Source organism: Heterocephalus glaber, unplaced genomic scaffold (genome assembly GCF_053883595.1).
Source record: "Heterocephalus glaber isolate CG9 unplaced genomic scaffold, H.glaber_assembly_v1.0 deba00001724, whole genome shotgun sequence".
Taxonomy (NCBI): Eukaryota; Metazoa; Chordata; class Mammalia; order Rodentia; family Bathyergidae; genus Heterocephalus; species Heterocephalus glaber.
In genome coordinates, this window is record NW_028258435.1 from 9,342,051 (window position 1) to 9,413,689 (window position 71,639).

General features: G+C 50.5%; 1 long non-coding RNA gene across 1 annotated transcript; it reads right to left on the reverse strand.

Moving 5' to 3' along the window:
• Nucleotides 1–26,106: 26,106 nt before the first annotated feature.
• LOC110346387 (uncharacterized) lies at nucleotides 26,107–47,193 on the reverse strand. Its single transcript, XR_002390405.2, has 3 exons — nucleotides 46,654–47,193; nucleotides 27,323–27,473; nucleotides 26,107–26,996 (listed from the first exon to the last, which is right to left on the reverse strand). It is a non-coding gene; the product is annotated as an uncharacterized LOC110346387 (long non-coding RNA).
• Nucleotides 47,194–71,639: the final 24,446 nt, after the last annotated feature.

A 71,639-nucleotide genomic window follows, 5' to 3' on the forward strand; every position in this document is an offset into this window, starting at 1 on the left:
TACCTCCTGGGTCCAGGTCAGCAGAACCTCATCCAGGGAGCCTCCTCCCTGCACACCCCACTCCCCCAAAGACCAGACAGCTCCATTTAGAGCGAGGACCTCACACCCAGAACCACAGAAGGAAAGAGCAGCAAGACAGAGGTGACTGGATTTTTCAGTGGTCTCTGCAGCCACAACAGACTGCTTGATGAGCATGTGGCGTGCGGATGTACATACTCATGCGTGCACACGCATGTACATGCACACACGCACACCCACGTACACACACACAGGCTAATCCCCGCATCACCAGCTGCAGCTGACTCCCTAAGAAGCTTACCAGGCATATTCTGACTTCAACAACAAACTGCTAAGAGTGCTATGGCCTCCCTTCCTCTAAGCCATCTCTGTTACTCTTATCTCCTAATGAAATCAAAACCCTGAGGCAGCAGCAAGAGAGAGAGCAAAGGCAAGGCCACAGCCAAGGGCAGCTTGAGGTCCTCACTGTCATCCAGGGGAAAGATCAAACTCCACTTCACTGGGAGAAGCAGCATTGCAGGTCTCCTGCCCAAACCAAAGTTCTAAAAGAATGATGCACTCCCTATATTGGCGGTTCTTCTAGCACCCAAGTGCTCTCTTAGTCTGATAATGCTCCCTGAGTGTCTTGCAGCTTGCAGCCTGTGACCTTCGTCCTTTCTGAGCATCTCCCTGGCAACCAGCACTCCAGCTGAGGGTTAGGGTTAGGCGCTGCAGTTTGCCTTGAGCTCAGTGAATGTCTTGTTATTTAACAAGCCCTCCCGTTAATCTTTCCAAGTTGCAGAAGTCACCTATACTAGTTATTTAGGTACCTATGAGGCATGCCCAAAATATACAGTGAAAGGTGTCTGTTTAAATTTTTTAAATGTAGCACAATACAAGGCACATTGTCGTGAAACCCCCTCCAAATATCCCCTTTGCTTCAAAAACATGTATCCGGTCATCTGACACCTTCTACAGCAGCTCTAGAAGTCCTCTTTCCTGAGTGTCTATAAGGGGTGTGATCAAAGATATGCTAAATGCTGCTGCTGAGCACCATCCATGGAAAGGCAGCTCATAAAAACATGACGCTGCATCCTCATCCACCTTAGTCACCGGATCCTGTGACTTCCACTTCTTCCCCAAAGTCACAATGACCATGAAAGGGAAATGCTTTAATCCATTCAGGACATCACAATTAAAGACCCTCAGGCAAGAGGACTCCAGAGCTGCTGCAGAAAGCCCCAAGGATGCTAAGGTGAGTGTGCTTGGACCAAGGAGGAGGATTTTGAGGGGGATTCATGGAAATATGTCTTTTGCTGTAATGAATTTTTTAAATTTAAACATTCACCGTAGTTTTCAGGCACATCTCTTTTATCTGCCTAATCCTCCCTTCTGGACACAGCCAGTCAGTCCCTACCTGTCACCATCTTCTCACTACTTTTATCAGAAAAAACAAAAGGGGTTTAATGTGGCCCCTACCTCCTCCGCTCACCCTGTTTCCTCCCCACCCCAGAGCCCTCGACCCCAGCTCCACATCCAAAACCCCGCATACCTGCTTCAGACCCCTCCCAGGCCCTTCCAGGACCCCCATCTCTGTCAGATGCCCCTGCCCAGGGCCCAGCAAGGCCCCTCCCATCTCGCCAGGGTCTCAGGCTGGACTCAGACCCACGCAAGCCGAGGTGAGCGCTTCCCCAGGTTCACTTCCCGACAAACCCACTTCCCAGGTTCAGGGAAGGATCCAGGCGCCTCTCACTGCCCTGGGTGCCTCTGCTCCCCTTGGCCACACTGGAGCCCATCGTGTGTGCGTCCGGCACCTCCACTCTCCCTCAGGCTCAGCCAAAGCCAGGCATCAGATAGCCCCGAGAAGGCCGGTCCGCCTCAGGCAGAGGGAAAGGGCCCCCCGCCGCGTGAGCTGTGAAGCCCCCAAAATAAGGTGTGAGAAGCCAAGGTGTCATCCTGACAGTGATCCAACTGCTCTCCATGAGCTGCATGAGAACCTTAGCACAGTGCACACAGGCACCCTACCACCTTCTCCCGCTTCCAGTTGACAGCTGTGCTTGTCACCATGGAAACCCATTCCCCTCCCCAGATCAGAGGCCAATTCCCACTATCCCAGCATCCGTGGGCCACATTCAAGTTCCCTCAATTCCCCTTATGAGGGGAACCTGTGAGGTAAACAACAAATTTAGCCACACAAACACAACTCAAATACAAGGTGAGCTGCATCTCTACGGAGAAGCAGAACCTGGAAAAGAACATGAGCAGAAGTAGCAGCATGCATCTCCAAGCACAGCGCTCCACTCAGCCTTTAGATATTTTAGCATCCGAGTTCAAGATGCATGTGGTGGTGCACACCTGTAATCCCAGCACTCTGGGAGGCTGAGGCAGGAGGATCCCAAATTGGAGGCCAGCCTGGCCTAATTTAGCAACTAAATTGAGACCCTGTCTCAAAATAAAAAGACTGAGGATGTAGCTCAGTGTGAAGGCCTTGGATCAATCCTCAGCATTAATAATAATAATAATAATAATAATAATAAGGCATATCCTAAGAAGAGATTACATTGTCCTCCTAAGGGCAGATCACACTGCAGTTCAGGTTTGCACTAAAATGTTGTTGCTGTTGTTGTTGCTGTTGTTGTTGCTGTTGTTCTTGCTCTTGCTCTTGTTGTTGCAGTCATTGCTATTTTTCCTCTGCTCAACACATGGGTTGAATGAGAAATACAGTCCATGGTTGGCAGCTCCAAGGCAGGAACATCCTGGCGGAAGGGCCTGGTGCAGGAGAGCTGCTCACCCCATGGTGGTCAGGAAGCAGCAAGAGGAGGGAGGAGCAGGGACAGGAACGCACCCTTCCAGGCCTCACCCCAGGGACCTCCTCCAGCCAGGGCCGCCTCCTGCAGTACAAACTCACCCATGGATGGATCCACTGATGAGCATAGCACCCCATGCTCCAGTCACCTTCAAATGCCTAAGATTTGGGGGGAACATTTTAGATATAAACCAGAACACAAGAGGTATGGTAGATTGCGGGGTGCCGGTGTCAAAGAAAGGAAGGCATCGTTAGGTGAGGCAGAAGAGTTGCCCAGCACTCACCACAAGGAGGACAAGGGTAATTACTTAACCTTGGTGAGCTTCCACTTCTTCACCTTCTCTCCATCTAATTCTCTAGCCAGCCACTCCTCATACACACAATCTACTGCAGGACTGAAGGACCAACAGTCCAGGACAAAAGACAACTGAAATAAATGATGGATTTTCTCCTATATTCATTAGTAAAAATTTCACAAATCCTCCCAAATGACATACCTCATATTTTGGGGAAAATGAGTCTTAAAGATAAAGCTTCTTTCCAAAACCCTGACAGCGGGAAAACCAGTCATAAAGAATTAATTGAATACAACAGACTCGGGCTTCTCTGGGACAATTTCAAAACATTCCAACTTAGTTTTCAGCTTAATAGTTTTAAAAAGAGTCAACACAAAGCATTGTCATCAGCGATACAAAAGCTGTTATCATTTCTTAGTCTTTAGAGATTGTATTTAATTTTTATGTTTGAACCATGACTTGCCAGCCGTATGCTTTTAGAGAAAGGCTGCCTCCCCTCCTTAATGAACTCTTCTATAACCATGAAAATATGATCAGTTTATTTATGTTTAATCAAAGCATCCTACAAAAACATGATAACTTCCTCTTGAGAGTTTTGTATCATTGATGACAGGTGAGGGAAAAAATGTTCAGCAACTTAATCTGATTTCCCATCATAAATATTCAAATCATACATATTTGTTCCACAAAACAGTTGTTTAAGTGGCTTTAATTTATTTTCAATTTTATTATCTCCACTGTATAATGCAAATAATGGTTGAAAATGTTTGGCAGCATTATCCAATAAATGTTGAAGAGCCTCTCTCTCTCTCTCTTCCTTCTCTCTGTCTCTCTTTCCTTCTGTCTCCCTCTCTCTTTCTCTCTCAATTAAAATGAATATGACATGCCTTCGAAACCCTGTACTCCATCCTGCCAAGTTCAAGTGGATATTTCATCACCCTCATTAAGCCAGTTGCCTGCATATGCAGTGTGAGTAAATGCTGAAATACTACCATTTATCAAAAATACTTTGGTTTCAAAAATTGCCTCAAAGAGTTCCATTTCCGTTTACATGGAAGGCTAGATACTCAGGCGGTGCAATAATAACAATAATTTTGCATGGGCCTTTTTTTTTAATTGTAGACAAATCTCGGGCCAGGGATTTAGCTCAGTGGTTCCTCCGCCTGCCCAGCAAGCTCAAGGACCTGAGTTCAATCCCCGGTACCAAAAAAAAAAAAATTTTAGAAGCATCTTTGTGTTATAATAAGGAATTACCAGACCAAAATCTAAAGGAAAATTGGAAACGAGAGAAGTTAGAATGGCTCCAAATCACTTTTGCCTTTATCGAATCCGGTGAGCTTCAGATTTCGTAGGTTTTATGAACAACCCCAGGTCCATTAAGAACTGGAATTCCCAGTAGGAGCAGAAACCCGGCTCCCCGAGCCCGTCGTCAGGGAACGGGGACAGATTCACCCTCACATCCACAGCACAGCCTCAGTGTGAGGAAGCCAGGGCTCAGGGAAAGGACCCGAGAATTTGTAAAGAAAGATGAGCTTTTTATCCAAAAGGATCCAAATCAACACTGACAAGATCAACATCCACTTGGGCTTCCTGAAGATACTACCAATGAAACCGAAAGAGCTGTATTCCCATGGGATGAAAATAAATTGCAAAGCATAACATCACCTGGGGCAAATAGGGTCCCAAAGTGATAACAGAAGAAATTGGGGAGCATTCTCCCTAAGTGTTACTTCGTTGGATCCCGCGCGGTTTCCGTCTGACAGGGGCTACCGCTGGCTTGCTCCTGACTCTCCCGAACCCTCTGCCCTCCGGGAATCCCCTGCAATTCCTAAAGGCCTGGCCTGGGCTGAGCGCTGAAGTGAGCAGGGCTCTGGCAAGCGCTTCCTGGCGCGCCTTCGGGGAAGGAGGAAGGCGAAGGCGGGAGTGGGTGGAGGAACAAGGCCTCCAGGCTGCATCTGAAACCTCACCACCCACAGGAAGCTCTGCATCTGCGGGGCCTCCAGATGTGCCCCCACTCCTGCAGGCGTCCTACGGAGCTGATCAGAGGGAGGCCGCTCCCAGGGCGGGGCTGGGCCCCATCCGTCAGTCACCGCGGCACCGGCACCGTGGCCCTGGGTGCAGCTTGCTTGTTCTAACGCGGGCGCCTGGTGGGGAGGAGCCGCCAGCGTCTCAGCCTGGTAACCCAAGTCAGGAGAGGAGCTCGGCAGAATCCACTCAGCCCCTTTCCTGCAGGGGCGCTCCAGGCTGGGACTGACAGCCGGAGTTTCCTTCCTCCTCGCACCTGGCATGGTGGTGCACACCTGTAATCCCCGCACTTGGGAGGCTGTGGCAGGAGGAGCGCTGTAAGTCTGAGGCCAGCCTGGGATACAATAGTGAGTTCAAGGCCTGAATTACATAGCAAGACCCTGCCTCTAAAGACCAAAAAACAAACAAAAGGATCCCCTCCCTCAGCTGGGCTGGGTAGGTCACGATTGTCATCCCAGCATTCTGTGAGACTGGGGCAGGAGGATCGCAAGTTCCAGCCTGGCCTGGGTAACTTCACAACTTAGGTGACCCTGTTTCAAAAGAAAAATAAAAATCTTGGGATGTGGCTCCATCCAAAGGCCCTGGGTTCCATCCTCAGTACTCCCAAAGAATAACAAAAAAATATATATTTTTAATTCCTTGGTCCTCAACTAGTTCTTCTGCTGGCCTCGGTGTCTTCCTGTTAGGGTGGCACAGCCTCCCTCCAAAGGCTCGGATCCCTGGTGACCACTCCTTTGTCAGGGTGCAACTCCTGCGCTTGCCTCTGCAGCTGAGGCTGAGCTTCCAGAGACAGCGCCACTGAGTGTCATCCAAACAGCAGACACTTCCTTCTGTGGTGACCATAGCAAGTCCGCCTGCCTCACCCCAGCTCCTTTTTGTGTTCCCTGGTCATTGTCACGGGAAACTCGAAGCAAGCAGGGTGGCTGGTGTCAAAGACCAGCAGGGCTTTCCTGGGTGGGGCCTGGTCCTGGGCCTGCTGCTGCACCCTGTGACAGAGAGTGCCCTTCCCCCGTAGTCACGGCAGGTGGAAGCTCGGGTTGGGGGGTAGGAGTGTTACTGGGGTTCTGGGGTACTCTGCCATCCTTCTACAAACTCTCTCCAGGTTCTTGTCCTGAACAAAGAACTGGACAGGATGAGAGAGAGAGAGGAAGAGAGAGAGAGAGAGAGAGAGCGAGAGAGAGAGAGAGAATACAGTACATGGGAGGCTGGTGGTGGAGTCTTTTGTACCCCCACTCCAGGCTGACATCAGATCTGGGCTGTCCAATCAAATCCCTGCTTGGTCTCCAGCCAGAAGAACTGAAGATAGCACTTCCGATTGGTCCCAGGTTAGCCCTTGGGACTGCTTTTCTGTGCTCCTACCCTGCAGCTCCATGACAGACAGGCGGGCCCACTTCCCCAGCTGGCTGGCCACACCCTCATCTCTGGCCTCAGGAGCACAGGATGTGGAGAGGTGATGCTCCACAGTGGACACGACCTCAGGCTGTGTTGTCCGAAACAAGGAGACCAGGCTTTGGCTGTGAGAAAGCCTCCATGGGCAAGTCCCCTGGCATGTGGCTTGTCTATGAGCCTCAGCATCTGGGGAGCCAGGGGCGTCACCCCTAGAGAGGACCTGGCAGGGCACCCCAGACTCGCTGCAGCTAACACAGAGTGACTTTCCTTCTTCTCTTACCTACCCCACCTAGACAGAGAATGGAGGAGGCCTCTGGGATCAGCAGGGGAAGCAAAGGAATAGAAATCCCAGGTGGGAAGGAGAACGCCCTCATACCGCTTCTCGGTGTGTTGAGACCACCTGTCCATCCTCACTCCTGAGATCCTTTCATCTCCTGCTCCCTACGCGCGTCTCCCGCTCTGCACCAAGCCCACACCCTTAGACCCAACAAATGCTGAATAAATCAAGAAGTCCTCCAACAAGTCGTTTGTGCACACTTTGATCGTTTGCAGACCAGCCCTGACCTTCCCTGTGATCAGCAGCAGACCGAGGCCACTGGGACACCTGACCTCCAGCAGTGACACTGTCTTGGGCAAGCAGCACCCAGACACCGGCACACTGGCAGCTGTGCCTGCACCCAGAGGACCCACCCACGGTCATCCCGTCTGACCCACCCGGCAGCAGCCGGAGCCTGCACCCTGTGGTGAGCGACAGGAAACTGAGAGGACACAGGGCCTTGTCGAGGTTGGCGGGGAGGGTCCTGCTGAGCCCACACCTCTGGTTTCTGTTCCTCCCCAGCACTCGTCCCTCCCATGACTACTCAGGAATTGAGGCAAGAGCAAGACAAGGAGGAGCACGGGCTGCCCTGCAGCAGGCGAGGGCTCCGTCCTGTTCCCTCTCTGTCTTCTCCACGCCCGGTGCACAGACAGCACCTGGGATGCGTCAGTCATAGGACCCTGACCCTTCTCAACCCTCTGTGGGCTCCTCCAGGCAGGATCCCCAGCCGCAACTGTTACCAGGATGCTAAATGGAAATGCATAGACTGTTCCAAAGCACCTCAGCCCCCGGGGCTAAGACCGTCCTGCAGGAGCATCCCAAGAGAGATGCCAGTGATGAGCCGGGAGAAAATGCAGGTAAATGAAAACATGAGTCAGATGGGCCATGCCCATCCACCTCTCCACACCCAGGCAAGCTCCGGCCCCAGGGACTCAGACTTGGTTTACCTGTCTGAAATACAAGCTTCCAGCTGGGGGTCCCCGGAGTTGTCCCCCTGCTAAGCAGCTCAGGAACCCAGGCTGTTAGGAAATACAGCCTCAGGGTGCCACTGAGGCCTTGCTGTTTCTGGAGAGACCCTCTCAGCCCCCCGGGCCACCCCCTGGACATGGGTGCCTCACCCTGTGCTCTCACCCAGCCCATTAGCAAATTCACCACATATTCATTTCACAACAGAGAGCAAGCCTCTGTCAACAGTGTCCTTAGCTAAGGGCAAAAGTCCAGGCCTGAGAAAACTTCCCCTAACAGTCACTTTCCCCAGCACCACTAGCCAGCCAAGCATTACACTAAAATTGAGCCTTTTTCTCTTGCCCCCCTCTCCGGGCATTTGCAGCTTGCTTTGTGAGTGCCACATCTGTGCCCTGAGTCCTGCATGGTTGCAACGGATCCCATTTTGGAGGAGCTTAGTGCTGGGTACTTGTACAGCTGATGGTTTCACCATGTGAACAGGATTTCCTGTTGTACAGGTCTATGGGATTAATTCCTACCAGTCACCACAGTAAACCACCAACAAAAGCAGATGGGAACTTCAGTCCATTCAGAGACATCTAACATCCCAAACTCCACGTCTCCCAGAACTCAGTCTTTGGTTAACTGTGGTATAAAGAAAGATCCTACAGTTAGGAGTTGAAAGAAAAATCAAATTTCTACCACCACCTCGTTGTGCTGACCTGGGGAAGGAATCACATCTCTGGAGCCTTGAGTTCCCCACCTGCAATGTGAGAGTTTCAGTAAAGAGGAATCTCAGGTTTTTTCTAGTTTCAAAAGCATGGGAAATCTGCAACTGCAGGGTTTTCTCTTCTATGGGGCCTGAGGTCTCAATGAAAATGTGGGTCTTGTGTCCAGAAATCCCCACAAAAGCTCAAACACAGAGGAGCTGTGCATGGTGGATTCCAAGAAGCCGGTCTCAGTAGATGGGCTCGAATCGCCTGTCCCTCACAACATCTCTCGTCACTCCCTCTGCCAGAGAAGCAGAAGAGAGCTGCTGGGAGGTTTGGAACTCTGAAACTTCACTTTAGAAATAAATGCAGTCATCTCATGAGCTCTGAAAAACTGAGATTCATTTCCACGATACACCCTCTAAGCTGTCAGGGAAGCCAGTTGGAAAAGTGGGGCCAGGTTCCGATAGATCAGGTGTCCTGGGAATGCCCAAGAACATGGTGAACCAGTTCAGTGCTTTCCCAGAAGCTGTATGCATGTTCCAGAACAGGACGGAAGCTGGCAACCATCCAGTTTCTTGTAAGATAGTGTCGGGCACTCAGGCTTCATCCGTCCTCTGTCAGAGGCAGCAGGAGCCACGGCCTGGCTGGGTAACTGCACACTCAATCCAGTTTGCTGAAGATGGCACAGATTAACTCAGAATCCTGGAGACATGGGAGGAGGTGTAAACTGAGTCACCACTTGTCCTGCATGTGACAAAACTGCAAAGGAGGGCAGAGCACTGCAGAATCCTCTACCCTGAATGCTGCTGCAGCTTCCTGAAAGAAAAACTCCTATGTGTGCGTGTGTGCATACAGGTGTGTGTGTGTACACATGCTCATAGTTTCAAGCAATACTGTCCATTCTAATAAGTGGGAAAAAAGAAAAAAAGCAATGCAAGACTTTTATTTTATTTAGCAATGGCATGCAAAAGTAATTGTCAACATTGCAATTGACATTGCGATTTTATTTCCCCAGAGTATTTGTCAGGAACTATCTACCGCCTCTTTGTCCCTCAGCATTGGTCCTGGTTCAACTACTATTTTGCAAAGGAAACTTTTGGAGTTGGTAGCTACCTGTACTTCTCTATGCAGCAATGATGCTGTCACCTGTTATGGTTTAGACCTAAAACATGTCCCCAAAGCGTCCCATGTTCAGAGCTGGGGCTTTTGAATGCTGCTGTGCTCACCAGTGGATACATCCATGCATGAGCTCCTGGCTGAATGTGCTGTAGGAGCTGGGCTTGGTTGGAGGAGGTCACTGGGGTGAGACCTGGAAGGGTGTGTTCTTGTCCCCAGCTCCTCCCTTCTCTGTGCTTCCTAGTCTCTATGAAGTGAGCAGCTTCCTTCCACTATACCCTTCTGCCGTGTCTTAGTTAATTTTTCTCATGGTGGAGACAAAATACCCAACACCCAAAGTTAAAGGAGGAAAGGTTTATTTGGCTCACAGTTTGTAGAGGTTTTAGTCCATAATCATCTGACTCAAGGCAGGGTGGCATGGCAGAGGGCATCACAAAGCAGAAACAGTTCATGGCAGGCAGAAGACAGCAAAAGCAATCAAGCCGCAATTGACAATAGCAGCTTCTTTCTGCCCCTTTTATATTCTATCTAAGCTACCTGGCTTAGGGAGGGGGCCAAACTAATCAATGGATTATTTTAGTAATCACACACCCTTAATGGAAGAATCACACATTCTAGATGCAGCCACCTCTGAAAAAGCCCCACCTATGACTGCATGAGCCTTTGGGGGGACCTCTAGATACAAGCTGTAACATGCTATTATGTTCCTGCTTTGGAGTCAGTTGACCATGGACTGACTCCTCTGAAACCATGAGCCAAAATAAATCTCTCCTCCTTTAATTTACAGCTGCCTGGTATTATCTCCCAGTGGAGGTTTCAAATAGAGGAGCCCTGCTGCCCTGCCACAGGCAAAATATATTTATGACAAAGGCTCTTTTTTTGCCATGGCCCCACACTGGCATGATGCTTGTCATGTAGATAATAACAACTGCTCAGTAAATTAAATTAATAGTTACTGTTCTGAGGCCACTGAACATCATACAGTGCAGGACTACAGGCCAGCAGGCAACACATTGAGTTCTAATTGTCCCACTCTCCGGTTGTTTTAACTTAGGAACTTCTTTTCTGGTTCCTCAACCCTGATCTACAAAAATCAAAGCACAAGCCAAGGTCCCACGTGGGCCTCTGCTTCTGTCCCTTACCTAAGACGCCAGCTTCAGAAGGGACTCTGCAATCGAACAGGTCCTGAGGAGTTGGATGACTCTTCAAGCTTGTAGTACTGGCTGCCCTCCTCTGAATGGATGCTGATTTGGGAATTTGCATTTTAAATCCTGTGATCGTGCTTAAAATGTCCATGAATTTGCTGTCACCAGACCCTGCAGCCACCAGAAACTACTAGGCAATGACACGGCTTCCCCAGGGACCAGGGCTAGGGAGCATTGCAGCCACCAGAACGTGGATGCAGGGACCCAGATGGAGATGTGCCCACCCTCCTGAGCCTGCTTGGAAGGACAAAAAAAGGCAGAGAGAAGAGAGAGAAAGCAAGGGAAGTAGGCCAACCAGGAAGCCCTGTTCTCCTGCAGGGCTAAGTGATCCCAGAAGCCAGAGCAGGAGGCTTTGATGTAAAATTGGCACCTAGAGGCAGCATAGTGTGGTCAGTCCTGAAGGCTGCTCAAAAAAGTTGAATGAAAGATGAATGAATGAATGAAGGGGGCTCAGGAAATCTTCCATTCAGTAAACACTCACTGAGGGTCAACTCTCTCACTGGAGCAAGGAGACCGGGACTCACGGGGTTGGGGAGAAGCAGAAACATTCTCAGTCTTCACCCCTCTGGCCTCTCAGCCAAGTGCCTATGGTCACTAGTTTTGTGTCCATCTCCTGGGTCTTGTAGAGGAAAGACTCAGCATGAACATGAGCCAGGGCACAGTGGTCAGCTCTGCCCCCAGGAAGAGGGCACTTAGGAAGGTCTTGTCCTATAACCCTCTCAGGAGCAAGCAGGACTGTGATATAAAGAAAGGTCAGGTCTAGGAAAGGCCAGGCCACCCAGGAGAAACTGTGCGTGGGGAACAGGATGGTGGCTGGAGCACCACTGCTGTTGAGATAGGATCTTGCTAAGTCCAGGGTGACCTAAGCTCACTACATAGCCCAGACTGGCCTCAAACTCTTGGCAGTCCTCCTGCCTCAGCCTCCTAAGTGCTGGGATTACAGGTATCACCACCACACCTGGCTGTGTCCTGAGTTTCAAATGGGTTCAAATTATGTAAATCACTTAAAACAGACACCAGCATATAGTCAGTACTATGTGTATTATGACCATCGCTGCTACACTGTCATTATTTATGTATTACTGCAAGACATGTCTCAAGGAGGACAATTATAAATTAACTTATAAGTTTTTAAATTAGACAGTGGCAGGGGACACAACCACCTAGTTAGTGTGGCTGAGCCAAGACAGGGTAGCTTCTACTCCGTCTAAACTCCAGTGCAGTGAGCAAGTGGTAGTGATGGGCGGGTGTCCTATGGATGTGTCTGCATTCTGGGTGGAAATTTCTAGTGAAATGGGTGACAATCATTTCCTCTGATCACTTTACCTGCCACAAGCCCAGTAAGAGTTGACAAGCAAGGTAGATGCTTTTCAAGCAGAAAGTTACAGAGGGCCCCCCACACACACCCAGATGCCCTCAATAACTCTGGGCTGTCAATTTCTTATGCAAAACACAACAGGACTGAGACTTTGGGTGGTACCAAGAATGACAAGAATCAGCCTGCCCTGGGCCGTGGCCCACAGTGAGTGGTCCCTCCCGGTCTCAGGACAGTGCCTCAGGGTGGACTAGCAGGCTGAGTGGCTGAGCTGTGCAGACAGGGGCAAAATTCAGAAAAGACTCCCTTGGGCTCCCGGGGAAGTAAAGAAATTGGCCCATGAGCTCAGGTCGGCCCACCCTGGGGTCTAGAGAAACCTTCGAGCCAGCCTGGGGCACAGAGTTAGGCAAAAGAGCCCCTATAGAGACCACAAATGAACAGGAGGGATGGGACATCTTTCTGACCCCTCCTGTGGACGTCCCAAGTGGCAGCCTCCAAATGGTAATAATGAGGTGACCACAGAAACAGACTTAGTCCTTTGAGGATCTCCAATGCTCAGAGTCCTGTGGCAGGGAGGGCAGAAGTGGCACTTGGGAAAACCAAGCAATGATTTTCCTGGACTAACATGATGCTTTTTTCTTCAAATAAATTCAATGTCCTTGTGCCTTGCTGCTGTCCACATAGATCAGCTACCAAGACCTTCCCCAGGAGTTCAGGGCCATGAGTCCCTTCCAAGTGTCCTTCCAAAGCCTTTGATGTTTGTCCTTCCCTGTCTGGGGTGCATTTTGCGGACTCAGTTAACAGATGACCAACTAGTTTTCAAAGTAGTTTCTTTTGAAAATGGTTTCTTTCAAAAATAGATATTTTATTTTTAGGTAGTGAGCTACATCCCCAGCCCTTTTTTATTTTTTATTTTGAGACAGAGTCCTGTTAAGTCACTATGTCTGGCTGAGCTCCAATTTGCAACCCTCCTGCCTCAGCCTCCCAGAAAACTGGGATAACAGGCATGCTCCACCACAGCTGGCTTCCTGCAATTCATTTTTTAAACAATGATTTTGATCACCAGCCCTTGGAGTCTTCCCATGCTGCCTGTTGAAATGTGAGTCTCGCCCTCCACCCAGGCTCCCTGCCCAATGTCTGCTCGGCTCTGATGCGGACAGCCAGGAGTGACGCTGGCCCCACCACTTGCTCTGTGTGCCAGTCATGCCACACTGCCACACTTCCTTCTTTCTGGGTAAAATATGGACAATCGCAGCCCCATGGGGATGTTGGGAGTCTTGGCTGGTCTCACAGGCAAGGCTTAGGGCAGTATTTGTATGAAGACAGCGTGAGCTCCTGCGACCTTGAGGCTGACCTTGTACCTTTTCCCTGAGCCTCCATGAGCACAGCTGTCTGTGTCTGTCCATCCCCATAGAAAGAGCGCAGCTGATGCTGGGTATTCAGTAGGTGCTCCAAGGTGCTCCTGGAAGCACAGTTCCCGTCTAAGCACATGCATGAGGAGCAGAGAGCACAGCTACTGAGGGCACAGGGCTGGGCAGAGGGCTCAGGGAGCAGTAACAGGGGGCTGCAGGTGCCGGGCAGGGGCAGCCAGAAGGCCAGAAGTAGGGCTGGATGGGCAGCATCTGGCTTCCACACTCTTCTAGGACCACCCAGTTGCATTCCGTCACGCCTGTACGAGTCAGCGCCAGCTGCTGTAACGAAGCACCACGCACAGGGTAGCTTTAACAACCAAGACTCCTTCCTGGAGATCAGAATCCAAGAGCAAGGCCCAGCAGGACCAGTGCCTGGTGAGGGCTTTCTTCCTGCCATGTGGAACCCAGCATCACATCCATGTCTGTGGTGGGTGCATGTGGAAAGAGCGCCCACCCTGCTGTCTCTTCTGAGGACATACATCCTGTCAGACAAGTCAGGCATGGTGGTGCACTCCTGTGATCCCAGCACACGAGAAGCTAAGGCAGGAGGATCACTATGAATTCACACAGTGAGTTCGAGTCCAGCCTGAACTGCAGAGCAAGATCCTGCCTCATGTAAATAAATAAATAAATAAATAAATAAATAAATAAATATATAAATAAGTAATCCTATTGAACAGAGATCTACTCTAAAGCCTCATTACCCTAATTACCTCCTGAGAGGCTCCATCTTCCACACAACCAGCTAGGAAGATGAGCGACGCTAACATCCAGCCCCCATCCCTGAGTCCACATCCAGGCAGGACCATGACCCCGACCCCGCACTCTGCTGTGAAAAGGGGAATCGTCTGTCACATCAACAGCCTGGCTAAGTGAGCTGCCCCAGAAGCGGGCACTACGGCTGGCCCAAGTGTGCCCACTGGTCCCGGGCTGGAGGTGGCTTCTTTAACCCGGAACTCTCTGCTGAGATGAGAAACCGTGAGGGGGCCAGGCCAGCTGGGGACCCCAGTCCCCTCTGGGGTCTGCTGTGCCATGCACACTCGGGATCTTCCCTCCAGCCCCACTTTCTGTCCAGTAATTATTTACAGATAAGATTCCCAGGCAATACATGATGGAGAATGCAAACATCACACACATAAATAGCCAGTGATTTTTGAAAGGGTCCTGCAAACTACCAATGTCATTAGGAAATTCCCAGACCCGCCCCTGTGCCTCTGGGACAGGAGCAGGTGGCAGCCAGGTCTCCAAGGCTGGAGCTGAGAATCCACACCCTCCAGGCACGGTCTGAGCCTTCAGGGGTCCTCGAGGGTCTCAGGAAACAGCCTCATTTCCTCAACTCAAAATGCTCTGCAACTTGGCAAAAAGTGGAAATTATTTATTTGTGGTTTTATGAAAGCTAAATTAACTGCTTGATTTCTTACTTGTTGCAGGAACTCATCTTAGGACAGCATCAGCAAGATGTCCTCAAATATCTACCCCATCTTCTCCAGCACAGAATGTGAAGTCCAGCTGAAAAGTCCACCTCCCGGCCACTCTCCCTGAAGGTGTGACCTACATGGCCTGCTGTCCACGACGTAGGCACGGGGCGTGTGGCAAGTGCCACTTCCGGAAAGGCTGACTGATGGAAGCTAAGGAAGGGGAGTAGAGCCCTCTTTTTCTCTTCCTCTTTTCTGCCCTCTGAAATATGGATGTGATATCTAACATGCCCACACAGAGCTTGACCATGTGGTGACTTCAAGATTTAGGCAAGCAGCTCTCTGGGACTGCGGAAGAGGCTGGGCGTGGTGACCACAGCGCCCCCCCCAGCCAGGGCTGCACCCCAAGAAGTCCCGGGGTGCTGCCCAGGCCTCATTCTAACCAAGGCCAGGCCCTGCCCACGTTCTCTCCAGGGACAGGCACGGACTCTGGGTGCAGGGTCTGCATGCCAACAGCACGTTGGTTCTGCTTTGAGTGCTTCACTCACAAATTACTTCTGAGGTTCTGCTCACTGAGTTCCCAAACATCAGGTCTGTCCTGTATGCTTCCTGCTCTAGTTTAAGATGTAAAAATCAGCTCTTATGTTGCCAAGGCACAGGGGATTATTTCCTGAGCAGAGCAACCTCACCTGCTCAAGTTTCAAGAGTGTGGAAGTGTCAGACTGGGTGTGTTTGGTTTTTCTCTCTCTTTGAAGACCTCGAGGGTGGAAATTTGGGGGCGATGCAGCTGAGAAGGAACAATGTGTGTCTAGGTGTGCACATACACACATTGCACATGCACACTGCATTCCCCGTGTGTGATCACATATCACACATGCTTTGTGTGTGCACACGTTTGTGTACAAGCCTGGATGTGCATGAGCTCTCACACCTGTGAAGATGTTGGGGAGCGGAGAAGACGGAAGCAGGACAAGTGTGAGACCACAGATAAACGCGAGCAGAGAAGCATTTCCTCCTGCAAGCTCCGTGACTCAGCACAATGTCCTAGCGCTAACTTATCTGCACGCAGGAGCTGATCCGACTCCACCCACTGCAGCAAAAACCTAGCACAATAGCAGAGCTCCATGTAACTCTATTATTTTTGATAAAAACAGAATGTGAAATACAAAGCCAAATGTGACTGGGGTTTATGTGTATGCAATTCTCTCCACCCAATCAGCCTGAGACCACTGAGCTCCCCCAGTTCCCACGTGAGAAGGACATTTCAGGACACAGCCATTCAATTCCATGGAACCCCCAAGCAACTGGGAACCTCCCAGAGGAACAAATATGTCTTCTTGTTTTGTTTTGTTTTTTGAGACAAGGTCTCTCTGTGTACTTCAGGCTGGCCTTGAAATCACTGTGTAGCCCAGGATGGCTTTGAACTTGCAGCAGTCCTCCTGACTCAGCCTCCCGAATACTGGGATTATAGGCACATGCTACCACGCCCGGCTAAAAGCCATTTGTACAGCGTTGTAAGATACTAATTACTAAACTGACATATTTCATAGAAATGTGCATAAATAATAGTTATGTTATTTGAAATAAAATCAATACTGTATGTCTAGAATAAGACCCACTAAAACGTGTGTGTGGTGTGTAGCTCAGAGCTGACGATCAGTAGTGCCACGAAAGTCACACTAACACTAACAGCTTTTGAGAGTGAGTTAGTGCCCTCAGCCTGGGAGTGCAGAGCCCAGGTTCTTTTTCTTTTTTTTTCTTTCCAAAAACCAAAATGACAGTCATAAAGCAGGCAGCTGCTGCTCCTAGCTGTGCTCCGACCTCCCCACTCCCTGGGATTCGTGGGCATCACCAGCCTGGGCTCATCCCGTTCAAATGAGAGCTCCCTCCCTCATCCCTGCAGTCTGGGTGAGTTCCCATCCATTAGCTGAATTATTCAGATGTTTCCCCACAATGGCACTAGCTGTGCTTGCATAACTAGTTTCTAAATCAACAGTGAGTTCCATTATTGACAATCTGAGCAGATTAATTAAGAAATCTGTCACAAGGACTCATGAGAGCTGGCTCCCTCTCAAGGCACAGCCTCGGGCCCAAGACATGGCCATACCTGACCAAGAGCACAGGGGAGAGGAGGGGAGGGGAGGCTGCCCCTCCTGTCGCCCCCAGGGTACTGCAAGGGCAGAAAGTCACCCACACACCTGGGCTGCAGCCTGGCTGCTGCCAGGCGGGAGCGGGGCTGCAGACACATCCTGCACATGGTCCCCTGGCATGAAAGCCAGCCTCATTATCCTTCCTGTGCATGAGTTCTGGCACCAGGAAGAGGCCACTCGCCCTTTGTGCCCTCGGATGCCTGTGTTCATTTGTTCGTTCATTTGTTTGTTTGTCTGTGCTACTAGGGATTGAACCCAGGGCCTTCACACTGAGCTACATCTGCACCCCCTTTTCAGTTCTTCATTTCGAGACAGGCTCTTGCTAACCACTCATTTCCCCAGGCTGGACTTGAACTTGCAATCCTCTTGCCTCAGCCTTCCAAAGTGCTGGGATTACGGACGTGTGCTACCACCTGTCTGCCTATGCTATTTGAAGGTCTCAATCCCCCAAAGACTAAAGCAGCCCAGGAAGCCCATTTGGTGCTCAGCAATGAGAAAACAACAAGTATATTCACCTGTTTTCCATACACTAAACTTTGGTTGTTTTTTTCCAAAACCCAGCAACAATGCAAATAAATAAAGCGAGCAAGCACATTATCACAGTGTTGATTTCAATGATTGCCCTTGAGAAAGGTTCTGCACCTACTGGGTTGATCAGCAGCGATTTTGCAGGTTTACAATGGACTCCACCCAGGCTCTGAATTCTGGAGCCCTTGAGCAACCAGGTGGCCGTGGGCCTGTCACCCGGCCCCAAAGCCAGCCCACCCCAACCCACTGTGAAGGCAAAGGGGAAAATGTGTCTGACAGAGGCGGATGCCATGCCCGGCTCACCTGTCACCTGTCACCCAACACGCATCTCTCTCACGCATCTCACCCGCCTTGCCAGTCGCTGCTCTGACCACAGGTCGGGGAAGCTCAGAGAGGCTCAGGACTTTTTCCAAAATCACAGAGCTCCTGATGCCTGTGCTGGCCCCTGGGGCTGGGACTCCTACAGAGATGTTGCATCCCTTGGGTCCTGTCAGGCTCTGGGGAGAGAGGGCCTGGTACGGCAGACAGGAGCCTGGTGCTTGGGAACCATGAGTCGTCTAACCCAGACCAAGCCACGGTGGCAGAGTCAGGGAAAGAGGGACGGAGCCATGATGGTAGCCCTGGTGACAAACAGTGACAGAGCCTGACCCAACCAGAAGAAGGTGTGGCTGGCATCATCTTGCTCTGCACACCTTCATCCACCCAAGGCTCTGTCACCATGCGGCTCTGCCAAGCTTCCAGTCCTCAAGATACCCTGAAGATTGCAAACCAGAGATCATCGCCTGGACTCTCCAGCTCTCTAGCCTCCAAATCCTGATTCTGTCCAGCTGGGAAGGGGCCAGGAGCATGTAAGTATGGAGGGTCCTGAGCTGAGTAGTGACATGAGTGAATTATCACCTGCATCCTGTAGCGACCCCAGTTTGTGGCACATTCTATAAGGGGCACACATTGTGAGACAAACGCACACAAACACAGAAAAGACTCCATAGGTGACATTTACGCACAGCTGAATTCCAGAAGCAGGAGTGATTGTCCTTTGCTGGCAGTCTATCTTTTCAGATTTTCTACAATGGCCCCTGGTCATTTTGATCATCAGAAAGAAAATAATCACTTTCACCCAAGTGCTGTCCACACAAATGGCTAGCAGGAGGTCACAGCTCTGGAGTGTTGAGGAACGAGGCCTCGCCACTCTTAGCCATGTACTTTGGCCAAGCTGGTCCGCTCTGGACTGCAGTCATCGCTGGTGCACTGAATCACATGTTTTCTCTCCACTGGGTTTTATCGATCTTCATTTGTCTATTGACACAGATTCGGGTTCTTTAAAGTTTAAATTAGTTAAACGAAAACCTTAGCAGAGATGTGGACAGTAAGAAAAGTTTTTCTCAGATCTTTCTCCCCAGGTTTGTTTTGCTTTGCTTCTTTCAGTGCTAGGGATTGAACCCAGGGCCTGGGACTGAGCTACATACTTTTTTTTATTATGATCATTTTGAGGCAGAGTCTTGCTAAATTGTCCAGGCTGAGCTTGAACGAAATGTTGATCCTTCTGCCTCAGCCCCCAGACTCTTGGGATCACCCTGGTTTTAATGGGGTATTCTCCTCATATCTCTCTCCCGGTTTAAAGATGAGAAACTCAAGTCTACGCAGGCGGGGAAGTCCTCTGGTGCAGCACAGCAGGCAACTGAAGATTAGTTTTGCCTGGACGGTTGTCCTTGTTCCTAACACTCTTTAACCTGCCCAACAGAAACACATTTACTCTTAGCCAGCTTAGCCATTTCAGAAAAACTGCAACACGGTCATTTCAAATAAACCCGATCTCATTCATATTAAATGTATTACTGCATAAAGCTGACCTCACACTGCAAACCAAAGCAAAACATATTGCACAGCCTCTCTTAATTGATGAACACACGCGTGCACGCGCCCATGCAAATGTACTTGCAGAAGTGGAGTCTTACATTTCAGTTGATTCTGTAAATGAAAAAGGATTAGTCTTGGACAGCATCGACGGCACCACGGGATTCCTGCTGGTCAGTGTCGGGAACCTTTCACAACAGGGGTCCACAGTGTGTCAGTGATGCTGACACGGCCCTGCTTCAGCCAGCACAAGTCTGGGGACATCTGTCAGCTGATAACGTTAGATCGCTTGTCTTTCCAGATGTGAGAAGCATCACACTGTGGGAGATTGTGAGGGACATGTGAACACCAAAGACCTCAATTCACACCTCAAATAATGACCCCCACTCAGCCCTGCATTGATCAGGGTGCAGCCAGTTTCCCCTGGCCTAGGGCTCAGCTCCCCGCCTTCCGTGTGTCATGCAAGAACTGCAGAATTGTAAAGCTGAGGAGAGCTTGACAATTCATTCCATTAAATTCCTTGCACAATTGAATTCTCACTTAGGAAATGAGCACACCCCTCCTCCAGGAGCAGAGCACACTTTGCCACCCCCAGTGACTCTGGGCCTGCCAGTGGTTCATCCTGCCCAATGGTGTGTGCACAACCTGGTGGAAGAAAGGTCACCAATGGGTGTGCAATACTGTGGAGTCTTCTTGTGCTCCTGAGACCAGTGGTGGAACACTAGCTGCTTCCCCTACATGAAAGGCCTAGAATAAGACCTGTGAAGCCAGCGGAGTACTACTCCGCCAGAGAGAAGGATAAACTTGAGTCACTTGTAGGAAAATGGATGCACCTTGAGATCACAATGTTGAGCGAAATAAATCAGACAAGCCAAGCGTAACTATCGCATGGTTTCTCTTCTATGAGAAAGCCAAAGTATAAATAAATCAAAGGCCAAAATAAAAGATCAATAATAGGCTACAGGAAGATAGATCTTTTATAAAAGGGAAGATGAAGAGATGGGGCGAGCGGAGAGGAAGGAGACCTAAAAAGAACTAAGATGGGTTCTTACGTGTGCCAACTCCCTACACTGAACATAATCATTATGTACTCCAAACAGGAACTAATAAAAATAAAAGTTAAGGAAATAAAAGATTTGGGAAACAACTCGTAGCCCTGGCTGAGCCAGGAGCTGAGCCTAGTGGTGCCTACTAAATCAGGGGACCCTCAGCCACACGCAGACCTGTGACTGGAAAGCATCAATGTTACAAACCTCTAAGCGTTTACCGTTGTTTGTTACACAGCATTATCAGCACAATTGCAGACTAATACAGTGGCAGAAGGAGTTAACTGTTTGCTCTAACTGAACATTGTTGTAATATTGAGGTCTGATCTCTGAAGAGAGCTAAACTTTTGTCTTTCTTTTTTTTTTTTTTGAAACAAGTTCTCACTATGTAGCCCAGGCTGGCCTCAAACTTGCAGCAATCCTCCTGCTTCAGCCTCCCAAGGGCTGGAATTATATAGGTGTGCACCACCACACCTGGCTGAGCCCACATTTTAAAAGATCTGAAAAAATAAATAAATAAAAGTAAAAAATAAAAGATCTGTAAGCCTACTGTGACAAGAGTAAGCTCTCCAGCCCTGAAACAAATAGTCTTATCTTCAGCATAAAAGAAAAAAGAAATCTCCATTCCATCAAGCACTGCAGCTTCTGCAGCCAGCAGAAGAATTACTTCATCTCTGTGACTACTAGCGAAAAGATGAATGAATTCTCCCCTTCCAATACTCTCGGATTTATTTATAATTTTCAAAATGATGTGCGAATTGATGCTAACTCCTTTGCTTTGCCAATTGCTTAGTGACAGAGTGGCAGTGGGTGCACTTGAATGACAAGATTTAAGTGGGTGTCATGGTGGGAAACACTGCCCCAGGGACCAGAGAGGGGGGACCCCAGAGCAGGAAGAGGTTCAGAGCATCACCAACCCAAACCCTGCTCCTCACACACAAACTCCAGCCAGGACCCTCCTCGGGCATCCACGGCTCTAGCGCACTGCACCCGACCTTAGGGAGTGGTGAGAAGCTGGGTTCCCGGAGGTCCAGGGAGAGCAGCCACCACCTGGCTGGAACGCTCGCTCACCCAAGCCTCCTGGCTGGGGGAAACACCTGTCATCCCAGCACTCAGGAGGCTCAGGCAGGAGGACTGCTGTGAGTTTGAGGCCAGCCACAGTGAGTTCAAGGCCAACCTGACATACATAGCAAGACCCTGTCTCAAACACAAAACAAGAACAAAACAAAACATATTTTACACACGCACACGCAGGCAAAGAAACATATCTGGGGAGACAGGCAAACTTTCGCAGGCTTTGCCCTACCCCCCTCCCCCACCGCAGCTTCCCCTGCAGTCACAGCACTGATCTCAGCCCCTAAGGGGCACAGCCCCTCCCAGGACAGAGCAGGCCTTACGTGGGGTCCTGCACCCCCAGTCCCAGAGAAGGGGCAGTCAACGGCATCATCCCCCCAGAGGGCCCCAACTCGCCTGCCCAGGACCCCAGAATTCCTGCCCAGCGTCACCCACGGGCCCTTCCAGCTCCAGGACCCCCAAGCCCCGCCCATGGGGACAGCCGGCCTCCCCCATGCCACACACCAGAGAGGTCTCTGGGAGCCTGGGTTCCGGGTCTGAGTGGCCTGGAGACCACGGGAGGAGAAAGGCCATTTAACTCAGCAGCTTGCAGGCTGCGTGTGAACAGTTTCCATATTAAGACCTTGAGACCGTCTGGTTAAGCGAAACGAATCAGGCACACAGCTTAAACAGGGAGTGGCTTCTCTTTATGACAAACCCAAAGTAGAAATAAATGAGAGAGAGACCGCAGGGGAACAGGCGATGGAGGGAGAGTGGAGGGAGGGAGGAAGGGAAAGCAAAAAGAATCAAGATGTGCCCCTCCCCCCGTACACACCCACAAGGAATGTGATCGCTGTGCTTTGCAAACATGGCTCATGAAAATACAAATTTAAAAAATGATGCAGACCCGCCTGGGCCCTGCAGTGGTCAGACCCACATCCTCCTTCCAGAACCTTCCAGACCTTTCAGCCCCTTTGCAGAACTTTCCAAGGGCGACCACAGCAGATGTCCCTGTGACCAGGGGAACAGGGTCGGGAGGAGAGGGAACAGGGGTGGGAGGAGAGGACACAGCGATTCCTGCCTCTCTCGATGAAGGCCACGGGCTCAGGGAGGCCAGAGGCCACTGCGGCCACCGAACTCCTAAGTGGCTAGCCAGGGTCCCACCCAAGACCACAAGTGAGTCCCTCCTGACTGGGACTCCAAGGTACAAGGGCCACTTCCTGGGGGGCAGCATTAGGAGCAGATACCGAGGAAGAGCAAACAGGTCCAGGACCACCTGAAGAGAAAAACTGGCCCCGTGATGACAATGATGGGCTTAAAAAAAAAACCACTGATAAACAGGAAAGGAGTTTTGGTTTCAAAGATCAGCCAGTTTCCTTGCTGTTGCCATATCTAGTTTGTGTATCAAAGACAACAAAAATAATTCCAGGTGCAGACAGGAGATGGGATATTTCTACGCTCAGCGCTGGACACGTTTGGCTCCTTCCCAGACATAAGGAATTCTGGTGTTTCTTCTTTTTAAGTAAAAATAAATAAAATAAAGCTGCTCTTCCCCGAGGTGGGCGCTAGCAAATGTCACAGAGCCGGGGGTGGCGGCAGTGACAGTTCTCCTTGTGAGCCCACAGGTGTGTGGCACACAGCTGGAGCACAGTGCAGGTGTGCAGCCAGCTGGGCGGGGCCCCTGCAACCCACCCCAGCCCGGCACAGCCAAGACCCCAGCCCAGGCCCTGCGCCACGGCACCTGCTCACTCCAGGCCCAGAGCCAACCGGATTAGGTCAACACAGCAACACTCAGCTAGAACGGGGCAGGGCCTCACTGGGGACTTGCAGATGTCCGCACCTAACCCCAGCCTGGGCTCCACGGTCCCTGTGAGTTTCCGGTTCCCCATGAGGCTGTCACAGCCAAAGTCTAAACATCCCCCACAGCCTCACAGTACAAGAGGTGGCTGGGCCCTGGGTGCAGTGGATTCAGGTTTCAAAAGCCAGCAAGTGACCGCGCTGGGTGCTTTGATGTTGCCCATCCCCCACAGCCAGCTGATGCCAGCCCTTGCTCAACCCTGCAGGACAAACTTTCCAGAGCCAGATGGACTGGCCCAGGGGACTTGGAATAGCACCGGCTCCTTCTGGAAGGATGTCCACAGCTGTCATTAGCAATGCAAAATGCTCAAGGCCACCACCTTGCCTCTGGAGGAGAGAGCAATCAGATGCTTATTGGTGGCACATGCCTGTCATTCCAGCTCTTGGGGAGGCTGAGGCAGGAGGATCACACATTTGAACCCAGCCTTGGTAACTTCATTTAAAAAGGGCTGGAAATGTAGCTCAGTGCAAAGTCCCCGGGTTCAACCCCTGCTACTGCCAAAAGAAAATTACTAATAAAATTTTGTAAATTTTAAAAAGCTTGTTCACTGAAGGCCAGCTGGGTACCAGTCAAAAGAAATAAGTGAAGCCAGGCATGGTGGCGCACACCTGCCATCCCAGCATTTTGGAGGCTGAGGCAGGAGGATCACTGCAAGTTCAAAGCCAGCCTGGGCTACATAGCAAGACCCTGTCTTGAGAGGCACAAAGCAAAGTGAGTCCATGCTGAAGCATTGAAAAGTGGGGAGGGAGAGCTGCCATCACAAGCCCCCAGCCACAGTGCAGGGCCAGCTTGCTTGTGGGGACACAGTTGTCGTAAACGCCCCAATAGCTGAGGCTCTGGCTCAGACAAAGGCCGCCACCATGTGCCCTGGGACCCGGGTGGCTCATCGATGATACATGGAGCAGAGCTGGCCATGAACCATGCAGACACCAGCCTCAAGAACATCTGTGCCCCAAAAGCAGCCCAGTCATGCAGCGTCTCCTCCCTCCCACACCTGCACCCTGCACAGGGCGCCCCCAGACCATCCTGCGTGTCCCCGCACGGCCATGGCTCTGTCTGTGGGCAGAGGACGCTGTGAGGGGAAGAAGCCACAGCCACTCCCCCAGCCGGCACATCTGCTCCCACAATCAGGAGCTGTGACCTGGAGGGGGGCGGGGTCTGGGGACCCGGCCGTGCCTGGAGAGCTGTGCGGCCCTGAGCGGGTCATTTAAGCCCTCCTGCCTCAGCCTCCCCTCCTGTGAAATGGGGAGAATCATCTGTACCCCACAGGGCAATGAGGATTAAGTGAATTATTGCTAAAGTGCTTTATGCAAGACTAACACACTCGAGGCACTGCATGGTTTACTGGTGTCTGTTATTATGAAACACTAATTTAATAACAATAAATTTGGTAGTATTTTCAATACTAGTTCCAAGCTAAAAGTTAAAAAAAGAAGAAGAAAGAAAGGCTTCTAAGTAAAAACTGCAGAAATTAGCCAGGCATAGTGGTGCACACCTGTCTTCCTAGTACTCGGGAGGCTGAGGCAAGAGGATCGCCATGAGTTCGAGGACAGCCTGGGCTACATGTGGAGGCCCTGTCTCAGAACCACTCCCCCTAAAGAACTGCAGAAACTATTAATGCAATTATTATTATTAATCATCATGAGGATGAGGAAGAGAGGCGTAAATGATAATGATGATGTAAATAATGTATTTATCTGACAAGAATCCTACCCAAAAAGGATATTGAGAAAGATTAAAAACTACACCTCAAAATATCTACTTCTGTGTTCACTTCTCTCCTACAACTATTTTGGAGAAAGTGATGTCATTTATCAAATAGTCCAACAGATACACAGTCTAGGAGTTATTCGGGAAATTCAGTGCGAACTCACACAAGACAGTTTGCCTTGGGCTGATCCAGTGGGAGGTTTCAGCTGGCCCTGAAATTCTTCACATGATTATTGAAAATGTTCTTTTGTTCCTATCTCCCTTTGTGGCTAAGTAAAGGGAAGAAAAGTAGGTCATGTGCTCAGCAGAATAAGAGGCCGAAACACTGAGAGGGTGGAGAAGTTTTCTGACCACCTCCGTGGCCTCAAACCCCAAGTGATAAAACAGCAGAAAGCAGGCACTGAGGCGACTGTCTCCCCAGGGGCAGAGCAGGCGCCCCCTATCCCCAGAGGAGACTGCAGAGCCCGGAGCCCAGGAGGCAGCCAGCAGGGCGTTGCCGAGGGCACTGCTGCCCAGAGAGCAATGGTTATCGGCTCCTGGGTCTGTGGCCCCCGGGGCAGCCTGCACACCACAGCCTCTGCACTAGGCTGCAAACCCTGGCCGCACCGCAGAGGGCCCCGAGCCCAGCCTGCCCACACCAGGTCAGGCAGAGAGAAGCTGCCCTGGTGGAGACAGTGCACTACAGAGCCCGAGTCCAGGCCGCCAGCTCGGCCTAAAGTCAGTCTCGGATCAGCTGTCCCACACGTCAGGCTCTCAGGGTTGCTCTGCTCCCTGGAATCTGAGAGTCCCCTTGAGCCGGGTGTGGGGGTGCGTGCCTGTGATCCCAGCTCTTAGGAGGCTGAAGCAGGAGGATTGCTGCAAGTTCGAGGCCAGCCTGGGCTACAAAATGAGTTCAAGGCCAGTCTGAACTGCATAGTGAGATGCTATCTCAAAGTAAAAACAAAAAAAAAGTTAATAAATAAATAAGATTTCAGAGGGTAATACAGGCCAGTCAGCCAGTTGCTGGGATTCATGTGCACGCCCTCAGGGCATCCAGCACACATCTGTCCAGCTGACCTTTAAGTACATGTGTCACATACAGAATACCTACAGACATACATGGCCTTTTATTTAAACATATCTTTTTCTAAAATACCATCGGGCTGTGCTAAAGAGAAACTATAATGATTATTATTGATCTACAAGAACAACAGAAAGGTTATAAGGGCCAAGATCAAGTTTTCTTTCTCCTTTAGACATTTTATTCACTTTTATTATATTATTATTTTTATTATCAGACATCATATATTGAGCTCTTCTATTTACTGGGCCCATTTCTTTTGCTGTTTTTTTTTGGTCCCGGGGATCGAACTCTGGTCCTTGCGCTTGCGCAGCAGGCGGCGAAACCACTGAGCTAAATCCCCGGCCCAAGTAGGCTCATTTTTAACATATTTGTGCCCACATGCACTGCTTTCTGGCTGCTTTGGACCTTTATAAATCAGCAGCCAATGTACGAGTTCAGGTATTTATGGGAGAGTAGCACTCACGGTCCTAAAATGTGAGGAAGTATGTGCATATCATGCCCTGCCTGGTGCCCCGACAGCCCTGTGACCACCACACTTCGCCAGAGAGGCGCCAGGTACCGAAGCTGCTGGTCAGATCCGAGGGTGAGCGGAGGTGACCGAGAAGTCAGGGGCCAGCAGCATAGCAGACAGGGCTGGAGACAGGGCACGCCCGAGCCACTCAGCCGCCTCGTCTTCTTGAAAACCAGACACACGTGGAGCTCGGCGTGAATCCCCGTTAGCTATGATGAAGAAAACTGAGAAGGTTGGAGCTCCTGAATAACCGAAGTATTTTCTTGAATATTTCTAAAAGTAGAAAGAAAATTAATTGGCCTTTAAAAATAGAAAGGAGAGAAAGAGGAGAGGAAAGAAAGGAAAGGAAGAAGGAAAAAAGAAACAGAAAAAAAGGAAAGATAGAAGGCAAGAAAAAGAAGAAAGGGGAAGAGGAAAAAGAAAGAAGGAAAGGAAGGAGAAAAAGAAAAAAGAAAGAAGAAAGCAAAGCACCTGCACCTCCATTTCCTCCCCGCGTCTGGCGCTGAGCTCCCAGCCCCGCTCTTTCTCTTTCCCTCCCTCTCTCTCCCCCTCTCTCTCCGCACCGCGTGCTCCGTGTGCTTCCCACATCCTGCCCACACCTTTTATCTGCATCTCCTCAGGCCTGGCAGTGAGATGTCAGCAGCTCCTCTCCAAGGCGTCGCCTCTTTTGCACCGGGCTCCCCGGGATCCTCGTGGTCGCCTGCATCCCCCACAACTGTGTCCAGGCACAAGCGGAAGGGCGGCTGCGTCCTAGTGCAAGGGACAGATGATAAACGAGGAGCTGAACATGAAGAGATTTTCAGGCGGTGGTGTGAGCCCCAGGTAATGTCACACCCAGAGTCATCTTTCATGGGTCATCTAGAGCCACCGTGGTGAGAGCGGCTGGAGAATTCCAGGCAGAGCTGAGGACCAAACACTTCAAGGCAAAAACAAGCCTGGCATGTTCAAAAAACCGATAGCAGTAAAAAATAGCTGAAGAACAACAGCAAAACATCCAAAATGAAGAGGAAGGAGGAAGAAGCAGTAACCCAGATCACATACGGCTTAATGTGTCAGAGTAGGGAGGAAGAAACTTACAGCACGCCGTGGAAAGATTTTAAGCACTGTGGTGATCAAGTGTGACTTGCCTTTTAGGAAGTCTGACCGATGCTCTTAAGAAATGCATAACTCCCAAATTCTACCATGCACGGTGCTGCCACTCGGGACACACAGTTAAGAGGAGAGGCAGTCAGGTCCACTATTAAAAATCCATTTTTAATGGAGTTTTGATTCTAACAACAACAAAAAAAAATAGCTCTAGGCTCATACTCAGCTTGGCATATATTAAAAATCTGTTTGGAAGCAAAATGTTTTTAAAGTACCTTGGTTTTAATTAGTTTAGCATTTTAATTTTAAGGAAGGATGAGAAGCCTTATTAGGAAGCATTTTCCATTTGGGTGTTTAAATCTACACCATAATGTTACATTAAAATAGTTTCTGGTGTGTTAATTAATAATTATCTTAGGAATACTGCAAATGTGAAAGGCCACTGTGATTCACCAGCCACATCTGAGCTCATTCCTTCTTAAAATTCTATTAATCCCTGCTACAAATGACAGGATCATTTAATTTCTTAAATGAGACATTTTTATTGCACATCGGGCCTTTCATCTAAGTGAATTTATGGGACATGACAGGCCTTAAAACTCCTTGTTGTTTTTCATAATGCATTTGGTCAAATATTTTGCTTACTTCTAATTTGACCCGTTTAGTATCCAGATAAACCCAGTTTGCCTTCTCCCAAGTGCCTGAAGAGTACAAACTCCCCAGGGAGCTCGAGGTGGAAAAAGGGGAAGAACTGGGTATGGAGTCCGGGGGGCCTGGGGAGCTCTGAAACTTTGTCGGTTGTAACCAAAGCAACCTTGGGGATGTACTTTCACATAGAAATGGCTCTTCCTGGGAAGGAAGTGGTAGATGTCAGCACTGCAGAGGGCAAATCTGAAATAGTAAAAGGAGAGAAATGATGTCCTTATGGCAATTCGGAGTCTATTAGGGGCTTAGATTAGGGTTAAAGAAAATCAGCATCGTCCAAGGGGGGCTGGCCCCATGCAGTACTTCCTTTCCACCTTCGCCAACACTGCTGCAAAGATGATAAATATTTAAAACATTGTCCCTGCAGTCTGTTCATTTCTCAGACTTCGTCATCACAGGCGGCGTCTTCTTGTGTTGTCTCTTGGGTTTGCTAAAAGCTCGACAGAAGCAGCACCCGCCATGGAGGGAGGCAGACTGCCATCTAGGGCTTTGATCCATGTCCTCCTTCATCCCCGCTCAACCCACTGGGCAGTTCTGGTGATAACACAGATCATCAGGGGAAACTGAGGCTCATGGAGAGGAGGGATCACACTGGATCCAATGGATCTTTCCACCAGGTGCCATGCAGGGTTGAGGTCATTGTGATCCAAAGGGAACAGTGGCCTGGAGCCACCCTGGGCTGCTTGAAGGGCAGAGAATTGCAGGGCTGACTGGAGTCACATGGAACCAGGTCCCCTCCAGACCCTCAGCCGAAGCCAGCAGCAGATCCTGAGAGAACTGGATCCTCTGCCTGCCTGGTCCCTTGGATCCTGGAGCTGCTGCAGAGAAGTCTTGGCAGCACCATGGGAACAACAGCCTCAGATGTCTTTAGATAGCAGAAAACACACAGCTACTTTGGCCACATCAACTTTTAAATTAAAGTGCTTGATTTGTTGTAGCTCAGAACCTTTGCTTTGACTGAGTAACAGTTGGTAATTCTCAAACGTCTTTCAAATGTGTCCTGCAACATAAAAATAATTCTAAGGAATATCTCTCAATCTTCACCTTTATGGGTCTACCCTTTTTATTACATTTACTTTTTAAAAATAATTCAGAAGAGCTCATTTATGAGATAGCAGCTGCTGTTGATTCATTTGCTAACTAATGATTCGGTAAAATCAGCACATGATATCCAGTGCTAACCATTTTGTAATGATAAGAGCCCTCCTTGTCATAGACCTTATAAATTGCAATTCCAGAATTTGACTCATCATTACTTGCCGAATAGACCCTTGGTATAACTGAGTCAGCCTCACCCATTACATCCCAGCACCTGGGACTCTCCTGGCTTCCTCTTCCTCCATGGATCCCACGACCAGTCAGGGGCCAGCACCTGCGGCCCTGTCCTGACTTGCACCCAAATTGCCCCCCTCCTCCTTGGCCCAGTGCAGTTCAGTCTTTCCTCCGGTCGTCTTAGCTCCTCGAGGGCAGTGAGCTTTGTCCATGAATGGGTCTCTGTGATAGGTGGATTGCACATATCCGCCCAAAATCGCGTGCTGAAGGCCTAAATGGCAGCTGATGGGCTTGTGGGACAGGACTGGATCATGAGTGGATTCATTCACTGATGAGGTGATGATTTGATGGCATTGTTGGACATTGTTGGGCAGGGATGGAAACAGGAAGTGAGGCCTGGTTGAAGGAAATGGATCACGGGGACATGACCCTGACTCTCCCTACTTCCTGGCTGCTATTCAGTGAGCAGTCTTATCCCACCACACCCTGTGCCACAATGTTTCTGCTTCCCCTCTGGCTCATAGCAATAGAACCAGCTGACCATGGACTGAAACTTCAGAAACCATGAGCCAAAATCAACTTTTTCTCCTGCCAGTAGTTTTTCTCAGGTATTTGCCTGCACATTGAGAAGCTGACAGGCACAGTCCCTTGAGACATAGGAGGGACTTTGTATCAGGGATTAAACAAAGGATCTGGGACCATGGGCTCAGTCTAGATTGTTACCCAGGGTTTGTGTAAGCAGGAGTAAGCAGAGCTGCAGTCAGAGAGGGAAAGGCTGGTTCGACCGCAGAGGCTGGATTGATGCGTTGTGAAGACAGATTGAAGGACCCAGAGCTGAGGGCCATAAAAGGCCTCTAGACCCTAAAAATGCACGGAGACCTTTTCTCAAGCCTCCAGAAGAGACAGAATTTTGACTTCCATCCTCTGACCTGCAATAGAATGAATATGTGTTGTGGAAGCCACAGAGCTGGGGCACTTGTCACGGCAGCAACAGGAAACTCAGAGTGCTCTTCAACAGCCCCGTGAGACAGGAAGGTGCTCGTGAGGTCCCTGAGTTCAAACTCTTCCTAGAAGATTTTGTTCAATATGGGCATAAAACTCGCACTTGGAAAGCAGCCTCGGGCGGCCGGGCCCTCTGTCTCGGCCTCTGGACCCCTGCAGAGTTCCCTACAGCCACCCTGCCGCCCCCTCAGTCTGTCTCGCCTGCAGCCAAGTGCCCAGGTTGTGGGGGTCCAAGGAGGTGGCAAGGGCGCCCCATCAGCGCAGCCAGCAGCACTGTGAGAGGGGTTGATGGGGCTGGAAAGATAAGTCGGTGCCCATTAGGGAAATGTCGGTAAAGACAACAGTAACCGCAGCAGTGGCAGAGAATTCGCCCTGTCGACAACGCTTTTATCCCAAGTGCAGACCAGCATGGTGCTCACTTAGGCTTCACCAGGGTGGGGCGGGGTAACGGGGCTGCAGGGCTAGGGGGCTCACCAGGACCGCAGAGGCACCGAGTGGGGGGAGTCTGAGACCACATCCTCCGAAGCACCACCGGTCAAAAGCAGTGGCAGCAAAGAGAGCAGAAGACCCCAACGTGGAGAAGACGGCACCCTACGTGACCCAGAAGTGTTTAACCACGGGGAAAACGAAGGTGGTAGGTCGTCATTCTAACCCTTTACTGTCTACATTAAGCTCATGAAATCTCCCAGATAACAGATTTCATTTATTCATTTATTCACTTAGTTATTTAATTATTTGGCAGTTTTTTTCAGACGGTCTCGCTAAGTAGCAGAGGCAGGCTATGATCTGTGTGAGTCAAACCCATGGTGATCCTCCTGCCTCAGCCTCCAGGGTGCACGGCTTACAGGTGTGCACCACCACGTGCAGAAGTTTCCCGTTTTTGTAGAAACCAAGCTTTGGCATGTTTATATTTCAAAGACCAAGTTCGCCATGGAAGTAGCCTCAGACACATGCCCGGCTGCTTCTCCTCAGTCACTCCAGCTTCTCATCCCCTCTGACCTGGGAGAGGCTAACATGCGGGGGGGGGGGATAACCGGGGCAGCCACCAGTGAGAAATGTGAGTGCTCCCCGGGAACCTGGCCACTTAGGGAGATGGCTGCAGAGGGTTCGCTCCTCCCGAGGGCCTGTCCGCTGGGGCTGCAGTCCTGAGCTCGGGGGGTGCTTCCTGACCTGCAAAGCTTCCCCTCCGCCTGTGCCAGGGACTCCCTGACCATTGATTCGGGCCAGGACCACCCGGGTGAGGCCAGAGCAGGTGACCATGACCCCTTGGTGTGGACGTAACACGCCGGTGGGCAGCGATTTGGAGGAACACACTGACCCGTCACCCCAGGCGAGGGATTCGTGACCCAAGGCTGTGAAGTCACAGTGCATGCGCAGGATTACCCGTGGGCTCGGGAGTCACGTGCAGTGACCTCCAGCCTGGAAGCTCCACCCTCCGTGCGCCCTCCGCCGGGCTCCGCCTTCCCGAGTACCTGGACTTTCTGTCTGTGACAAGGACGCCAGGGGAAGCACGTGGTGCCCGCTTCCGGTGGTCATCCAGGATGTGTGGGCGGAAATGCAGCACCGATGTGGCAGCCTGCGGTGCGCCCCTTCCCGCACCTCCTACACTGTGACACTGCAATCGGATGTCAGCCGAGCCCCAGGCCCGCCATTCCCCTTTGAGGTGTCTTCCCGGAGTCAAGACCTCATATCATGGTGATCCATGCACACTCATGCTTATAGCAGCACGACATCACAATAGCTAAATCTTGGAAGCAGCCTACATGTCCATCAGTAGATGAATGGATGAAGAAAGTGTGGTGTTTACACACCATGGAGCACTACTCTGCCATAAGAAGGATAAAGGTGAGTCATTTATAGGAAAATGAATGCACCTGGAGACCGTATGCTAAGTGAAATGAATCAAACATACAAGCTTAAATATTGCACGGTTTCTCTTATATAAAAAACCCAAAATATAAATAACTAAAGAGCAAACCAACAGATAGATCGTAGGAAATCGGGAGCAGATCTTTTGCAAGTGGGAAGGGCACCGAGAGATGGGGGGAGGGATGGGAGAGGAGAATAAGACAAAAAAAAAGAGTGAAGGTGTGTTACGCGTGCGCACCAAGCCCACACGAGGAATGCCGTCATTGTGCACTGTGAACGTAAACTCATACAGATGAAATCTTTAGGAACAGACGCTCTGGCCCTGCCTGACCGCGCAGACAGAGGAAGGGGAGGCCCGTTGACTCTCTCGAACCGCCCAGGTGCAGGGAAGGTGCGGTCCACCCAGACCCCCGCCCCCCGCCTCTCTGGGCTGTGCCCCTGGTGTGCACATCCTCCTCACCTCTCGAAGCCCCCCCCCGCCCCGCCCAGCCCTGCTCAAAGGGCGGCGTGGGAAGGACCGGTGGAAGGCGTCCTGCCGCGATTTCTAGCGCTCACTTGCGAGCACTGGCGCGCTTGACATGGTTTATCTCAACCACAGGCCTGACTGCGCCAGAGCAGCCTGAGCTCATCTTACTACAAATGAAGTAGGGATGCCCACGGATGGGGCACAGCAGTGGCAGCGAAAATATGTCACCATGAGCCAGGCATGATGGACACACCTGTAACCCCAGCACTCAGGAGGCTGAGGCAGGAGGATCACCAGAAGTTGGAGGCCAGCCTGGGCTGCATAGTGACTTCAAAGCCAGCCTACGGCCATCGTGAGAGAAAGGGAGGGGTATCAAAATGGAGACAGATGGGAGGACAGGGAGGGGAAAAGGAAGTCAAAAAGATGAAGATGCAATAAGGTATATGTACCACGCCCCCAAGAGAAGTGCAATTATTATGTATCACAAACTTATACTAATAGAAAATACGTCATCAGGGACACTAGCACAGAGCTGACAGTGCAGACATGAATCAGACCGACATCCTAGACACACATTACACAGTTTGGAAGCTGTTGTATAAAATCAGATAGGGAAGGTTACATATTACACGGTTTCTGTGATATGAGAAACCCAAAATGTTAGTCAAGAGCAAAATAAAAGACAGGAAAGATCTTCTTCAAATGGGAAGGGAATGAAGAAATGGAGCAGGGAGGGAAGGGATGGAGGGAAAAAACGGAAACAGCGTTTGCACATGGGAAAGGGGCCGTCAGAAGGAGTAGGGAGGAGAGAAGACAAGGCAGGAATTAAGGTGAGTAAGTTCTGTGCGTGCACCAACTCCCCTGACAAACGCGCTCATTAGCACTGCAAACATGGGCGAATTTAACAAACTTTCCAATGATCGTGCTGCGCAGGGAAACTGAAGAAACTGAGTCACAGAGTGGGACAGAATACAGGCACAGGGGAAATCACAGAAACAGCGGACTCCATGTGTCTGTGTCCATGTCTCCAGGTTTCTATGAGTGTTCCTTCACCTTTTCCCTCTCTGCTGCCTAATAGGCAACAAATACTGTTACACTTGCAGTAAGATTCAACCCTTCGTCCACACACGGTTCAGTTTCACGCTGTGAGTCTAAACTGCAAGATTTCAGGGAATTCTATACAAGGGCCTAGGCCACCAATGCAAATAAGCCCCCTTGCAATAGCCAAAAATTGCTTTGTGTAGTAAAGTGTGACTCAAATAAGCTTCAAATGTTGCAATTGCATAATTTACAACAGGCATTTTCTACCAGCACCACGTCTATAGCTGACACCCCAGCAAAATTCCTAAAGCCTCGTTTCCATTGGGAAACGATGTTTTTTCTTTTCCCAATACCCTTTAAATGAGAAAAGGCATCTGAATCAATGATTTGACACTGGAGACCTGGTATTGATCTACAAAATGCATTTCAGGAAGGGGACAGATGGAGTGGGAGAGGAAAGACAATGTGAATTGAATCGCAGGCTGCAACTGCCCAAAGGGTATCTTGGTCTTTCCAGAAAGAGAACTCGTGGGTCACTTCCAGATCCTCACTGCTTCCCCTGCCAGTTCTGCTTAGCAACCAGAGCTGTGGGGCCATAGGACCTTGTGTACCTCCTAGGCGAAGCCAGCAATTACGGAAATGGACACAAAGGTGTTGCTTGAGCAAGTGACATCACAGGATCAGCTGTAGAGCACATTTCCAGGACACTCAGCAGAGCCCACAGGTGACACAGCCAGCTCACACAGGAAGCGGAGCCCTTCCTGGCCCTGCTGGCCCCCAGATGGAGTGACCGAGTGACCAAAGAGCTGCAGAAGCAAGCAAAACACCTTCACAGCGGCCCCCGGGGGGGAGGAGAGGTGTGTCCCCGTTGGTGTCACCGTGATGGCTTCCAGTGGTCAGGGGCACAGCCCTTTGAGAGTCGAGGCACTTGCCATAGTGACCTCAGGGCAGCCTTGGCTTTCAGAGCTACTTTCTGTCCTCTGTCGTGTGCATGGCATGTGTCCTGCCTGAAAATCTCCTCTGGCTTTGGGGCCACACACCAGCAAACCAACTCCTGCTGGAGGAGACAGAGATGAATGAGTGCCGTGGAATGGGAGGAGCAGGTGCCTGGAGGGGCTGTGGCCTGGTCCCACCCACCCCAGAGGCTGTGCCCTGCAATTCCTCACCAAGCCCCTTGAGCCTTGTCTCCATATTAAAAAGAGTGATTTTTTTTTTTTTAATCTTCAGTGTCTGTGTCAGGCCTGGCCTTCCTGCTTAGAATTATAAGCAGCGAGTGAGGATAAGACACAGTGTTCTCCCTGAGAGATGGCTCCCAAGGCATCCGTCACGGGAACTTCCCCAAGCTCTGGTCTTTCTAGCTCTGAGGCACCGCCACCAGCCCCTGCTCTTCTGTCTCCCTCAGTCCCGGGCAGGGAGAGGACAAGCATCGGGGATCCCGATTTTCTATCAACAAGGGACACATCAGAATGCAACAAAGCACATGCCGGACAAAGAAACAGACCCGAGGATCAGTGGGATAGATTAGAAGATGCAGAAACAACTCCAGACATACTCAGCCACCTCATCTTTGACAAAGGAGCCAACCACCCTCACTGGAGGAAAGATAGCCTCTTTAATAAATGGTGCTGGAAAAATTAGATTTCAACCTGCCAAAGGTTGAAACTAGACCCATATCTATCACCACGCACTAAACTAAGATCGAAGTGGATTGAAGATCTAAATATTAAAACAGAAACACTAAACTTGGTGGAAGATAAGTTAGACAGAACTCTTGAAGACATTGGCATAGAAAAAGACTTTATGAACAAAACCTCAGGAGCATGGGAATTAGCACAGAGAATCAACAACTGGGATCTCATCTTATTAAAAAGCTTCTGCACTGCAAGAGAAACCACCAACAGAGCTAAGAGACAACCTACAATGTAGGAAAAAATTTTAGTAGCTATACCTCAGGCAAAGGACTACTATCTAGAATATATAAAGAATTGAAAAAATTAGACCCCCCCAAATTTAAAGACCCAGTTCAAAAATGGACATCTGAAATGAACAGACATTTCTCAGACAAAGAAGTAAAAGAACAAATAAATATATGAAAAAATGTTCAACATCACTGGTCACTCGAGAGATGCAGATGAAAACAACACTGAGATTCCACCTCACTCCAGAAAGAATGGCTGTTATAAAGAAATCATCCAATAACAAATGTTGGTGGGGTTGTGGGGAGAAAGGAACCTTTCTCCACTGCTGGTGGGAGTGCAGACTGGTGCAACCACTGTGGAAGTCAGTATGGAGATACCTCAGAGAACTAGGACTAGAGGTCCCATTTGACCCAGCTATTTCCCTGCTGGGTATCTTCCCAAAAGAATTAAAAGAATCATACCACAGTGATATATGTGCACCCATGGTTATAGCGGCACGGTTTGTAATAGCTAAAGCTTGGAAACAGCCCAAGTGCCCATCAACTGGAAACTGGATAAAGAAGATGTGGTTTTTTTATAAAATGGAGTACTACTCAGCCATAAAGAATGAAAAACTAGAGTCATTTATAGCTAAATGGATGCATATTGAGGCCATACTCTTAAGTGAAATAAATAGGACACACATCTGTAAATACTGAATAGTTTCTCTGGTGTGAGAAACTGAAATTGTAAATAAGGATTGAAATGATTAAAATGAATGACAATTTGAAATAGGAAGAAAAGGTCCAAAGGGGTAGGGGAAGTGGGAGGTAAAGGGGAAAGGAAAGAAGGGAAAGGAAAAATTATGAGGAAAGGAAAAAATGGAAACAAAGTCTATGTAAATAGGGAAGGGTGGAGGGGGTGAAGGGAGCACAGGTAATGGGGAAAAAATAAGAACCAAGTTAAATCATGTACAGGTACAAACACCCAATGATAAATGTAAATGTATTGTATACCTAAAATCTACCAATAAAATAATTTAAGAAAAAAAAAAAAAAAAGCACATGCCAGATGCCCCAAAGACCTACAGATAAGGATTTCCAGCTGCAGGTCCACTGCCAGACCCAAGAAATTTCCACTGTGGAGCATGGGGGATCTGCAAACAAACACTTTCCCCATCAAACTTACTTACTTTCTTTCTTTCTTTCTTTCTTTCTTTCTTTCTTTCTTTCTTTCTTTCTATATTCACTTGCCAGGTTCCCACTGTGGGGGCCTGTGCTGAGAGATACTAAACTTCTAAAAACATCCTTCGAGCCTGTCTCACACAGCCCAGGGCTGTTGTGGCAAAACACTTTAAACTGAGTTTAAACAAAACACTTTTTTCAGCAGTGAGGACTGAACCCAGGCCCTTTGCATGAGCCACATCTCTGGGCCTTTTCTAAGTTTTTATTTTGAGTCAGGGTCTTACAAAAATGCTGCATTGCCCAGGCTGGGCTCAAACGTGCAATCCTCCTACTGAAGTCTCTCAGTTAGATGATGGGATGTTAGATGATGGGAATTTGTTTGTCAGGATTCTGGAGGCTGGGAAGCCCAGGATCAAGACACCAGCAGATCCAGTGTCTGCAGAGAGACGCTCTTAACAGTACCCAGCATGTTGCAGAAGGCAACAGCACAGAAAGGACTGCATGGCTCCCAGAGCCTTCTAGGGCTGTGGCTTTGACTTAATGTCTTTCCAAAGGCCCCACCTCTTAATACTTTCACTTTGGGGATAAAATTTTCACGTGAATTTTGGAGACATACAAACACAAGTGTAAAACCATAGCACTCTCTTCCCCCAACAGAGAAGTTGCCGAAACGTTCTTTAGAAGCAGTCAAACCGTGTGACGTTCCTATTCCAGGCTCCATAAAATTCTGGACTCGCAGGATTTTTAATAAGGAACAGAGAGCTCCGAGTCCTCAGGAGCCGCCTGGAGAGAGCAACACAGTTTCACGGGTCACACAGCGCTCAGCTGCTCAGGGCCCCCAGGGACCCAGCCACTAAGTACACAAGATGTTCATGCACCACAATTAGCATTGAATGAGCATATGGCAGGAAAAATCTGCTTGCACGGGGAAAAGAATGAGAATGAGTATCACAGGGAAAAACAGCACAAATCAGCCGGTGGGTCTACGGGCAGAGGGACCACAGGTGGGAAGACAGGGGCAGAGCCGGGTGTGGCGGGAATGTGCCTAATGAAGCCATGTGCAAGGGGCTCCGGCGCGAGAGGCTTCTGCCTGCAATTTACACCTGTCCAGGTCCCTGGTCATCCTCGTGTTTCTCACAACGATGCAGCAGACGATGCTGCTTCAGTTCTTTTCATTAAAAGGATTAAATCCTTTTAAATAGGATTAAAAGACACCAGCCAGTTTAATTTTTCACCTTAACTTTTATCCCCACGGGTCCGGCTTCAAAGAGGATTTCCTCGGCTGCCCCCAGCCCGGGCTGCACGTGGTCAGAGAAGCAGGCAGCTCATGGCCACCCCTCAGTAAGAAGGCAGAGCCGTGACGATCACAGCCCTCGTTTATTAAAATCAGGCTTACGGGCTTTACCAAAGCTGTCCTCCACTGCTTATGTCACTCTGTAGTGATAAACTGGCCAGAAGTGGGTTTCCAATTTCAGGCAAACCTGGGCCCCCCGTTGGGCCATCCAAGGGTGCCGTGGACTTGGACACCACACAGTCACCTGCCCCTTGCTAGCCAACCTAGCTGGACCAGTAGATCGTCTTTGGGTCCAGTTTCCTCACCCAGAGAAGACCTTCTCCTCTGCACCACGAGTTCTCTGCAGTCATCTCCCAGATTTGCATCACTAATCACAAGATCAGTGCATGTCTGTGAACAGACCCAGTGTCAATACCTGAAAAGCACAGTGTGGCTGCCCTGTCTGCTCCCTGTTAACCGCACTTTCCCACGTCCAGGACTCTGATCGAGAGCTGCCCAGCTGGACGGAGCCTCCCTACAGAGCTGGGGGAGATGGTGTGCTGTCATTTTAGGTGCACAGGTCACAAGCTGGTCACAGGCGCAGGCTAGAGTCTCCTTTCACAGTTCAGTCTGACATCTGAGCCTTTGCCTGGCTTCCAGAGGCAAAAGCCTTTGCTCTGGACCAAGGACCTCTTGATAAAAAGCAGGTGCAGAGGCAGGACGGGTGTCCCACCCTGAAGGGGCCAGGACACAGGACAATGCACCCACATAGCTCAATGGCGACACAGACTCATCTATTGTCACAGCTCTCCATCACACGCTAACTTCTCCCCTGTCCAGGGAACCCTGCTCTATGTCTCCTGAGTATTTCTGGTTTGTGGGTGAAGTTGGAATATGAATGCTCCAAAAAGCCTCCCCACCCCTTCAAGCAGCCTTTCCTCTAGGTTCTGCCTGCCTTCCTACCCAGATGCACAGTGACGCCCCTTGAGGACTTGTGGGTGCTTATCTGCATCTTTCAGGGGTCACAGGGGGACCCATGAGGGCAGAGATGATGTCTGAATCTGTTTCCTGGGTGCTGCACCTGAGTGTTGAGACTGAGTGACTCAGACCATCATCGGTTCTCCCCAAGTTCCAGGCACGGCCAGGCCTGCTCCTCCCCATGTAACCCGCAGCAGCGTCTTCCCTCTCACATGCCTCTCCATCCACATGTTCTCTTCTCAGGTCACCCATCACAGTGGACTGGAGTCCACCTTCAGCCTCACCTTGATTGCACCGTCTCTTCAGAGAGCCTGTCTCCAGCTGCAGTCCACCTCGAGGTCACAAGGGCTAGAACACCAGCTCGTAAACGGGGCGGGGGGGGGGGAACATGTCAAGCCACAACAGCATCGCTCTTTGCCTGAGTTCCCAGCTTTTAGCAAGCAGGTGCTCTAGGAAGAGAGAGTCAGAGGAGGAAAGCCACAAGGGAAGGGACAGAGAGCCCAGAGAAGGCCCGTCGGGGCTGTGAAACAGTGCAGAAACCATCCAGTCAGCTCGTCCCTATGACTGCGAAAAGGTGACTCCTACTATAATGCAGGAAAATAAGAGGAACAAGGTAACAACAGGATAGAGAGCAACAGATAAGAGGGAGAAGTAAGAAGGTAGGAAGAACATGAAAAATGATTTAAACACAGGAAAGTGAACAGACAGAAAGACTGGAAGTTCCTGGAACCGGAAGTCCACCTGAACTAAGGCTCCAGTAAATTGAAAGTTCCCGGGAATCAGATCACAGGGACCCCAAGTTCCCAGGACCCACCAGTACAGCATCTCTAAAAACCTTCACAGACACGGGGACATCAGATGCCCTATTGCTGTCACCACACCAGAAAGCACCAGTACAATAAAGGGTCAAGAGGCTATGGATGGGAAATTAATGGGCCAGCCTCTAATTCCAAATAACAGTCTTCTATGAGCATGGAAATGCATTTGAACGGACTCTCCAATTTTGTGCACTTGACTATATGTAATCCTGGCACAAATGCATTATGATAGCCATAATTTTGCTGCATTCAATTAAAAATAATACCCAGAAATATTCTCAAGTCACTTTGCCTAATTATTCAGAACTAATTCAATATTTAAAATGTGACGAAAATGATAGGAAAAAAATCAGCTTCTCCTCTGACTTTAAGAGGAACCATTTTACATCTTAACCATCATCATAAATAAGAAAATAAGTTTATAAACGGGACCAGATAAAAATGTCTTGATCTCTACATTTTCTTCCTAAAATTATTTTTGTGGTTAAGAAAATGTTATGTAGGAGCTGGATGTCATGGCGTATGCCTGTAATGCTGGCAGCACTCTGGGAGGCTGAGGCAGGAGGATCAGAAGCTCTAGCCCAGGCTGGGCATCTTAGCAACTTAGCAAGACCCTGACTCAAAAATAAAATTTAAAAAAATTAAAAATAGCTGGAGGTGTACCTCAATGTAAGGGCCCTCTGTTCAATCCCCAGGAGAGAGAGAGAGAGAGAGAGAGAGAGAGAGAGAGAGAGAGAAATATTCCTACATAAAGCCTCACTTTATTGCCCTCTGTAAAGGGCATTAGTTATTCCCGGAGACGTTTAGGCAATGGAGATGCAGCTGTTTCTAAGCCGCACTGTAACATGTGGTGCGGCTTCTTCGTAAACAATATCTTTTTAAATGGAACCCTCTTGTCCGCATAGAAAAAATAATTTAAAACTCAGCAGGAGCATATGCACCGAGCATTTGGGTGTTTCACGCGCTGACATGTGAATGCACTCCCTATTTTCTGCAAACACCAGCCCCAGTTTTCCCAGTGTGAGGGCACCAGGCACTGAAGAGGAGGTGGTGCGTGTAAATATCTCCCCCAGTTAGACTGGGCCGGAAGTTAGAGGGGGCAGTGGGGAGGGCTGGCCCAGGGCTGGGGTCCCCAGCTCCCTGGATGTCGCTGAAGCGCTCTCTGCTCACTGCCACGGGCAGACAGCGTGGGCTCGGTGGGGGCTCCTGCGCCCTGGGCTGCCTGAGCTGAGCGGCAGGCAGCTGCGACCCTCCCAGCATCTTCCCTCGACAGGGATGAATCAATCACCAGAAAGATGTCAGCATCTGCCCAAACCATTTTCTATTAGAATAAATGGCAGATGGCAGTGTTTTTATATTTAATCAGTTCCACCAAATGCAGTTTCAGCTCTTATGAAACGAAGCCATCTGCGACGAGTAGGTGGACGGATCCGCTGCAGGCCCACTGCGGAGCCTTCCTCGGCAAGGTGAGGCCGCGCAGGCTGACGCTCGTCAGCATCAGGCAGGGGGAGCCCAGGAGCCTCTAAAATAAAACCTCTTGTTTTGAATAAATACTCACGAAGGATCGTGCTAAATATTTATGGTGAACGTGCCCTCTGTATGAGGCTCGCGAATGAGGTTTGCGTTCCGTGCCTGGCGTGCCTTCCCGCCATTCGAAGCCGCTCCTTCTAAACCGACGGAGAATACTCTGGCCACACGCACAGAATGTGCCTGCGAGGCATCCTGACGAGCGTTATGTCATTACATGGACGTGAACTCTTTCACAGCAGGCTCTGACTGCCTCTCCCTCTCTCTCTCTCTCTCTCTCTCTCTCTCTCTCTCTCTCTCTCTCTATCTCTCACACACAGGCACAAAACACCAATATAAAAAATCATTAACTCATACACATTTGCATATTCCATCTGGGTGGGGTTGGACCAGATGTAAAAAATATAGAATATTTATTTCAAAATGCTGGCAGATGGAACCCCTACTTGTTCGGCCACTGAAAATAATCCATGATACTTTTCACACTTTATTCCTCTAGAATCCGACCCCGGGTGGGGTCACAGAGAGGGGGCAGTGGTCACCAGGGGCCTGGACGGCAGAGGAATAAGGGTGGTGGTCCTGGGGCTCCCCATCCCACTGAGAATCAGCAGACCCCAGGGTTCTGGAAGCCCCTGGGCAAGGCCTGAGGCAACCTGGAAGAGGCCCCTCCATTATTACTTTAGACTTGGCCCAGCCCCAGGGCTCAGAGCTCTTCCCCGGGCACTGCTGCTCTTCCACCCGCTTTCCTCTCCTCCCCTGCCTCAGGCACTGCCCATTTCTCCAGGGGGCTGGGGACACTTCCACCCCGCAGCCCTCCAGCATTCCCCGTGCCTACCCAGTTCCTCTGGCTCCCACTGGCCTGTGGAGAGTGTATTTGCCTGAACGTCTCGATTAGTTACCCTGTCTCCTCTACGCAGTTCAGTCCTATTTCTCTAATGTACTCTGTAGCCAGCATTTTCAATTTCTTACTGTTCCTCTAGGCCAGAGCTGGGAGGTCAGGGAGTGTCTGTTAAATGACTGAATGAGCCACTGAACAAACCACAGGCATTTGCTCCATTGAAATATCAAATCTGAACCCATGTTTATAGCAGCACAACTCATAATAGCTAAATCTTGGAAGCAGACTGTATGTCCATCAACAGAAAATGTGGTATTTATACACAATGGAGTGCTACTATGCCATAAAGAAGGATAAACTTGAGTCAAGTATAGGAAAATGGATGCATCTTGAGACCATAATGTTAAGTGAAGTAAATCAGACACACAAGCTTAAATACTGCCTGGTTTCTCTCCTGTGAGAAACCCAAAGTATAAATAAAGAGTGAAATAAAGGATGTATAATAGGAAGTAGGGAGGTAGATCTTTCCCAAATGGGAAGGGGATGAAGAGAAGGAAGAAGTGAAGACGGGAGGGAAAGGGGATGCAAAAAGGAATTAAGATGTGTTGTGTACATGCACCAACTTCATACAAAGAATTTCCATTATCTGGGCCTGGTGGTGCATGCCTATAATCCTAACACTCAGGAGGCTGAGGCAGGAGGATGAGCAGGAGTATGAGGCCAGCCTGGACTACCTAGTGAGTTCAAGCCCAGCCTGAATTATAGAGCGAGGCCTTGTCTCAAAAAACCAAAAACAAAAACAAAAAAGAACGCAAACATTATGTACTGCAAAAGTGTGCTAAGACAAATATACAAAAAGTATGAAGGCAGAAAATGTCAGGGTTAATTAATTTTTCTCACAAATTAACAGAAAAAAAAGAAAGATGGAAGGAAGGTAAGGAGGTGGTGGCAGCAAAATAGTGTTTAGTTGCCTAGATGTTGACTAAGGTTAAGACCGCTACAAAAGTAGCAGAATACAGTGTACTCCAAGATCTCTGAGCAAATACAGTGGAATTAATCAAGTGGCCTCGGCCAGTGATGGTCGGCTTGAGGACCCAGCAGACATCTCACACGTAGTGTGGTACAAAGGAACTCCATGTGGCCCTCGCCCCTCCGGCCATGGTGTGGCTTGGACCTGCACCCAGCAGCCTCTACCCTTCTATCTGCACCCCCACTTTCTCTCTCTTTCCAGCCTTCTGCACCCACAGCCAGTGCCACCACCACCCCCAAAACAAGACTCTGCCTGTGACTTCCAGACACCATTGGCTTGAAATCCAGGCCAAGAGGCTCCGGCTCACTGCGCTCCTCTCTCCCCTTCCTCCTTCACCTCGCTGGCCCGGGACTCACACTTGGGGCCCTCTTCTGACACATCCCCTGCATCCCATCGCTGAGTCCCAGCTTGGAAGCCGCCTCCTCCAAGGAGTCCAGGGCTCCCACACAGAGCTGCCCCATCGCCCACACTCCCCAGGCCCGGCCCTGGCCATGGCCTTTGTCCTCTGGTGGCCACATGAAGTGGCAGCATCCATCTGGTCATGTGAACCCCTGGAAAGGGCCCGCTGTGTCCTCGGGTCCCCAAGCATTCTGTGACCCCCGCTGGCCGGAGGCAAATGCTTCACAAGCATCACTGGCCCACGCCTGGCCACCATTATTTCCGCTCCCGGGATGAATGGCTGAAATACACACTCACGGAGGCTTCCAGGAAGCTCCCACTTCAGATCTGCAGCAGACACACTTTGCTCCTTTTCACCCCTGTGCGTGAGGACCCCCTGGGTCCCCGTGAAGTTTGCCAGAGCAGGGCCCTCCCTGTGCTCCTGAAGATCGTGCACCTTTAGACCTCACGCCCGCAGCCAGCGGCCTGGAGCACAAGCACCAGGAGGCTCCCAGGGCGGGAGGGGCCTTGACATCCGGGAAGGGGACAGGGCGCACTGCACTGCCGCGTGCAGGTGGAAAAGCACTGGGACAAGTGTGGCGAGATCCTGTCCTCCGCAAGTGTCCTCCGCAGCCCGGAATGAATTCTGCATTTGGGTCTGACCAGACAGGAAGTCCTCGGGGTCGAGACCTCTAAGCAGGATTGTTGTTTCCTGTCTATGGACATCGTGCAAACTCTCCATGTACAGTCTGTTACTATTGCTCAACAAACTGTGTCCTACCCCACTCATAAATGTCAATATAGATGTTCAGACATGAATTTTTTTAGAATATAGTATTAGAAAAGATGGGTTTAATAATCCCTAATTCGGTGGCAGTTACTTTACTGCCTCCGAGAAACAGATATGGCCTCCAGTGTCATTGAGTGTTTCTCTCTTTCTCCTGGCTGCCAGGAAGCTCACAGCTGAATGGGATGTGAATCACTCTTCTCTCCTCATTCTCCTGCTTTGCCACTTACTTCCAACTTTATTCCCTTGAGTTTCTACTTCTATTTCACCTAATGTAAGGAAAGAAGAAGGTTTCTTTGGGGGACAAATTAGTAACTAATGGATACAATGGCAAATCTGTTTCAACTTATCTTAAACCCCGGCTTGCATAGCCTGGCGGGGGACAGAATCGTGGGCTGGGGAAGTCGTTGCTGCTGGTCACCCACCCGCCAAGGACAGTCTGGATGCCCCCTGCCACTCAGCATCTCCCAGTCCCCTGTGCAGATGCTGAGGGTGCCCATGCCCTGCTCTAGAGTCACCCCAGGAAGATAAATGCCGTGTTCTTCACTGTGTCCCCTGCACCCGTCTCCTGCCCCTGCCAGCTCTGAATTCACAGTGGAGGAAAAACCTGCACTCCCACAGCAATCTCTTAAAACTACCCAAACAGAGAACTTGGTCCTTCTCCCAAGACCCTGGGGTTCTTTGTTTTTGTTTTTGGTTTTGTTTTGTTTTGGGGGACAGAGTCCTGCTGTGTAGCTCAGGCTGGCCTTGACTCACAGTGATCCTCCTGCCTCAGCTTCCTGGCCTAAGATGCTGCTTGTACCAAAACATTTGTTTCTGGTTTGTACCAAGTGAGATATTTCTGTTCCTCTAATAAATAAGAAATTAGGGGATGGGGATGTAGCTCAGTTTGCCTGGTATGCAGAAGTCCAGGGGTTCGATCTCCAGCACCTAGGAGAAAGAGGAGGAGAAGAGAAAGAGGAGGGGTTCAAGGAGGAAGATGTGGGAGAAGCAGAGCAGGAGGATGGGGAGAGAGGAGGAAGAGGAGGAAGCAGAAGAGGCGCTCCACATTCCATCAAACACTACTCCGAGTTTGCCTCGGCCTCTCTCTGGCTGAAAACTTCCAGCTGCTGTGCCAAAGGACCCAGAGCTCGAGGGAAGGTGGCTGGACAGAGGCACCGGCCAGGGTTCCCTCACACAAGGCCCCAAGGTCAGAGTCTGGCCAAAGCCCCACCTGATCACTTCTGCCGAGAAGGGAGCTGTTCACACCGGACCCTCCGTGCCCGCTACCCCGGGTCCCAGGGAGGCTCACTCTGCCACGACCCTGGTTCCCGCGGATCCGAGCCAGGATCCCAGCCCTGAGCCAAGATTTCCTTCTCTTTCCTGTCTCCCCAATTAGGAAAAGCACATCTCACCCGACACCCTGTCTGTTTGCTCCCAAGGAAGTTACTCCGAATCATCATACCTTCTCATCCACAAACGTGTGCGAGCCGCGCCCCATCGCATTAGTAGCGTAATGAATATCCTAATTACGGCTCTAACATGGAAGCTGCCACCAAACCTCACTCCCTGGGGAGGAGCGACGGCCAAGGATGCGATCTCCAACCTGGGCTGGGTACAGAAGGGACCACACTTGTGAGATCTTTGGAAACACAGGGGAAACTATTGCACAGCACGCACACACACACGCGCGGACTGTGCAGACACGCAGGCCGTGTCCCTCCCCATCCCACCGCTCAGGTGATAAGCCTTTTTAAGTCACGCTGCAGAAATGAGAGATTGGGTGAGGGAAGACTCACTGTGCTGGGCAGGAGCTGCTGGGAATCCTGATCTCTCTCCAACCTCGGCACTAGGTGCTTCTTGCTTGCCACACGTGCTCGAGGGGTGCAGAGGGGAAAACAAGAAATAACCCCATGCCTGCGTGATTTTGCCCACAGCGCTGGGGGATTAGTGGGATTACAGTTCCGCTCTCCCCGTCCTCCTGGGATGCGCACGCTCAGCAGAGGCAGGCGGCTCCACGCTGAGGAGCCAGAGCAAAGCGCAGCTCTTGTCTGCTCCAGAGGGCAGGCTCTGAGGTGCCGAGAAACTCCCCACTCTTCCCAGCCCACACCAGCGCAGTCAGGGAGCTGCGATTCTAACCCGGCTCCGGAGAGGCTGGTCTACACCCTGCATTCGCTTGTGGCACTCGGCACCGACTTGTTCCTTCTTGGCGCAAAGCGGGACAGAGGGCGAGATGACAGGGCCTCCCGTCAGGCAGGGGCGAAGCCCGTCCCAGGGACCGCTGGGAGGAGATTGAGGTCAGCAACCAACTGGGGCCCGGGGAAGTCACAGCCCCTGTTAGGGAAGGGAGAAAGGGACAGAAACCCGCGAGGTAGCTGGATTGGAAGGGGAAGAACAGGGACACTGAGCCCAGGCGGCGCCAGGCACTGAGTGGCCCCTCCCTCCCCTCCCTCCCCTCCCCTTCCCCTTCTTCCTGGGTGCCATGGGTTGCTAGCTTTCCTCCTTTCTTCTTCTTCCTGCTCTTCTTCATCATCTTCCTCTTTGCAGCACTGAAGCCTGCCCCAGGGTCCTTTACACTTGCGCTACATTTTCTTTTCTTTTTTTTTCTTTTGAGACCAGATCTCACTGAGTCACTAAGTTGCCCCGGCTGGGTATGAACTTTCCACCCTCCTGCCTCAGCTTCCCGGAGTTCCTCGATGGCAGGCACACACACCATACCTGGTGCTGATAATCTCTTTCGATGAACAAGATTTAACAAAATGCAGAGTGCATGAGACCCAGGGCAGCGTGCTGCAGGGAGGTGAGGGAGATGGGTGGGAAGAAGGGCCCTGGCTTCCTCCTGCTCCGGGGACATCCCGGCAGGCTGCAGCCATGGGCAGGGAGAGCCAAGCCCTCCCACCCCTGTGGGAGGCAGCAGGTATCAGACAGCCCTGGTCTGGTGCTTCCCAGGAAGGAGATCCAGAAGATCCAAAGCTCAGGGTCATCCTGGTGGTGCCCAGCCGGAAAGCCAGGCCTCTGATTTTCAAAGGAGAGTGAGATCCAAGGAAGGCGTGAGTCCTCAGGGCCCACCGGCGCACCTGGCCAGCAGCGGGCCAGCTCCTGGAGCGGACAGTGGCCCAGAATGGCCCGTGGCGCTGGCCACAGTGACTGGCTCAAGGGAGAGCCGGACCCCACGGGCCAACTGAGCTCAAAGCCTCATCCCCTGGATTCCTGGTGACTCCTTCCTGCCATGTGTGAGATGGAGTCAGAAACCCCGCATGCATGTCGGCCCCACTGTGAGGGAATGTGAGTCTGGGCACGGCCCTCGCTGGGACAAGGAAAGCCCCCAGGACTGCACGCACCTCGTTCTGCTTTCACAGCTGCCGATTCGGCCTGCAAGGACTCAATTGTGTGAGCCAGCACCTGCATCTCTGGCTGAGCTACCGAAAGAGCTTCCCGCCCCTTGTGATCAAAACAGCCCTGGGTTGAACTCTCTCGACTGTGGGGTGATCTGTGTGTCAAGAGCAATGTATCTTCTACATAGGGCTCCCTGGGGGACCCACCCCATGGGCACCCACAGAGGGGATGAACACCCTGTTGAGGCTTTGAGGGGGACTCACACCTCATCCAAGCAGCAGGGGCCACAGGGGCCCCAGGAGGCCCAGCAAATGAGCTGGCTCAGCTTTGGGATGTCACCGGGAGCAACTTCTGGGACACAAAGAGGATCGGGTGGTGCCGTCATAGCTGCCAGTCACCGAGGGCGCTGTGGGTGGCCCCCAGCTTCCCACGTGCATGCCTGGGCTCCAGTGCCATGCTGCAGGCCTGGGAAGGGAACAGCCACCTCCAGCTTCTCCTCCAAGGATGGTGGCATGAACAGGTTCGGTTGCCTTGCGGAGCTTGGGCATCAGGTCCCTGAGCTGTGTGGGGCCCAATGTGGGAGGAAGTGTGCGGCTCTGCTGGGCTCTTCCTCTCTGCCCAGGTGACAGTCACAGGGTGGGACAGAGTCTACAGCCTGGGTCACAGGGTGGGACAGAGTCTACAGCCTGCAGCCCTGCCTTACACCGCCCTCCCTGGGACATCCCGGCCCCTGGGGGAACAGAGTCGAGAAGCCAGCTGGAAGCACGTCCCTAAGTGCCAACAATCCACAGCGGAGATCCATCGGAAGAGGCAGTCATCTCTATTCACCCACATAACAACTTATCGTCATTATTGTTACAGCCAGGAACACTAGTGCACACCTGTAATCTCAGCTCTAAGGAAGCTGAGGCAGGAGGACCTCAAATGTGAGCCCAGCCTGGGCAACCTAATGACTTAGTGAGACCCTGTCTTAAAAGAAAAAGTAAAAAGAGCCTGAGATGTGGCTCATGCAGGGTCCTGGGTTCAATCCCTAGTACCACAAAAAATAACAAGAATAATAATCATACAAAGTTGTTGTCATATAAAGAGGCAATTAAAAAACCATCACACCCAAAGCTCTAGAAGAAAAGTGCAGGGGGAGTTTTTCAGTCAGCTAGCACAGTACACAGTGTGCTCCTCCACCAGCCCTCTGCCATGATGGTGGTGTTTGTCAGATGCTATATTTGGATCTAGACTGTCCCCCAAAAGCCCACCTTTTAAAGGGTTTACCCCCAGCCTGTGCTGCTATTTAGTGGAATTTTTAAGAGGTGGCACCTGAGCCACACATGGTGACTTGCACTTCTAATCCTATCCCTCTGGGAGGCTGAGGCAGGACGATCACAAGTCGGAGCCCAGCCTGGACAACTTAGTGACTTGGTGAAACCTTACCTCAAGGTAAAAAATACAAAAGGGCTGAGGGGCTGGAGGGCTGGGGATTTAGCTCAGTGGTTCCGCCGCCTGCCTCGCAAGTGCAAGGACCTGAGTTCAATCCCCAGTACCAAAAACAAAAACAAACCAAAAAAAGGGGGCTGGGAATGTAGCTCCATTCAAAGGCCCTGGGTTCCATCCACATTGCTGGGGAAAAGAGACCATTAAACACGAAATCGTGTGGAATCACAAAGTACCTGCACTCTGCTGTGCTGCTATTTTGAAATATCAAAAGTGAGTATTTACTTTTATGGAGAAAATTCTCTTGAAAGAACAGAGAGTTGAATCAGTGCAGGCACCCTCGGCATTTAGAAATCAGCAAGATGTGCTCTCTCTTTCTTCTCCTTTACAAAATAAATTTAATACTCATGCTGCTGCTAAGGGCGAGCCATTCAGAACTCCTTTTGGCTACTGGAATTCAATCAACAAACACGCAAAGTCACCTGCTGCTGCCTGCAAGGCCCGGCCACTCCTTCAGCTGTAATGAGCGGAAGTGTGAACATGGAGGAAAAATCTGCTGAGGCGGCAGCAACGTTCCTGGAGAAATTCCTCTGCCAGGCTTTTCAGGTAAGTAAATCATAGAAATCATCTTTCAGCCAAGGGTCGAGATTAACGCAATGAACCCAAACCAAACGGGTCATGGAGACATCAGAGAAGCTGATGCTAGGAAAATAAACAAGCGAACTTTAATTTACCAGAGAACAAGACCCTAAGAGGGTATCAGAGGAAGGATCTAACTTGGCTATGTGCGGAACACTCCATTCTCATGCAGCCCTGTACACAAGCTGCAGGTTCTTCTTAGCAGGTGACGCTGCTCCTGCAAAAGCTTAAGACGTGTGCTGACACCAAATATCTATGTGGCTTACTGATCATGTGAACCCCTCCCACCTCCTGCTCATGCTGTTTTTAAGTGCAATGGCATAATCATGGCAATCTAACCAAAGATCCTAACTTCACTAACTATAAAGTGCAATCAACAAATATGGTCAATGTTTAAAATTTTTTAAATGTGTTACAGTAAAAGACACACAGCCCTGAATCCCCTCAAAATCCTCCCCTCACTTCCAACACACTCATCCCATCGTCCTTGCCACTTTCTGCAGCAGCTCTGGAGTCCTCTTTCCTGAGGGTCTTTAGCTGCGCTGTCCTGGCTGCCTCGAGGTCCTGAATGGATTCAAAACGTGTCCCTTTCATGGTCATTGTGACTTTAGGGAAGAGACACAGGTCACACAGTCCCAGATCCTGTGACTAAGGTGGATGAGGACACAGTGTCGTGTTTTTATGAGCTGCCTTTCTGTTGGATGGCGCTCGGCAGCAGCAGTCACCGTATTCTGATCATATCTCATAAAGACACTGAAGAAAGAGGACTCCAGAGCTGCTGCAGGAAGTGGCAAGGGAGATGGGATGAGTGTGTTCAAAGTGAGGGGAATATTTTGAGGTGAATTCATGGCAATATGCCTTTTATTATAATAAAATTTTTAATTTAAACATTCACCATATTTTTTAATCACCGCTTAGTATACAGAGAAAATATTCCTGAAAATTTTATCATTAAAACTGTGACCTACTTAGTACCAGCTGCTAGAACAAAAGAGAGACAAGGGTAGATCTCAGTATTTGAATCATAGAAAGGGATATTATAACTTTTCATATTAAGTATATGTTTTAAAGGGTGAGCTAGCTTGAAGAGTTTAGTATGTGGCAACAATTTTCTTAGACATTGAAATTTCTGAACAGATTTTCGTATAAAATCTACCAAAACTGTACTTCAATAGAAAATAAAATATAACTACCTGGATGTAAAAATTCACAAATCACATCATTTCTTCCTATCAAAACATTTTGTTTGATAATCTAAGTTACAGCTAATTTGTAAGACATACAACATTTATATTTTTAAAACAAAATTCTTCAATTGCTAGGTAACGTGTCAAGAAAGAGTATAAAAATATTATATGTATTGCAGTGCAAAAATGCTTTCCAAAATTTGAACTTTTCTGTATTTAAAATACAGACATTTATGGGGCCCAGGATTTAGCTCAGTGGCACTGTGCCTGCCTTGCAAGCACAAGGTCCTGAGTTCAAATACCGGTACCAAAAAAAAAAACTGACATTTGAAAATATGCTGCACAAGCTGGATGCAGTGACACAGACCTGTGACCCTGTTACGGGAGGGAGGGTCCTGGGAAAGTTGTTTCCACATCCCAGAGAATTAAGCAGGACACCAGGAGGAGCCACACGAATGAGATTTATTAAAGGCAAAAGAAGCGGAAGCGGAAGTGGAAGCACGGTCCCCAGGGCAGGCACGGCCCGGAGAAGAGCGCGGCCCACAGGCAGCACTGAGGTCCTGGGGTGGCAGAGTCTGTAGCTGGGGCACACAGGAGTCCGGCTCACAGGTCAGGAAGGGGGCGCTTTGCCCGCACAAGGCTTTCAGAGGACGGGTCTTGGGGCCCAAAGCCCACATGGCACCCAAACCACAGTGCAATTCGCTGGACACAGGCCAGAGTGGTGACTTCCAGCTTGGCACCTGCGTGGGCATCCTGGGGGGACAGGGTGACCTTTAGCTGTTGGTTCTCTGATATCCTGGCATCACCATTCTTCCCCTGCTGGTTTCTTGATCCCAGCCAAAGTGCATCCTGCTGTTTACTTGTCCTTGCTCTACCTCCTGCCTCAATCCCAGCACTCTAGGAGGCTGAGGCAGGAGGATCACAACTCTGAACCCAGCCTGGGGTACTTAGTGACTTAAAGAGACCCTGTCTCAAACTACCCCACAACTATCCAGGAAGCAGTGTCTCCGTGAGGCAGGAAGCGAAAGAGAAACTCAGAGTTGGGGGTGTAGTTGCCTCTGGATATTTCAGGGGCGTCCCATGAAGGAGCCAGAGACAGTGGTGCCCAGAACGGCGCTGCCAGGTCCAGGTCCTGACTCGGCCAGATCAGCTTTGCTGCCACTGGACTAGACATGATTTGCCTCACTCCAATTCAGTCGATGACCAGGAAAGGCCAGTGCCCAGAGCAATTCAAAAAACACTGCAGGAAAAGGAAAGAAACTCAGGAATCTGAATGAAATACCAACAGCAACCCCAAGGAAAGGCTGCAGAGAAGCACAAGGCTGTCTTCCATGCACATCACCTTGAATTTAAAGCAGTATACGAGCAATTGCTATTCTCTGACCGGGAGAAGTCCAGGCCCAAGCAAGGATGCCCAACGGGTCAGCAGTGATGCAGACAGCTCAACAGGCCTCCCTGACTGAACTGGAACTTGTGGCGGCCACAAGGCAACCCCTGCACAAAGGCAGTGCAGTCACTCTGGGAGGCTGAGGCAGGAGGGTTGCATGTTTGAACATAGCCTGGGCAACTTAGCAACTGTGGAGACCCTGTGTCAAAATTTTAAACAAATAGAAAAGGACTGAGGATGTAGCTCAGTGTCCCCCTGGGTTCACTCCCCAGGAAAGAGAAGGAAAAGGGAGAGAAAGGAAAGGAAGGAAGGGAGGGGAGGGGCGAGAGGAAGGAAAAAGAAATGAACACCAGTTCCAAAAGCTTCTGAGCATCTTGGTAGCAGCTCAGCCTTGGCTCCCCCTGGTCCAGCCAGCCCGGTCTCTCTGAGCACCCATCCCAGGTCCCATGGTCTGGGGCCTCCCTGCCCTCCAGCACACACTCCACAGGGCCTCTGTGGCCACACTGACCTCTACTGCATGCACAGCACGCACCCTCGTTTTACAGAAAACAGAACATTTGTGCTCAATAAAACAGACTTTATTTTAGGGGGGACCTTCCGAGAACACCAGCTCTATGGCTCCAGCTCCGATGCTGCCCCAGACGCGCCTTTGCTGGCAGCGCAGGAGGGGCAATTCCCTCTGGTCCCTCAGGGAGAGCAAGCGAACTTCAGACTGAGCCTGAAACCACACTACTCATCTGAGAAACCACAAATGCAGATGGGCGAAGCCCATCCCTGACCCAGAAAGACTTCTGATCTGTAGACTGTGAGAGTCTGGTTTCGAGGGGAGCGGTTACCCGGCCAGTCCTCCGGCCCGGCCCCAGCTCTATGCCCCTGGTGACTCTGCCTTTTCCAAGTTTTGGCCACTTTTCTCTCCTCTTGGTTATTTCAGTCCCCAAGGAGGGAAGGAGACACACAGGCAGAGTTCCGTCCTGCTTTCTTTTTCCTGGTGGTGCAGGATTTCTGATCAAAGGCATTAGGGGAGAGAGAGCTGAAATGAGGCGAGGGCTTAGAGTCTCCCCAGCGTTTGGACTCTGCCTGCTTCGGCTTCTACCCTGCGCCCACACACAGCTGACTCGCGTTCACAAGGGCACCCTGGGGCGCTGCCCTCCCCCACCAGCGCTGACGCCAGGAGCAGCAGCAGAGGCTCCGGCTCTGCTCTCAGGAAGCTGGCGTGAAGGTCACAGAGCAAAACCACACTAAGCCGTGGGGAAGTGGACAGCACTAGGCGGGCAGGAGCAGAGGAGCACACCTTCCCTCCCGCCCGGCGTCTCGGCACTGAGGGCAGCAATAGCCCAAAGCTCACAAGCAGTCGAAACAACAACCGCCAAAGACTTATGACAAAGGAAGAGCCCAGAAGCCTTAGGCGTCCGACCGCACCCACACCAGACGAAATCCACGCCTTGCTCCGAGGCTCTGACGCCCATGCAGGAGCCCCTCGGCGCCCTCCCCACTGAGCTCCCCTGTTGCCCTCTCGCCTCTGTGTACAGAGAACCCCGAACACGGCGCTTGGCCGAATGCTGGGTACAAACACTTTGCTCACACGGGAAATCTAATCGGATGATGTCCCACCCTGTCTCCTTGTTCTCGTTGCCTAGAAATTGCTCCACTGCCTGAAACACAGGGCTGCGATGTGCCTCCTGCATCCTTCTCGGAATCAGACCTGCAGCCCGCACTCGGCGCTCACCTTTCCCACGAGACCTGGGGACCTCACTTGCACTGTGACCCCCACCCCACCCCTGCTGGCTCATCCCACAGGGACTTCAGACCTGCTTTTTCTTATGAGCACGCTAGCTGTCTGGTCTTATTTCTATTTTTTCTAATTAAGGAATGTCAAAATTAAAACCTATATCCTGCTCTCTCTAGAAATATAGCTGAGCAAATGTCTCCTTAGCCACAGCTCCTTTTTAGCATCTTGTCTGGGTCTCTGGGGAGTCGGAAGCCTCACCTTTTATTTTCCCGATGCTATTTTATTTTTTTTAATTTTATTTGTATTAGTACAGTACATGTCTGCAGTACAGAATGCTCGCCGTCGTCATGAGGAGTTGGTACGTGTGCAAAACACATCTTCCTTTTTTTTTTTTTTTGTACTGGGGATCGAACTCAGGTCCTTGCGCTTGCGCAGCAGGTGGCGAAACCACTGAGCTAAATCCCTGGCCCCATCTTCCTTTTTTAAGCGTCCTCCCTCCTTCCCTCCCCCTCCCTCCATTTCTGGGTCCCCTTCCCATGTGCAAAAGATCCATCTCCCTGTTTCCTATTATCTGCCTTTTATTTTGCTCTTTAAGTTATGTAGACTTCAGATTTCTCTTATGCAAGAAGCCATGCGATGTGTGAGCTGTGTGCCTGCTGGCCTTTATGCACAATGGAGTACTCCTCTGTTATAAAGAAGGCTGACTCTGAGCCATTCGTAAGCGGGGAGATGCACCTTGAGACCGTAATGCTGAGGGAGACACCCTGGCCTTTTCAAGGGTCTGCAGTGCACAAGGGCAGCAGCTCCATCATGGGTCGGAGGAAGCTGGCTGAAAATCACACAGTTCCCTCAAAATGCTCAGTGGGGACTGCCGGGAGAGGCTCCAAGTCCTCTCTCTCTCCCTTGGTGACTGCAGAGAACTCGGGAAGCCAGCAGAAGGTCCATCAAGAACAGAAGGACTGGAGATAGCAGCGGCAGTGCCTGGGGGAGTCTTAGTCACTTTCCCATTGCGGAGACACAGCACCCCACACCCGCAACTTAAAGCAAGGGGCGGACTTGGGGTCACCACTCAGTCTGTGGCCCAAGGCAGATCCAGAGGGCGGCCGGGGAGGAAAGCTGCTCACCCGGGGCAGAGCACACCCTTGCAGCTCACACCCCAGGGACGTCCCGGCCGGGCCCCGCCCTGCAGCACATTCAGCCCCAGCTCGTGGTCTACAGAGCCCGCGTTCCAGCACACACAGCCCGGCCAGGTCCCACAGCGAGGCCACTGGTGGACGCCAGCCAGCGTGAGCCACTCCCGGGCCGGAGGGGCGGCCCTGTGGGAAGACACACTCCCCGAGCTGTCGGACTGCAGGCAAGAGCACATTTTATCAGCTCCAGGCAGTGACTTTCCCAGTTTGTGCCTCTTTACCTTACTTTCCTGCCCCTTTCTCGTGGCATGTCCAGGAAGAAATCGGTTTAAGTGTCAAGTTCTTCTAAAGTCAAACAACTCTACAAAATGTTAAATACCTTCTATATTCATCTCACCTGCTTTTCCTAATCATTTCAGGAGCCTAAACTTGATACAGATTTAAGGAGATGCTCCATCTTCCCGGGGAAGGAAAATGCTCTAAAAGGCTCCTGTCTGTGATGACCGGGGAAGGGCAGGCTACACCCGAGAACCACGAACGCGGGCTGCAGCCTGGTTTGTAGAACACTTTCCATTCTGTTTCTCCACTAATAATAGAAATCTACTGTTGCTGAGTTTCTTACCTTAAGGATGGAAACAAAGCCTATGTCTAGAGAAGAAAGGTGGTGACATTTTTGTCATTATTGCTTTTCCATTAGGAGCCGTTGACTTACAGTGAAAGCTATAAATGTGTTGGAATCCATTTATTTTGGCTGGGCTTGTATAGCTATTTAGAGACCAACAAATATGAATGATTTTAATCATTGCCTTTAAAATTAAGAATGGAGCACACAAAATTATTTCAGCCAAAGCTATAAACAATAGGCAGGCATAGTGGTGTTTATAATCTGATCTGTTACAGAAGAGAAGGGAAAAGAGAGGAAGAGCTGGGTGAAGGGGAAGAGAAGAAAGAGAAGAAATTGAGTGGACAAAGAAAACGATGAAAATAATAGTAAACCTCACAGAGATGGTCACAGACAGCTGAAGCAGGAGAATCACAAGTTCAAGCCTAGTCCTGGCCACGTGGAGGGTCGGACACCAGCCTGGACTGCACCAGAGAGCTGGTGTCGAATAAAAAAGAAGGAAGGAAGGAAGGAAGGAAGGAAGGAAGGACAGAGGGGGGGAGGGAGGGAAGGAGAAAGGAAAAGAAAAGGAGAGAAAAGAAGGGTGATGGCCCAAAGAGCAGCAACGGGAAGGCTCCACGTGTCCGCCTCGCTCCTCCTCGCGGGTGGCGCCATTGCTGAGCTGCCTCATACCCGAGCCGCGGAGCAAGGCCACGGGGAGACAGTTTTGTGCCGCTGAGTACTCAGTGTGGGATGCAACTGATGACGGCGCTGCGGATGTCACCGGACTCTATCTGTGTAGGATTCGCTTCCGTGCTGGTGACGGTCCGTGTGCGTGTGTGTGCTAAATTCTCCTTTGAATCACCTGTGACACCTTATCCGTTATTGAATTTTGGAACCAAAGCCTCATATCTATGTAAAAACATCAGCCATTCATTTCCATTTATAAGTCATGATTTTAAGCTTTGTAAAAAGAAAAAATACCTTTAATCTAAGTAGGTTTTCATATTAGAAACTCAAAAAAAAAAAAAGTCATTATAGGGCCAGGGATTTAGCTCAGTGGTGCTGCCGCCTGCCTCAAAAGCACAAGGTCCCAAGTTCAATCCCTGGTAAGAAAAAAAAAAATCATTATTAGAGAAATATTTCCCACCCCACCCCTAATGTTGAAAATTTCATTCTGTTTAATGGTATTAGAAAATTTTAGAAAATGGTTTCAAAATTTGAGCAGCATGGGCCAAGTTAGTAGCAAATAACTGTGAGGCTTCCTCACCCTGAATGGTCCACAGAGACACGAGGCTTCACAGCCCACAGACCTCGAAGGCTACACAAACCCTGTCGGTGGCTCCGGATCTCGAGTCCCAGCTGCCCGGCCAGGTCGCAGCACCTCCCCACAGGGCTGCACTCCCACCAGAGACGCCCCTTCTACACTCAGGAAACTAGACCGGGGCCTTCTCTGGCATCTTGGGACATTTTGCATTTGAACAAAAGCAAACACCCCTTGAAAGATTCCCGGGAAGCCCAATCTGCTGGGTGTGGGAGCGTATGTCTTTGATCCCAGCCCTCAGATGGCTGAGGCAGGAGGATCACCCGAGTCAAGGGCAGCCTGGGCTACACGTGAGACCTGTGTCAAAGAAGAAGAAAGAAGGAGAAGGAAAAGAAGAAGCTGCCACCAAGTGCTGCTGGGAAAAGACAGATGAGACATTGGAAATGAAGTGGCTGCGGGAGGGAGAGGCTGATCCCAGACAGCACGGGCAGAGAGGAAGCCCCACTAGTCTGTGTTCCAGGCAGGGCAGGGCCAGCAGCGCTCTGTGGGGACCCCTCACACATGCCTAGGAGACCCCGCAGAACTATCTGTGTGAACAGGGGAGGGGGCACCTGAGACACCACCTGCCTGCCCCAGGATGGAGGACAGGAGGACATCAGATATAGCCAAATACCATCTTGGACACTTTGCCATTTCCAGTTTTTTGGGGGGTTTTTTTTGGGGGGGGGTTAAACCCAGGACCTTTGCACTAAGCTATATTCCCAGCAGCCTTTTAATTTTTGTGTTTTCTTTTCAGGCAGTATCTGTCTAAGTTGCAAAGTTCCCCAGGCTGGGCTCTCGCTTGTGATCCTCCTGCTTCAGCCTCCCACAGTGCTGGGGTTATAGGCTACACCACCACACCCAGCTTTTTAAAAATTTCTTTATTAGTGACATTTAGAAGGGCTGGCTGAGCCTTTGGACTGTGTAATCTACTCCCCCTCAGAAGTCTGCCACATTTGCAGTTCAGCTGGCAGATGCTATTGCACAACTTACAGTGGTTTCTAACTTCAGTCACATTTTGTATCACATTCCAATTGGACCTCAGGTAAGAAAAATCAAAACATCAGAATGGGGGGGGGGGGGTTGAAGAAGAGACCTAGAATACCAAAGGCAATTCTGGGCAACAATGGCAAAGCAGGAGGTATCACAATCCCTGACTTTAAACTATACTTCAGAGCTATGGTAATAAAAACAGCATGGCACTGGCAAAAAAACAGTCCTGAGGGTCAATGGAACAGATGAGAAGATGAAGAAACAACTCCAGACACAGCCACCTTATCTTTGACAAAGGAAACAAAGGAACCAAACACCCTTACTGGAGGAAGGATAGACTCTTTAATATATGATGCTGGAGAAACTCGCTTTCCACATGCCAAAGATTAAAACTGGACCCATATCTCTCACCACACACTAAACTGAAACAGAAATGGATGAAAGATCCAAATATTAAAACAGAAACACTAAATCTTCTGGAAGAGAGAATAGATCAAATGCTTGAGGACATAAGAGTAGGCAAAGACTTCATGAACAAAACCCAGACTGCACAGGAAATACTACAAAGAATCAACAACTGGGACCTCATCTTATTAAAAAGCTTTTGCACAGCAAGAGAAACCAACAAAGTGAAGAGACAACCCACAGTGTGTGAAAACATTTTACCAGTTATTCAGACAAAGGGCTATTACCTGGAATATATAAAGAACTCAAAAAAATCAGAACTCCCCAGATTTAAAGACCCAATACAAAAATGGGCATGTGAAATAAAAAAAACACTTCTCGGATGAAGCAGTAGAAAAAGCAAATACATGAAAAAATGTTCAACATCACTGGTCATTCGAGAGATGCAAATTTAAAAAACACTGAAATTTCACCTCACCCCAGAAAGAATGGCTGCTATCAGGAAATCACCAATAACAAATGCTGGTGGGACTGTGGGGAAAAAGGAACCCTGCTCCACTCCTGGTGGGAGTGTAGACTGGTGCAACCACTGTGGAAATCAGTGTGGCGATCTCAAAAACTAGGACTAGAGGTCCCATTTGACCCAGCTATTCCCCTGCTGGGTATCTTCCCCAAAGAATTAAAAGAATCCTACCACAGCAATAGATGCGCACCCATGTTTATAGCACACAGTTTGTAATAGCTAAAGCTTGGAAACAGCCCAAATGCCCATCAACTGGAGACTGGATAAAGAAGACATGGGGGTTTTTTATACAATGGAGTACTCCTCGGCCTTAAGGAAAGATGAGCTTCAGACATTTATAGTTACATGGATGGACCTTGAGACCACACTCTTAAGTCAAATAAATCAGACACACACGTTTAAATACCACATTGTTTCTGCAGTGTGAGAAACCGAACGTGGAAGTAAGGACTGAGATGTATAATGAATGTTGGAAAATGGGAAGAAAATATTCAAACGGGAAAGGGACAAGGGAAGAGGGAGGGAGAAAGGAAGGAAGGGGCAAGGAAAAAAAGGGAAAATAGAAGGAAATAATGGAAACATAGTGTCTGTACACGGGGGCAGGGAGCTTGAGGGGGAAGTGGGACAAAATAAAATTTACTTTAAACAGAAAGGAATGAGATTGAAAACTCCCGAAGATTTCTAGCTGCCTCAACACAACCTCTGCCCTTTCTAAAAACCAGGGAAGCAGGTGCGGCAGTGCATGCCGGTAATGTCAGCATTCCGGAGGCTGAGGCAAGAGGATTGCCAGGAGTTCGTGGCCAGCCTGGGCCTATCCAGCAAGACTCTGTCTCAAAAACTATATAAACCTATAAAGGAAGGGATGGAGGAGCGAGGCAGAAATCACTATCTGTAGCAATGACTTAGTAAGATCTAAGCCAGGAAGCTGATCCCACAGAATCAGCAGTCCCGGCCTCAGATTCTGACCCGGGCCACACCCTGAGAGAGGCCTGGGATGTAGCAACATTCCGTGCCAAGCCCAGAACTGGGCCAGACTTCACTTGAGGGGCTGCTGAAGTTGGTGCTGTGGCTGCATGAGGACGAGACAGGAGGTTAGAACCGCAGCGCCAGTCTGACTTCTCCGCAGGAGCACGACCGAGTCCCCACCGGGCTGGCCGCTTGCTTGGTGCCGGGAGAAGCAGGTCAGAGGCCCCGAAATAGACACTGGTGACTCCCACAGCAGCTTTCACTTCCACAAGCCCCGAGTCACACTTCCAGGTAGGCCTGGTGGTTATGAAGGGCCCCAAAGAGGCGGCCAACAGGCAGGTTGCCCACAACCCTGGCGCCACCTGCAACCCAGTTAGGTGAGGAGAGGAAGTGAGGCGCCGACCTCACCCGGCCAAAGCATTGCTGCCTCAGACCAACACGGGCAGGTGCAGGCTGAAGCCCTTCAACCTCCTTACAGATCCTCCCGACGGCCAGGCTCCTTGGTCTCTGAGACAAAAAGCATTCACGAAAGTCAGTAGTTCACTCAAGATGCTCATCCTCCTTTTGTTTCAGAAACATCTGAGCTGGGTGTGGTGGTGCGCCTCTGATCTCAGCACTCGAGAAGCTGAGGCAGGAGGATCGCAGTGAGTTTGAGGCTGGCCCAGGCTACTGTCTCAAACCTTCAGCCTTGTCTCAAGAAACAAACAACAAAGAAATCTAGACTTATGGGAAACTATAGAACCAAAAGCTAGATAACTTTTTATAGCAATTGGAACTAGTCAAACGCTATTATTTTTAAATCTCCTGTGGGTACCTATCTAGGGGAAAGAGAAACTGGGATATTTTTAGCATCCTTCTCTGTCCTGAATCTATCCAGGGGAGCTGCAGATATAAATGCTTCTTCGTGAAAAATGCCCTTGACCAAGAAAGATCACAGAGAAGCTGCATAGAAAAGAGAACAGGAAGGGAAGGAAGGAGACGGTTACCCTTGGTCACTGCATTCCACCTCTGCTGGCAGTGGAGAAGTGATCACCTGCTATAAACAGGAACTGAGAAGTCAGAAAATAGAGCGCATGGTCCCTTCCCAATGCATGCTCCAGTCAAGGATCCATATCCAAACCTTTCCTCCAATATTTACAGGGGAAAAGTCATCTGAAGTGTACCATCTGAATACATCTTCACAGCTCAGGTTGAAGATTGTTCAGATGGAAAGAAATAATTCTTTTTGATACAGCAGTGTGACCCCAGGGCCTTTGCATTGAGCTACATCCCAGCCCGTTTGTTTGTTTGTTCATTTGTTCATTTGTTTGTTTCAAGACAGTGTCTAAGTTGTTGAGTTGAGCAGGCTGGGCTCAAACTTGCAATCCTCCTGCCTCAGCCTCCCTGAGTGCTTGCATTACAGGTGTGCGCCCCCGTCCTCAGCTAAAAGAGACAAAGTTTTGAGTCATAAACAGTCAAGTAGTGAACACAGCGTGTTGGTCAACTCTAACAGTGCCACGCCTCACGATTGTGGTGTCCTCCGTTCCGTCTTCCTCCTGTTCCTGTGCTCAGAGCTCAGCGTCCAGAGGGAGCGCCAGGTCTGACACATAGAAGCTCTTCCCAAACGGGGACCCAGAGCCACTCAGATGCCCCAGCTCCCAGGGAGTCCCCAAGGGGCAGGTGAAGGTGGCCGGCCAAAAGTCGCCATCATGGTTGAACCCCTGCTTCCTGGAGTTCGGCTTCCAGCTTCTCTCAGAGGCAGAATCTGACCGGGGGTGACACTGGCTCAGGGCAGGGCCTTGTGACAGAGCAGGACTCATGCTTGCTGGAGGACAGGTGTCCCGGCTTACAAACATGACAACCAGCAAAAGCACAGTGGTATCACACATTCACACTCACCCGCCAAGGGGTCACCTTGTTGGCTCCCCTTTACAGGTCAGAGGTCCCGACTGCCCAGGACACCCACCGGCCAGCAGTGGGCGCAGACAGCTCAGCCAGGCCTCCCTGGCCCCAAGTTAACACCTGCACAGAGGAAGGGCAACCACTCAGGGAGGCTGAGGCAGGAGGATTGCAAATGGTGGGTGATGATGAACCAGGACAAGGCCAGCAGCCACGTCTTGGGACTTGTGACACCCCAGCCACCACCTCTTCCCGAGGGATATCTGCTGGAGACGGCAGACAAGGGCAAGGCTGACTTTTGTTTCTTGCGAAAGCAGCTCAAGGCCCCCAGGCACGGTGGTGCACACCTGTGATCCCAGCACTCTGGGGGCTCTGAGGCGGGAAGGTCGCTAGTTCCAGCTTAGCCCGGGGAACACAGCAAGATCTTGTCTCAAAATAAGAACAGCTGCAGACCCGGGTTCCTGGAGCCCAAGGACTGAAGCCCCCAAGCTCAGAGCCAGATCTGGACGGGACACCCGCTGCTGTGGGTCAGTGTCCCCAGAGGAGCCCAGCTCCTCCCCGGGCGCAGGAAGTGGCAACCCCGGCCTCGACCTTCAAAGGTGAAAAAGTGACACATCTGGCTCAAAACAGTCAGGGACAGATAGGCCAAGCAGGGCCTGCAGGCCCTGTCCAGGCGCTCGGCTCTCCTTCCACCTTCCTAAGCCTCACCTCACTTCCTTCTTTCTTTTTATGATTTTTTTTTTTTGTAGTACTCGAGATTGAACCCAGGCCCTTCATACTGAGCTGCACCCCCAGGCCTTTTTATTTTTTATTTTGAGACAGGGTCCCACCAAGTCACTAAGTTGCTCACGCTGGGTTCACACTTGCAATCCTCCTGTCTCAGCCTCCCGGAGTGCTGGAACTACACACCTGCACCACCATGCCCAGCCTGGGCACCTGTGCCTTCCATTCCAGCATGAAAGCTGGACCCAGAAAGGAATCACCTGCTCCACTTGGCCTCTTGAAAGTGTGCGGGCTGCGTCCAGCCTCCCACCAAACCAGTGCAGTTCTTGCTGTGCTGCATTGGGGTAAAAATGGTCGAGCGCAGGTCCCTGCAAAGCCGTGAACACAACCGGAAGTGAAAATGACCCACGGTGCAGAGCGAACCCGAATCCCAAGCCCGGCGCCCGGCCCACGAGGTGGCCTTACTGCAGACGCCCGGCGTAGAGAAGCAGTAGCGGGGTTCTTACTGTCTGCCTGCCTGAATGGCTCCTGCTTTAACTTCAAAGCGGTCACTGGATCCCAGGAAGCTGCCGGCTCCCTGAGGCTGCGAGGCGTGTGTGCGGGGTGAGCACAAAGCGCTGAGAATTCCCCCAGTGCGGGCTCGAGAGACAAACGCCAGTCTCGTGGCCTTGGGTGAGATTTACTCTGCAAACTGTGCCAAGGTCCGAACACAGAGATTCTGCACGTGGGAGAGGGGAGCAGCGTTCATTCCGCTCTTCTAAAATACCGCAGGGCGTCGAGTCTCCTCGTAAATGCTAACATCAGTATTCTGTGCTGAGCGGGTTTTCTGGTGAGAAGGGCACGACTTCCGGACACCGGGGCTGGGTCCCGCTGCCTCACCCGTGTTCTGGGGCTTGGGGCAGGGCCGCGAGAGGCTCAGTGCAACCCCGGCTTCCAGACAAGGCCAGAGCGGCCCTCGTCACATTTCAGGGGACTAGAACTTGCGATCCTCCTGCCTCAGCCTCCCAGAGTGCTGGGATTACGGGGATGAGCCACCGTGTCCTGCAATTGCTCTTTTATGAAGGGATGTTCCAAGGTTTGTTTTAAAAGCATTTCTCCACATAAAGCTGACATGAACCCCCCACTCCCCAGAAAAGCCTTCCTGGTAATCGGGCCAGTCCTATAGCAGGAGAGGGCTGCCACACGCCAAGGTCGGTGACTTCGCGTCGTGCCAACAATGATGGCAGCTGCCGGCGGCACCAGCTAGCCCACACCCTCCCGCGAGGACGCCAAGCCTCGAGGACACGAAGGGCCTGGACCAGGGCCATGAGGCGGGAACAGCTCCTTCCTCCTGTGCTGCCGGGGCTGACAGCACTTCTCATTACAGCCTCCAGTGTGATATGACCGTTAATGAATTTCCACCCTGTTAACATCAGGATATTCACTCCTATCGACTGGAAGCTCCAGTGGCAAACTAAGAATTTTGCTCCTAAGAAGAATCTTTCCATAAGAAAAAAATTGAGGTCTCCTTTCTGCTGGAAGAAGTGGCATAACAACCCTCTTTCCCTTTTCAACTTTGTCAGTGGGGAGCTCAGAGACAAATTTTGCTTAAATCATAAAAATAATTGAGTCTGCAGGTTGTCATATGTGTTTTATGTGTTTTGCCTCCTTTCTCCTTTATTCCCAATGCCATGTGTGTTTATTAATCTTATTGTCTCAACGTCCTTTATTGAAGGTCCCATCAAAAATGTAAATAGACATCATGAACCAAGCAAGAATTGACACTTTTCGTCTGAGTCAATTGCTTCATCGATTCAACAAATATTCACTGAGCATTTATGGTGTACTAGATTTGTGCTGGGTGCTTGGGAGCTGGGAAGAAATGAGAGGAGTTGGCCTTCATTACAGCTGGTGAAGGAGAGGGGCTTGCAGTGGATGATGGGAAGCAATTGCCTGCCGGACCAGGGCCACAGAGGTAGTCTGGAGGCAGAGAGGCAGCTATGCTCCAGTTGGCTGGCTAGGAATGGAAGGGGTGGGGCCAGGGCAGGAACAGGAGGGAGTTCAGTCAAGCTAGACAGGGCAGCCGAGGTGTCATGGGCTTGGATCGAAATGTTCCCCAGAGTCTCTGTGTGTGGAAGGTGATGGACCATGGGGTGCTGTGCTCCTCAGTGGCTCCATCATGGGTGAGTTCAGGGCTGACTGTGCTGTAGGAGGCGGCCCTGGTTGGAGGAGGTCACTGGGGTGAGACCTGGAAGGGTGCGTTCCTGTCCCCGGCTCCTCCCTGCTCTCTGCTTCCTGGCTGCTATGTGGTGAGCAGCTCTCCTGCACCAGGCCCTTCCGCCATGATGTTCCTGCCTTGGAGCATGGAGCAAGAGACTGGTGTGTGACTCCACACAGGATGCAGAGCTATGCGGGTTTAGGACGGCTCCCCTTCTGTCCTGACACACCAGCGCCAATGCTGTGGGGTCAGAAAGTAAAACTCAACAGCAAGCAGATGTGAAATGGAGCTCAGGGCCACCCGCATTTCTCGGTGATGAGGAATGAAAGTCTAGGAAGTCCAAGGCTGGCGGAATGGTCAGGTGCCCTCAGACACGACCTCTGATCCACAGCTCTTGACCTCTCACTTACAATGCGCAAATGTTGTTAGCAACGAGGGAGAGTGCAGTTTAAATGCCTGGCTTAGTGATTTTTCTAAATGCATTTGGGATTCTTCAGAGAGCACTCGAATTTCCCCCACAGCTGCATCCGTCAGTCCTGGTAGCATCTGGGGAAACATTTGTCAGAGCCATCGCCCGGCCAGCACTGCCTGTGTGGAAACAAAATTTTCCCCTATTGTTAAGAGAAAATTCCATGAGCAAAACTTTCTTGCATGATGTCCAGTGGAATTACATCTTTCCACTGAGCTCGCTCGTAATGTTTGCATTGGAAATAAGTAGCAGACGCATGTACACCCTCGGCTTCTTCTCCTGCACCCTGGATTAGGAGAGGATGGAGAGCAGGCAGAGAGCAGAGGTGACAAACCCAAACGCCCCTCTGGGACAAGGACCCTGTAGGGAGCACCCCACACCTGCACTGCATGGCTGTCGGAGGAACAGCCCCAAGCTTGCCCAGAATGGTGGCACAGGCAGCTGGCACCACGGCGTCTCAGGCTCCACCCAACCAGCTGCAGTGAGTCTTTGCTAATTCATCAGCCAGCGCAAGACTCAGCTGTGCTTCTCAGCCTTGGTCAAAGCCAGGCCCATATCGTCAGAGCATCATGTGTGAGCCTGGGCCCGGATCAGCCTGGGAACGGAGGGCCAGAGGCAGCGCCAGGGGACAGAGCACGCAGGGCCACCTGCTCCCTCATTAGTTCCCAGAAGGGCGCAGCTGATGGGCCCAGGGACAAGGAGTGCGTGGGGTGCAATGGGCAGGGTAGAAGTTCTCCCGGGGCTCCAGCTCCGGCCACCTGCTGCCTCCCATCGGCCTTGGCAAAGTGGCGGGCCCTGGGATGGGACTTAGAAATGAGTGGGAGCCCAGCCCTGCAGCACTCAGAGTCCAGGGCCTGGGACACAGAGCTGGCAACTTGGAATGTGCCTGAGACCAGTGGAGGTGTGATGGGGAAGAAATGAAGAGCCATTCACACCTGTGATCCCAGCACGCCGGGAGGCCGAGGCAGGAGCACTGCAAGTTTGAATGCAGCCTGGGGAATTTGGTGACATAGCAAGAACCTGACTGAAAATTGAAAGATTTTTTAAAAGGGATAGGGATGTAGCTCAGTGTGGAGGCCCCAAGTGCCATCCCTACCCGGTACCACAGGAAGAGAGGAAGAAACAGAGAAACAAAGGAAAGGGAAGAAGCATGGGAAAAGAGAGATGGGCCACAAGGAGTCTAACTGAAAATCTCCCCATAAAAGGGAAAATCAGAGGAAGGGAAAAGCTTTTAGGACTTCATTTTCCACTGACGTGGTCCTGCATTAAGCCCCGACCATACTCAGGTACACAGACAGATGCGGACACTTCCTGTCCTCCAGGGCCCAAGGCAACAGTGTGGGGAGCTGTCGCTATCCCTGTGGGCCCCGGGAGCTTCCAGGGAAGCAAAGGTGAGCCTCAGGCCCCAAAGCCAGGCCTGTCGGGTGGTCCCAGTGTCAGCTTGGAGATGCAGCCTCCACCCACCAGGGCCGGCCTCTGACTCAGAGCTTGGCCTCCCCCCCGCCCCAACAGGGTCCCGGCTCCTCCTCCTCCTCCTCCTCCTCCTCCTCCTCCTCCTCCTCCTCCTCCTCCTCCAGCCCTCGAGGCGCCTGCTCCCTCCTCAGGCACTCAGTTCTCCTGACCCCTCCTCAGACACCGGCTGCTTCACTAGGTGCCACCCGGGCAGCAGCTGAGCCGCTGACTCCCTGCAGCGAGAGGACTGTGGCAGACAGCACCCCAGGGGTCTCGCTGCTGGGGTGAAGGGATGCAGGGCTTAGCTCAGAGACTGTCATTCATTTAACTATTATTTTGTTCCTAAGTGGCCCAGCCACACCCATGGCTCCCCACCGTTCAGGTTTCCTTTGGGTTGGGTTGGGTTGGGTTTTGGAAACAGGGTCTCACTATGTAGCCCAAGCTGGCCTCAAACTTAGGGCGATCCTCCTGCCTCAGCCTCCCGAGTGCTGGGATGACAGGCCTGTGTGACCATGCCTGGCTCCACAGTTTATATGCTGATGCCTCCCACATCTGCTGTCTGGGAGCCCCTGGCAGCCCCAGCCTAATGCAGGTGTCCTCAGTGATTTATTCACCCTCTGACAAATGAATGCACCAAACGCTGGTTGCACTGCATAAAGCATGGCAACACCAGGAGAAATCAGCATTCTCTCTCCCTCGCCCACCTTCCTCTCTGCCCCTGCAGTTTTATGTCCATGGACTCCTCTGTGCTGAGCACAGAACAGCCTTGCTGGCTCCCCTCCTCTGCCTGCAGAGTGTGTGCTGCAGTCCCTGCTGCCATCCTTGCCTCCAGGGTTTTGAGGAGCTTTACCTCCCCGTGTCCTCCGGGAGCTGAAGAACTGGTGACCACCCAAGGTCTGGGACAGTGCACAGACAGGCGGGCACCTGCACCAGCAGGCTGTGAGCGCCAACAGGGGAGCAGCCCGGGAAGACTCCCTAACCCCTGGGCGAGCCTGGAGCCGGAGCCGGGATCGGGACCACAGGAGGTGAGCTGCGGAACCAGAGCTGGGCTCCATGGACACATGGCTCCGGCCACTTCCTGGGCACACTGAAGGCTAGGGAGGGGAGGCTCCCAACACCCCCTCTCAGTCTGCAGCTGGAAACAAACCAAGAGACATAGATAGATAGATAGATAGATAGATAGATAGATAGATAGGAATTTTTTTTCATAAAGGAACTAGGCAGGCTGGGCCCAGTAACATAGGCCTGTAGTTTCGGTACTATGGGAGGCTGAGGCAGGAGAATCACAGGTTCAAGCCCAGCATGGGCAACTTAGTAAGTTAGTGAGACCCTGTCTCAAAAGAAAAAACAGGATGGGGCTGAAGCTCAGTGCAAACAGCCTGAGTTCATTCCCCAGGGCTGGAAAGAATAAAGGAGGCAGGTCTGGGATTTAGCTCAGTAGCACCACGCCTGCCTCAAAACTGCAAGGTCCTAAATTCAATCCCTGCTACCAAAAAAGAAAAAAAGAGGCAGCAAGGGGGTACAACTTTGGTTGCAAATCCGTGAAGGACTTTGAATTAAATGTGGCCTCGCCCAGGGCGGCAGGAAGGGCTGCCCTCACACCTGCAGAGCAAACGCGGAAAACGGGAGGCTGCTTGGGTTTTCAGGACACCCGGGAGTCAGAGCAGCCCTGAGGTGGATGCAAAGTACGGGGACCACACACCAACAGGTGGCGGAGAACAGGAGGGGGTCAGGGCCACCACGCCTGAACCACCATCCCGGCCAGGAGCGGACTCCGGAAGGAGGCCCAGGCCAGGCATCTTTTGCAAAACCATCCCTCCCTCCCTCCTTCCCTCTGGACTTCGTTCTTAGATCTTTCCCTGCTACAGTTGCAACCCAAGTTACCAGGCTTCTATTTCTCACCAGGGAGAGCAGGCAATAGAATATGGGAAGGACTAGAAGAGAAACAGCCGCGCTCTCGTGGAACTCTTTTGACACAAGGCTGCTACTGCAAACCGGAAACTTGCAGCAGGCAGCGCTGACTGGGTGAGAGCCGGGCAGGCAAGGGCGGCGCCGTCTTGGGTACCCTTCGCTCCTCCTCGCCCTTCAGAAAAGCCCGTGTAAGCGAGCCTCTGCGCACACGCGCCAGTGTTGGTGTTGCACGACAGAGACAGTTTGGATTGCAAACAGGTGACTTTGGAAGGGATAAGAAACGGACGCATAAAATGTGTGCTGGAACCTCCCACGCTTTTGACTGCAGAACGCGCTGCTCTGCACCACTGCCCTCGCCGGTTCCTGCAAGAGTACATGGTGTGGGAGGTGCCTCCCCAGGCCCACGCGCCCCCAAAAAACCACCCTGGCAAATCTGGAGTCAGAGGGCTGTGATTTAAAAGACAAACTCAGCAAATACTTCAAAAGTAAAAACAAACAAAACTCCAAGAGAGTTTTCTTGTAGCAAGTTCTTCTCGTCAATGCTCAAATTTTTACTTCTGGTTCCTTCATTAAAAGAAAGGACTGGAGCATGGTGGCATGTGAATGCAACCACAGCACTCTAGAAGGCTGAGGGCAAGTTTGAGCCCAGCCTGGGTAACTTAGTGACTTAGCAAGACCCTGTCTCAAAATTTAAATGTATATTTTTTAATTTATATAAATATATATATTCATATAAATTAAAAAAATATCTATCTTTCAATGGCTTGCGGTGCAGCCCAGTGTGAAGGCCCTGGATTCAGTGCCCAGTACTGGTCTACACCCCCACCAGCAACTCTGAAGGGATTCCTTTCCCCCACAGCCTCTCTAGCATTTGTTGTTGGCTGATTTCTTGATGATCACTATCCTTTCTGGGATAAGACAGAATCAGTGTTGTTCCAGTTTGCATCTCTCGAATGGCCAGTGATATTGAACATCTTCTCACATATTTATTGGCCATTTGTGCTTCTTCATCTGAGAAGCACCTGTTCATTGCGGATGGAGAGGAGGTCCACGCGGGCACAGAGAGAGGGGAGGGAGGGGTTAAAAGGGAATTGAGAAATGTCTCGTACTCATACACCTGCCAGCCTCCTGTGAGGAATACGATTGTTAGTGACTACACACGTGTACCAAATAACAAATAAATAGCACATCCACCTGGGGAAAAATAACAGAACTGGACAAAGAAGGAAGGAAGGAGAGAAGACAGAGAAGAGAAAAAGAAGGGGAAGGAGGAAGAGACCAGGACACTGCCTCTGTGTGCACATAGGGGTCCCCAGAGCTCAGGAGACAGACAAGTTACCAATTTGGGGTGGGGGTGGAACCCACGTTGAGCTATATCCCCAGACTTTTTTTTTTGAGACAGGGTCTCACTAAGTCACTAAATTGCTCGAGCTGGGCCTAGGACTTGCAGTCCTCCTGCCTCAGCCTCCCAGAGTGTTAGGATTACAAGCATGCACCACCACACCTGGCTAAGCATACCAATTTTTAATCCATGTGTTCTAAATGTGTGGCCTGTGAAGGAAATAGAAATTCCCTGAATTCTGTTTTTCCATTGACTATGCCTACAAAGTCTCTGAACCCCCAAATACTACCTCCCCCATGTCTCCTTCCTTCCCCAAGCATATTTTACTTTTTCTATTCTTTCTTTTTGTTTGTTTGTTTGTTTGTTTGTTGAGACAGGATGTTGATATGTAGCCAGGCTGGCCTCAAACTCACCCTGATCCTCCTGCCTTAGCTTCTCAAGTCCTGGGAATAGAGGTGTGCACCACCATGCCAAGCGCATTCCATATTTTGCCAACTAAACTTGCTGCTGGGAACTAGAGTACAATTTCATTAACCCAGAATTGGCTGGTTTGAAACCTTTCAGGCTAGGCTGAAGTTTAACTTCACCCAGAAAGTCTTGGCTTTCACACAGCAATTTAAGCTTGCAGCGGCCACTGGTAATGAGCACACACATCAGAGAATACATTGTTTCAACTCACAAATACTTGCTGCAGGCAGTAGAATTATTAAATGTTTAGTAACTGTATCTCCCCAAAACTCCAAAGGCAACATTTACAGCTTAGTTGTGTTACTGTAACTTGTTCAAGTAGCTAATATTCACCTTGCTGTTTCCCTAAATTTTCCCAACTGAGAGTCATCTTGTTCTGTTTGAAATGAAAAGAGTTCTATGTTTAATAAACATTACCAACTTTGTTTTGTTTTGTTTTCCCCTACTGGTCACTGAGCCCAGGGAACACTCAGCTACATTCTCGGACATTTTTGCTATTTCTATTTCTAACTTTGAGACAGAGTCTAAATTGCCCAGAGTGGCTCCAAACTTGCGATTCTCCTGTCTCAGCCTCCCAAGTAGCTGGGATTACAGGTGTGCACCACCACGCCCAACTACTAATTGAGTTTTCAAGTGCTTGACCTCAGCCTCTGAGGAGAAGGTGCCTGCAGTGAGCTGCTTTTCCTGTTTCGAAGTGGAGACTCCCAGATCTCGAACT